We start from the raw sequence: 60,948 nt of genomic DNA on the forward strand, positions 1-60,948 counted from the left end.
GCCTAAGGGAACCATCTAAAAAAATGAAGTCTTTGGTAAACTGCCCCAGGTTAGAAAACCAGCCCCACACAGGTACAGCTGTGCACACTGCCAGCTGTAACAGTTGGGCTCCTCAGAGTGGAGTCAAAAAAAAAAAAAAAAAGGAAGCAAGCTGATGAGATGATCTCAGACAACTACCACAGCTCTGAACTGAATAGTGCTGAGCTGTGGTTATAATTTGTGACTACAAAGGCAGGCCACTTCATGTACATGTGTTTCCACCAAACACCACGGCACAGGGGCTATAGCCTTATGAAGCCCTCCCACAGATAACACCAGCACCTCAGCTTCGCCACGATGACCCGCATCACCCCTAAGCTTCATCAGGAATTGCGTGTCCCCTGTGTCAAAACATTTCACACAGCAAATGATGGAAAAACAAATCGCAACTGAATGTTATGCCACATAAACAGCGACACATCTTTTCCTGGAAGCATTCCCCACAGCCTGACATGCTCTACTCCCCACCCCGCCCCCAACTAACGAGTTGCCACCTTCCCTCCCACCTCTCAGCAGGAAAACCGGCAGCGGGACTCCCCGCACACCGGAGGCCCCGCCGAGGAGCTAACGGTAGGAACAGTGTCCAACCGGCCGGACACTGGGCCTAGTCCTCCACTGGGCGGGGGGGGGGGGGGGGGAGGGAGGGATGTCACGATATGGCATGGGCTTGGCTATAACCAGAGCGCCGCGCTGCCCCCGGGGGCCGGCTTGCGCAGAGGGTGCGTGGGCGCCGCCGCGCACCTACCGGAGTGCGGGATGCCCACGCTGACGCGGCTCTGTTGCACGGAGGCGGAGCGGTATAGGGAATCTTCGTACTCGTCCAGAATGGAGGCCATGGCCGCCAACGCTTACCCACCAACGGCCACCGACAACCCTAGCCCGCGCCGGCCGCTTCCGCCAACGCTCAGCTGACCCGCGTCACGTGGCCGCCCGGTGGCGCACTGCGCGTGCGCCTCGGCCCCGCCCCGCTCCCCAGGCGCGCGGGGCGGGAGCCTCCTTGGACCAAGGCGTTCTCCCTCCTCAAAATGGTGGTGGGAGAGCCTCTTGTCTCGGCTAGGCGGTCGTTAGTTACGCCCGTAATCGCAGCCCGGACCGTCGTGTCCCTAATAATACCCTGAAGATGGCTAGTCGGCCTGCACCCTCGCTTCCAAGTCTTGGGGTGCGTGTAGACACAGCGAGGCGTGCAGGCCCCTTGGCTTTTACTCGCTGACATGCTGTCGTGTGTAGCCGTGTGCGTGATACATCACCTCATGAGTGCATCAGCGTGCTTTGCTGGGATCACTTAGTTGCGATGGTACTGCATATATAGTGTTTTCCCTTGATTCTGCTGATGGCAACCAGGAATTGGGTGTTAAACACTCCAGCAAAAGCTCTTGTGCTGTCACTCTTCTGTAGCAGAGAGTGGTAAAATCTTGGCTTTATTGCTAAAATAATGATCGTGGCACAGCATATGGGGACCCAGCATAAAGCTGACCTTGAACTGTGGTAGGTTTGCTCTGCAAGTTTATCACAGCTTTCTAGACTAAGTGTGTTGAACCCAGCTTCTTTATCACTAAATAGTACTTAAAACCTGGGGTTTTCTTGTGTTCTGATGCCAACAATTGTTACTTACAGCTTTACCCTCTAGGTTAAACTAGCAGAATGTATAACGATGGCATTAACAAAAAGACTAATCTCTTATACAACACTTTTAGGTTTCATCATATAGAAAATGAATACAGATGTACATGTATATACTATAGGTATACTATATGGGGTACTATATGTATACTATATGCTGTATAGTATTACATAATCTTCACAGCACTTTCTGGAAGGAACCGAGAAATGTTGTCCCACAGGGTATGGGACGGTTTGCAACACAGAGGGATCTATTACAAGATAGAGGAGGTCTTCCCAAACTTAGCCTGCACTTCAGGTGGCAGTAAGGCACCACCAGTAGCAGTGGCATGTGGTTGGCTTTGCACAAAGTTACATCTCCTGTTTCTCTGCCCTTTTACCAGATGCCTCATCCCTATAAACGAGGATTCCCGGTCTGCATTGCTTAGCCTCAGGCCGTCTCCCCAGCACTGAGCCAGATAGGCAGGTCCCACCACTAGCTGGGATCCTGGAGGCTCCCATGATGTGCCTCCATGGGGTCACCTCTGCCTGCTTTGGTAAAATGGCTCTTCCTGACTCAGCCTGCCTGCAAGCACTGGCAGGAGCTGAGACCCAGCCTCAGCCTGTGCTGTTTACCCTCGTTATGTGGTAGCCCTGAGCCAAAACAACAAAACCACATTCCTTTGCTCTCCAATCATCCTGATCATCATAAACAGCAACTGTTCTCTTTCAGCTTCTCAAAAGGCACAGATAAATTACATTAGGTTTAGGATAATGAGGTAAGAAGGGACTTCTTGCACTATCAGATCCATTCTCCCACTCTTGTAGACACCACATCATATAGTCCTTTCTCTATTCCTATCAAGCTCTGTCTGAAAGTGTGGGTATTTTTTCCCCTAACTGCTCCAGCTCGTACCTGTTCCAAATGCTGATTAGTCTCATGATTTCAAGCTCTGATTTCTAGTCCAACGTAAGCTGTGGCTAGTCTGAATCCTTTTGTTCTTGTTCAAACACTGTCCTTCAGTGTACGGAACATTTTAGAACATTAATTTCCTTTGCAAAAATCATCACCAATCAAAGCTTTCATTCAGATGTACCAAATCCAGGATGTACCAAATCAAGGGTTTACCAAACCAAGAAATTCTTGCCTTTCTCCTCATAAAAAGAGGCGGCAATTAGTTTCCTGGAGCATCCGAGTAGTTCTTCTCTGCATCAGTTGTGGTTTCAGCTCATGTTTGTGAAACAGGGGTGAGCATAGTTTGACCCCTCATTTCAGATGAGGTCTTCCCCTGTTGCCTGCAACAACAGCGACTTTTTCTCTTTTTAGTCACATTTTCAACAGTAGAAAACTGAAGGGTTATTTGATAAGGGGGAAATAAACTCTCTTGAAATATATCTGGAAATTAGCCTAAATTGAAATTTGTGTACAAATTTCTCAGTGTCCAGCTCTATGGGGTGTTTCCATTCAAAGCCTAGATCAGCACATACCTTTTTTTTCCCTTGGTCAGCTCTAGAAATGGAAGAGATTTTCATTCTCATTCTGGTAGATATTATTCCCAGTTAGGGCTGATACCTCATGAGAAACCTGTGTCTGATTTTAGTGTGGTTAAATTGGAAGCCAGATTCTCACCTTATTTGGAAATGAAACATCAGCCTAAAGCTAACCCAGGCCTACAAGCCTGCCTCCATCCATCTGCACTATCATCTGCTGTGATTATTTAATTTACAAACATGTGCAATAATTATATCCCAGTGCTGCATTCACAGATTTGAATTCTGAAAAGAAGAGGAGAGCAAGGGTTGCAGGCAAAAGATTTATCAGCCCTTTGATTCACCAGGAATGCGTGGAGAATCAGATGATTACATTTTGTGTGTAGTAGTGCTGTAAGTCTGTAAGAGGGACTTGTGGGAGAGAATTGAGTGATTTCCGTGAGATGTTTGGATTGGAAACCTAAATTCTGGTCTTGTTTTTCTATGGCTGTGGTCACACTTGCAGTAATTTTGGCTTAAACAGTTAACATTTTCTCCAAGCTATGGGCACAGCTATCAACATCTAGATGCTGCATGACATGCTGATCTCTTCAGCTGCCTTGAGGAACAGCTTCTAGATAATGGCATTGACAAACATATACTGTGTCCAAGGTCCAGATTCCCAGCAGATTAAGCCTGTCTAAATCTGGGCTTCCACAACACTGTCTCTGTCATTCCTGGCTGCCCTATCCAGCCCACACTTTGTGCCAGTGTTAGTGCATGTAAGGTTGCAGAGTGAGCCAGTTCCTTGCCCCGCAGCGGATGACTGTGTGATCCATGATCTAAACATGAGTGTTAGCGCAGAAGAGAGGGCAGGAAGACATGGCTGTGGGAAGAGGTAAGGGCAGAACAAAGGCAGCTCAGATTTAAATGACTTGAACTGCCCCTGAGATAACCTAGTGACACGTTATAATTTGAATTAAACCCTGGACTTCCTCACAGATTTCCACTACAGATGTGGTACTCATCATCACCTCACTGTGTATAGAATACTCTTTCACTGTGATCAACAAAAAAAATACACTGCATCATAAAAGCCATAGGCAAATAGGTGTATTTCCCAAAATGCAACAGCCTCCGTAAGATACCAACAAAGGTGTAATATACAGCCAGGTCTCAGACACCCTTGCACCCGCTTTGAGGAGAGTGCTGCAGATACCTATGTCCCCCACCCAATCAAGGGACCTTCTCCCAAGAGTGACACTTCCCCAGTGACACAGTGTCTCTGAGTGCCACTTGAATTCTATGTACAAATTTGCCACAGTAAAAGAAAGTACCGTGGCTGTGTACCCACAGTTACCCGTGAGAACCTGAACTGGATCCTGCATGGGAAGCGATACAACAATTATAATTTACACTGGAAGAGATCAAAGCTTGAAATGATTTAGCCAGAGCCCACCTCCTAACCATTAACCAACCTTCCAAGCTCTCCAAACTCATTATCAGAAGCAGACTTCCTGCAGACCAGCAAACGCTGGGTGGAACCGTGTTATGCCAGAGCAGCAATCACAGACCTGCGTACCACAGCTCCTCTGACACCTTAAGAAGTTTTCCCACAAGTGAACTATCAAGGTCTGTTGATGCACTCCAGAGCATTCTGCCCTTCAGTAAGCAGAGCAAGTGCCCTTCTGGAAATTCTATGGGCCTAACCCATCAGTCTTAGAATGAACATACAAGCACCAGAGAGAAAGCGCAGAAACACGCTTTTACAGTGAGAAAACCTTTTTTCCCCATCACTAGCGCTCTGTGGCTAATCCCTCAGTTCTGATACTCAAGGAGGATCTATAAATTATAAGCCTGAGAACTGAAACTGGTAACTTGGTGGAGACAGTGGTCTTACAGCATTTTATGGTTTTCCTAGCGATACCTCTTCAAGCAGCCCCTCGCTTGTTCGGTGGTAACTGCCTGCCTTTCCCTGTTTCACATGGGGGATATGAACCTTATCACCTTCGTCTTGCTAATTCCCTCACCTGTTCCAGTTAAGTGTTAACTCCTCTTTTCTCGTAAAGTGTCTAATTGATTGACATAATTGAATTAAGCTCAGACTATTGTCTCCCAACCTATCCTTAGTCTGAAGTTTGCTGTTTCTGTTTCAGATTTAAAGGGCTTTGAGTGCCTCAAACTTTGTCCCCTCTTTCACATTTATCAGTTGATTTATTAAAAGATGTACTTTCTCCAGCAGATGGCAACATACTTCTAAATTATTTCTAGAACATCTGAGAAGTAAGACTCATTCCTGTGCAAATCATATATGAGATGAATTTGTCTTCGAGAAAGGGGCTGGGTACAATATAGGTGCTTATCTTTCCTTGGAAGATTTAAGGAAATATTTTTGGAGCTAGTGGCATTGTCATTTCATTTAAACTTATTATTCTGTAATCTTAAAATGTAGTATAATATTGTTGTAGCTCTTGCCTCTGCATTTAACTAGAGTGGCAGTAAACAGAAGAACCAGAACATCTCTGTGCATCCCCCATGGTATTGCTTTTATTTCCAAGGAGGAGTAAAGTAGTTCAGAGGCCAGAATAATGGAGGCTGTATTCACATTGTTTCTCTCCTTTTTTTATTTTCCTAAAAGGCATTTCAGAATCACACACTCCAGTGCACAACAGAAGTACCCATTAGCTGCTATAGAATCGTAATCTATTTTCTTGCTGTGGACTCAGAAACTACGGAACTCCTATCAACCAAGAGCTCTATATGGGAAAGCGAATACTAGGATCTTTCCTCCTTTGATTTCAGCTGTAGTAATTTTTCTCTGAATAGCCAAAGCCTGATTTTCCACTGACTTGTGTGTTGTGGCTCTTTCTGCCTCTGCAAAGTTGACATGACATGATACGAAGAAGCATTTGACATCACTTCCTGCAGGTTGCAGCGACTAGACGAGGCACACCGCAAGGGAAAACCAGACTCAGGCTCTTGTCTTCACCCTTTTGTCTGTCACTTCTTTTAAGTGGTAATTACGCTTGATTTTTTCCCAGGGAGGATGCACACTCAGGTGCATGACAAAACGCCGGGTGACTCAGCACTGGTTGTCTCATTGCTTGCGAATATGAAGGCGACCGGACGGGTAGCAGCTGTATCTCGAATTCTTCAGTGTATCTTCTTGGTGTCACAGGATCCGGTTTGCTCACGCACCTGCACTCCAGTTTAGCCCCTTTTCCAATCTAGATCCAGACCCACCTGCCCTGGTGCGTGATGGCGTTGTCGCCTGCTCTCATCATCCCCCCCCATTTCTGATTGTTTCATGTTTGCTCACACATAGCGCTGTGAAAGGATTCAGAAATGTGATCCAAGGGCATCATTTGCGAAGGGCGTGTATTGACATACGCAGCCCACTTGTACAAACATGGGTAAAGCTAAAGGCCAGGTTTGCTCACTACTGTGTTAAGAGTGGCCCATAAATTTTTCTCTCTCCCTTGGTAAGAAGGGAGCTGTGCTATTTTTAAAGCTGAGGTCTGCTAACTCCCACAACATGCAATGCTTTTTCTGAGGCAATGTGAGTACTCCGATAAGCTTTGCAGAAGACTGTGGTAGTGGCTCCCACTCTATGACTTTCAGGCAGGCTGGTCTGTGAACACACATAGTTATGAAGTTACAAATGAGATCGGCCAGGGAGGCAGAATATGATGCTGTCAGAGGTACAATGTTGCTCAGGAGCCAGCGAATGTCAGGACCACTAGCTGCAAAAAATCCCGGCGTCACAATTTCCCAATATTGTCACACTGCACTTCAGAAGGGAAATTACATGGCATAGTTTGAGCTGATCCATAGCATTGCCCCCACCACAAGGGACAAGCCCTAATTTCCTCCTCATGCAGGTTGGCTTAGTTACTGTTTTTAACTTGGTCCATAGGTGGACTTGTCTTGCCGCAGCTCTAGTGAGAAAGGTGGCTTATAATTCATAGAAACAGGCAGAAATAACTGTGCTTGTTTAATAATAGAACTTTGTACAGATCTTTAAAGTTTTTTCAGTGGTGACAATCACACACTGCCTAAATATATAAATTCATTTCCACTATAAATCACTGTGTACTCTAATGGAGCAGCTTTTCTGTTTATTTTAAGAAGCTACATATGATAGTGCAGCTCAGCTGCATAACAGCTAAACGCTAACAGTACCTGAAATCTGTAGTCAGTCTGCCTGAAAAGAGTTTGGTCTTCTGCACTTAATTCCCAGTGGATGGGAATTCACATTGTGAGGAACACCGTCATAATTGGTACTAATTATAATTCCCGGGAGAGAGGCCAAACATAGCCTTGCAGACGGCGTATTCCCCACTTGGGCAGAGAGCTGGTCTTGGCAGAGGAGCACGTCAGGGAGTGGGGCTCAGTGGGGCTCTCCTGCTCTGCCTGCTACGCGTGCACAGCCCGTCCCCGTGGCTGTCGGTTCAGCGGCTCTAGGAATGGGACAGACTTTCACTGCAAAAATACCAAACCTGTACAAAAATCTTGCAAAACCAAATTGTCTGACTCCTTGCTGCCTTGTGAAACTAAAGCTGCAACTGCTATTAGCTGTCAGGAGAGGGGCAAGACCTGAGAAACGAACCTGTGGGAGCTGCCCTGTTTGCTTAATCGCTTAGTTTAAATATAGATTAAAAATCACTTAAGCTCATCCATAAGTTAAGTGTGTGTCAACCAACGGCTGTCAGAAACTGCAAGGAAAAAAGGACACGGTCACAGAAGGAAGAGATTTTTGGAAAGGAACAAGAGAAAAAGGAATTCAATCCATGGAGGGGGACAACAGTATATCTTCCTAAGGGAACATCCATTCCTAAGTAAACAGCATATAAGAACCTTATATTGTCAAATTCTTGTCATCTCTTCCCCCTGCTACTGCTGACACTTGCTAACAGCAAATAACTTGGTAAATAATCCATCATTTACTTCCAGTTTCTTCCAATTTAACGGAAATGTCATAGTTCACAGAATGTCAGCCCATGCCTGAAATGCACCGAAAAACTTCTGCAAGACCTCCACTTGCCACGGTGCCTGCCCCGGCTGCGCTGTAGCGTGTCCGTGCCAGTCCCATCGGAGGCTCAGCCACACCTCACACATTACGGACTGTCGCCTGTCCCAGCGTTTTCTACTTCTCCTGGAGCAGTTCAGCTGTCACCTGGCTCTGAACTAGCACTCAGGAGCGTGGCACTGGAAAAAGCCTGTCTAACGCAAGCCAGTCGCTTGAGTTAGCAGCCACTCGCTGTAGCAAGACTATCATCTGGCACACGTTTGAGCAGCAGCCAGGCTTATAATACCATCTCTAGAAATTTAAGGCTGTGCTGGAGAAAATGCCAAAGAGCGAGGTTAAAGCAAAGTGCTAGAAAAAACTGCTGAGAAAAAGGCTTCTTGCCCAGTGCTGTTCTGAGGAAGCTTGTGGGCTGTCTCCAGACACTGGACACGGTTGGGAAGTGAAGTCAGCCAAGACTCTGGAACCCGAGGAGCTGCAGTGCTTGTGACCTTCTGTCAACCACGGGGAAAAGCATTTTAGACTGTGCCTGACTTCTCAATTTTGGCATTAATATAGGGGAAACACCCATGTAGCTTCTCAGTGTGGTTGCAAACAGCAGTGAGACACAAGCTCAGGAGCTGCTGATCAACGGCTCCTTGCAGCACAAACCTGCCTGCTGCAGACAGGTCTCCCTTGCTGAGGGCACGGTGAAGGACATCATATAACTATATTGGTGGCATTCATTGACAGCCTGACCTAAGCTCCTCCATCAGGAAACAGCTCCACTTTCAAAGCTGATGTTGCAATATTAGATATTGCATGCATTAATGCTTTCCCTCCAGTGTTTTCAGTCACTTGGTGGTGTTACACTGGGGTGCAATGGTTGCCGCGATAGTGTGGCCACAGCTCTCCTTTTAAGTGGTGTGCTCCCACTCTTCTGTTTGTTTAGTCGTACTTCTTCAGACAGTGAGCTCCCCAGGGCAGGGATGGAGCCATCTTCTCAGCTGCCAAGGGCACTGTGTAGTGTGTGAGCTACTAGAGGCAAACATGAAAAAAAGGCAGTAGACTGGGAACCCTTGCACACGGCCATGCAGCTGGGAAAATACACTTTTGTGGCTTTTGCTGGCATGTAGCAACCATGTAGAACCTGGCTGGGTCAGCGGAACTCCATCATGGGAATCACAGAAGTAACAGATGTGATGTACTTCTGTCATTTGTTTTCTATTGTCCCTCAAAATATAGAATCATAGAATCATTAAGGTTGGAAAACACCTTTAAGTTCATCAAGTCCAACCATGAATCCAACACCACCATGCCCACTAAACTATGTCCTGAAGTGCCATGCCTACACACTTCTTGAACACCTCCAGTGATGGTGACTCCACCACCTCCCTGGGCAGCCTGTTCCAATGTTTGACCATTCTTTCAGTAAAGAATTTTTTCCTAATATCCAGTCTAAACTTCTCCTGGTGCAACTTGAGGCCATTTCCTCTCATCCTATCGCTGGTTACTTGGGAGAAGAGACCAACACCCACCTCACTACAACCCCCTTTCAGGTAGTTGTAGAGAGCGATAAGGTCTCCCCTCAGCCTCCTCTTCTCCAGACTGAACAACCCCAGTTCCCTCAGCCGCTCCTCATAAGACTTGTGCTCCAGACCCCTCACCAGCTTCGTTGCCTTTCTCTAGACATGCTCCAATAACTCAGTGTCCTTCTTGTAGTGAGGGGCCCAGCACTGTTGATTTTATTCACGTCAGAAACGTGCCCAGGTGGGGCTGCGTGTGGCACGGCAGCTGCAGAAAGCCCGGGCAGCGGGGCCGTGGCGGCGGAGGGGGGGCGGGCGGAGGCTCTGGCCCGCGGGGCGGTGGCGGGAGGAGGCGGCCGGCCGGGGCGGGCCGGGGCGGGACTAGGGAAATGGGGCTCGGTTTTGGGCGCAGGGCGGCAGGTGTAGCCATGAGGAGCGGTGCTAGGCGGGCCGGAGAGGGTGGCCCCGCACGGCAGCGCGCAGCCCCGCCAGCAGCCCGCCCGCCCGGGCATGGCAGCCGCCCCGCCGCGCCGCTCCCCGCGCTGAGCTCCGCCGCGCCGCCGGTGCCCGTGCCGGTGCCATGCCCCCGCAGGAGCTCCTGGACTACTCGCCCGCCCTACGGAGACACAGCCCCCCCCGGGGCAGCGGCCCGGAGCTGGGCATCAAGTGCGTGCTGGTGGGCGATGGCGCCGTGGGCAAGACCAGCCTGGTCGTCAGCTACACCACCAACGGGTACCCCGACGAGTACCAGCCCACCGCCCTCGACACCTTCTCCGGTAGGTGCCCGCCCGGGTGAGGAGGCGGCGGGGGGTGCTCCCCGCCGGGCGCAGCGGGGGCGGCACGGGGGGCTTTGCGGCTGTGGGGTGAGCACAGCTGCGGGGGGACGAAACCCAGGAGCTTCTGCAGCTCGGACCGAGTCCCCTCAGGCGCTTAGCGAAGTTTAGCAGGTGGAAGTGCTGCGTTTTGCAGCTTCGGTGAAGAAGCTACAGTGTCAGCAGGGCGTGTGTCACATTGGCTTGCAAGTTGTATGAAATGGGGCACCTTACTGGTTTTGTGGTGTTATTATGGATAAATAGAAGGGGACTTAATTTTGTGGTGGTAGTGATGGTGCTTTTTAGCTTCAGAAATACCACAGTGTTGCACTGTAGGCTTCCTAGCTTCGACTGATACTCAGCAGAAACATCCTTTTACCCACAGGTCCACTGAAGTTAGCATTGAACAGAGGTTGCCAAAAAGTTGAAGACCTTCATAAGTCTGGCTAGAATTGCCTCCCCTGTCAGCTGATGAGCTCTCATCCACCTCTGTAAACGCTGTCTTCGTTCCTGTTCCCCACCCCTCATCCTTTGGGCTCCAATTTCTAATATAAACCCCAGGAAAATACAAAGCCTTTTGGAAGATTTCCGATCTTCATTTGATGTGAAGAAACACATCAGTACATGACAGTATAGATTGGTAGATTAGAGACGGGCTCAAGTCAGACCAGGAACAAGACGTTTAATGTGTCATAGTCTCGGGGGTTCTTAGATTAGAGGGAGCGTTTTGTTTGCCTGAATGTCCCCCCAGTTGCTCACTCTCACACTGGGAATTGTTGATTTGCCTTGACCCTATCCAAGCTCTTCCACAGTCACTTGATCAAAATGAGCTGGGAACATGCTGCTCTTCAGGGTCCAGCAGCCCTTTGAGAACAGATGTAAGGAGCCCTCAAGTCCTCCAAGGGACAGGTTACTGCTCTCTCTGCTCCCTTTACGTTGATATGTATGGTTTGGGCTAAGAGAGGCTTGAAATTACCATAGTTATTAGCCTCCACATTTTTTTGAAAGGGCAAATCCATAATAAAACAATCCAGAAAGGTGGAGGCAGTATGAGTTCAGAGACTCCCCGATTAGCAGCAAGTAATTGGAAGATAGCTGCATGTGGGTTTAGCCTCGCGCTGAATGTCCAAGTACCAAGCCTGACTTCCAGAGGTGCATAGGATTTGCAACTGATAGAAATCAAAACATTAAAAATGGGTCTTCTGAAGTTCACTTTCTGCTTATTAGGAGGAAACAGGAGAATAGAGAAGTGTCCCTTCCCATCCCTACTCTTAACCTGGTTAAACTTGAAGAGTCCCTCCTTAGATTCACAGATTATGGTTCAGGATGCATTTCAGAAATTTCAACCCAATTCCCTTCACTCTTGGGGAATACCTGCAAATGCCAGCAGAACGTTTGAGCAGTTTACATCCTAACTTTAATCCTGATCACGGGACTGTAATGCCGATAACAGGATAGGAGAAAGTATTGCATTATCAGGGGAACGGCTCTGGGAGTGTGACCCAGCCACATCTCTCTGCGTGCTGCCTCCTGCTGAGTGTCACTCTCGGGTAGAGCAGCCTTGAGTGAAACGTGTACCTGGTGACCTTTCTCCACCAGGCTATCCTGTTCTGCCAGCCCCTTCGCTATTGAACCGAAATCCAGCCTCATCCTGAGGGTGTGGACCTTGTGAGGGCTGTCGCAGAGTTGCTAGCATAGCTTAGACTAGCAGCAGATACGACGAAACTTCGTGCAAGCACTGGAGCAGCAGGTAATATACATGGTGCCTTTCTTCTGAAGACAGTAAAGCGTTTCAGAGATGCTAATTCTTTCTCTCAATGCACTTGTGAGACAGAAGAAACCAGATACTAGAAAGGCAAATGCCCAGTGCCTTGAAGATCAAGTTAGGATCCAGCAGGTTCTTTGATCAGGAACTGGTTTCTCTTCCTCCTCTGGGGCAAAGATATGGTAACAACCCAACCGTTTCCCAGCTGAAAGCAATGACTTTCAGCTATGCCGTGAGGAGTGGCACTGTGGTGGACGCACCCACCCCTTCATTTTTACTTCAGTCTCAGTCTCCCACCCAACTTAAGTTCATCTCTTGTCTGTGTCTCCCTCTTTCTCCCCAGACTGCTTTCAAGGAGCAGTAGTGTTCATAGAATCATAGAACAGTTCGGGTTGGAAGGGACCTTTAAAGGCCATCTAGTCCAACCCCCCTGCAATGAGCAGGGTCATCTTCAACTAGATCAGGCTATCCTCTGAGAGCTTGTGTTAAACTCTCCAAGTCAGTTGTTTCTATCACTTTTCTCACCTGGCTAATTACTTCAAGAATCAGAAAAGATTGATCCTGCTTCTGGTTTAGGGTTTGGTTGGTTGTTTGTTTTTTAACAAAAAGGACAATAAAGCCTCCACCCCAGGCACAGCAAGGGCGTTCAGCTAGCTCGTGTCAAGAGCCAGCCATTGTCACCTTAGCCAGGATGTCTGCCTCTATTCACCAGCCCACAGCCCCATCCATGTCAGGACTTTCAAGTGATTTCCAGCTCTCCCAACCCCTTTCTCCTTTTCCTCGGTTCCTAGCCAGTCTCTGTGGTGTCTGTGCGCTTAAACATCTAACAGTTTCATTCCAGATTTCCATCAGAGGTCCTGCCAGCCCTCAGTCTGAGTCAGCTGATACCACATGAAGGCTTACTGTGATTAGGGAGTGAAATGGGAGCAGACCTTACATGTGTAACTCAGCAGTTTTTCAGTGTGTGGATAGTCTCTGAAGGGGATTTCACTCATCACTGTTTCCTTAATAGCTTCATCATTTCAAAGTTGGATTTAGGCCTTTGCTTTTCCTTAGCTAGGGCACTCACAGAAACACCTTTTTTGTTTGTTTGTTTGTTTTTTCCCCAAGGCCAAATTTCTGGCCTGGGTGAGAAAAATCTCCAATAACTTGTTTAATGGAGACTGATTTGAACTTCCACCCTTGGCCAAGAAGCCAGGAGCAAGTTGCTGAAGTTCTCAGTTTGTGTTTATCCTTATCTGCTTCCTTGGGTTGTGGAAGAAGAAGAACAAGTTGTTCTCAGGCCACCGTTTGGCTAAAGGCTCTTCTTCTCTAGGGAAGCAGTTGTTCAGTAATATGGAACTATTCTTTCAAAATACTGGAGAAGAGCCCAAAACACCTGAGGGATAACCAAATCAGAAAGTCTATTGCAGGTCTCTTAATGTTCCCAGTGCAAGCTTCAGCTGTTTTAGTGAGGTTTGGGAGGATGCTCAGCAAGGAGGACAGACTTGAGTGACTTCAGTGAGTCTGTTCAGTGGGATACAAACCAGAGTGCTCTGGGGAAAAACCTGTACGAGTGTGCGTGTGTATGCTGGACGTCTCCCTTAGACTCATCCTTTTTCTCTTTTTGCTACAGTGCAGGTCCTGGTGGATGGAGCCCCGGTCCGGATCCAGCTGTGGGACACCGCTGGACAGGTAAGCTTTATCAAAGCAGCTGTCAGCTCCGATCCTGTGGGACAGGGACTGTTTGCAGGCTTTTGAGGAAGGCAGTGTTTAACTGGGAAGGAAGGAAATGCCCTAGTCCAGCATCAGCCCTTCGCTGGTATGGCAGTCACAGACAGGGTGAATGACAGACTCCCTCAGCTCTGAAATTTGTGTCCGAACTGTGGCACGGCCACAAAGTCGGCACGATGCCCTGCCTCTGAGGGTGTTGCTGTCCTAGTTAACGTGCGAAAAAGCCACTGCAGCAGCATGCTGTTAGGAGGTCAGTCCAGTGAAGAATTTTTTTTTTTCTTTTTCCCACCTCCACTTTCTACAGGAAGACTTTGACTGTTTGCGCTCGCTTTGTTACCCCGACACCGACGTCTTCCTTGTCTGCTTCAGTGTGGTAAACCCAAGCTCCTTCCAAAACATTACTGAGAAATGGATCCCTGAGATACGAACTCACAACCCCCGGGCGCCAGTGCTGCTAGTGGGGACGCAGGCAGACTTGCGGGACGATGTCAATGTCCTCATCAGCTTGGATCGCTACCACGTGAAGCCTGTGCCCCGGCCTCAGGCAGAAGGCCTAGCTGACAAAATCCGGGCTGAAGCCTACCTGGAATGCTCAGCACTGACTCAGAAGAACCTCAAAGAAGTTTTTGACATGGCCATTGTCAGCGGTGTTGAGCACAGAGCACGGCAGGAAAAGAAGATGACCGCCAAAGGCATCAAAACTCTCTCCAAGTGCCGCTGGAAGAAGTTCTTTTGTTTTGTCTGAAGCTGCTTTGGGAGGGGGGAAAAAGAAACACCCAATGCCAGTATTGGCTCTGCACCTTCTTGGAGTGACTGCTCCTATGGCCCCAGCGAGGAGGGTATGATAAGCTGCCAGGCTTGGAAACCTGGCTCTTGCTGGGTTACCGTATCAGATGCCTAGGAGACATGAACTGGATTTCCGTTGTGCCGGGATATGGAATGGTCCAGGCAGCTACAGGTACCTGCTGGACATGTCTGTAGTGTCCCAGACTAATGGGAGCCTTTGATACATCAAGACTCAGTACCCCAGAACAGGCAGGTACCTTACATTGTTCAAAATTACCAGTTTTCTGTCTGAAACTAACACACTTTCAGAGTTGTGATGCAGCAAAATAAACATGAGGGACTTTTGAAGTCTGCCTATGTTTTGGCTGATTTACAGGCTTGGCAGAGAGTAGGGCCAGGGCAGTTAGAGGCGACTGCAACGTGGTCAGACGTGGCTGCAGAGTTTGTAATGTGAGACTTGGGTTCCCCCTCTGATTCTGCTTGCCAAAATAGGTAGAAGTCACTTGGCTGTGAAAAATCTCTTTCTTAACAGCCCTGTACTGTGAGTACCCTTGAGAAGGTTTTTCCTCAGTAAAGGCCATTAGCAGGCTGAAGAGAAAATGTGCTGGGAGCTACAGTAATTCTTTAAGCAAAACATTCTCTGAGAGGACTCTAGTCCAGTGGGTGCCAGTGCTATAGTCCTATCTTAAAAGGTAGTCATGAACCTGGGGACCTATTTTGAAAGGCCTTTTGTGTGTGTGGTGTTTTGAGAGAAAGAACAGGTGAGGAACAGTGATGAGTGGCTCTGTCTGTCTAGCAGAGATGAAACAGTCAGCGAAGGGTTTATAACACTACCAAGGGGTGAACTGTAGATGGAGAGCCATGCATGTAATGAAAGAAGAGAGAAGGAAGAAAAAGGAAGGGAATAAAAAGGAAAAAGAGACGGAAGGAAGAAAGGGAGATCGAGAAGGAAAGAAGAATGAACACTGTTAAATTAAAGTTATGATTCTACTTAGTTGAGATGCTAATATTCAGGGAATCTTTTAGGGACCTAGAAAATTCACTAGTGATCTCAATTTCAAAGTAATATTGTTCATACATTAAGTTCTGAATCAAAAGGAGGGGTCATAGTGAGAGAGACGAGTTCCTCTTGGTCAGTAAAATCCTCAGTTTCAGATCTACGTAGGAGAACGGAATTTACCTTGTTCTGTTCTTCCTGAGGCTGCAGAACAGGAACGGAGGGCTCAGGGCTCCTTTCTGTTGTGCTTGCCTTTCTTAAAAGTCACTGCTGGATCTGCTGAAATCAAAAGCAAAGGAAATCCATGAAGTTCCTGCCAGAGAAAAACACTCACTATGTTTGCTCCGTTCCCCTCTCACCTGTTTCTCTGGGGATTAATTTCCCATTGAGCCTATTCACATTTTATTACAGAACTTGCATCAATTTCTGAAACTTCTTTCACAGAGACATTTCGTTCTGGTTTGTGTAGCAGAGAGTGTGACAGGTCTGTCAAGCAATGCTTTCAATATTCAGGGGGTTCTCTGCACCTGGCCATGGCCCATCACTTTGGGGACGCTCTGGAGTAATGTGACAGAAGGTGATACAGCTGTGGATTGTTTGCCCTGCACCAAAAGCGAGCATACCTGAGCTAGTGGGCCTGTAAAAAAAACATATGCAAGTAATGCAGTATGGCTCTGGGTCCAAGCAAATGCCTGCAAACATCTCTCACAACGCTCTCTTTTTGTGGCGCAGCTCATGTAGCCCCCAGGAGGTGAGACAAGCCTGCTCTCTCCCTGGGCAGCATCGCAGTATGACAGAGGTGGGCAGGTCTTCTTGCAAAGGGAAGTGTCCCGCAGCCTTGGAGCTGCCTGTAGGGTAAGGCTTAGAGACCCAAAAAGGGTGGCGTGGCAAAAGGGGCTGAACGCTGAAAGGACTCCCCCAGCTGAAATGCCATCCAGGTCCAGTGAGGAGTCCTGAGAGATGGAGAGTAGAGCGATGGTAGCTAGAAGTGACCTGTCCTACACGCCCCGGGGCAGGACGCCACTTCTTGAACAAAGCTCTCGCTCAGCAATGTATCCCTGCATGTATTTCCTACCTGCGCAGGCACCTTTGCTGTATCGCTAGTTCAGTTTTCTGTTGGGTCTTTACGCATTTCTTTAGCCTGTGAGACCGAGGGCTGTGGTGTGACCTGCCATCCTTAGCATGCCATACCCCTACGGGGCAAATCCACAGGTGGAGAGAACACCAGCGTCCCCTCCTGCTGGGGAGAGTAAGGGTTGTCCTACAGTAGCTTGTTCTAAAACAGAGATTATTTCATTCTGGAAAAGAAACTGTACTGAGAGCTGCTTTCTTCCTCTGTGATTGTCTCTAATATTTGTTCAAATAAATTTTTTTAATGTCCGCAATTTGTGTTTGTAATTTTGTCAGTGCAAAGTAAGCACTTAAAGATGGAGGAGTTATTCCATTTTACTGGAATAAAATGGAATTTTATTTAATTTATTTATAAAAAAATTAATAGCATTAAGAGGGAAATTGTCCCATTTCTCCCTCCATGTCCTAACCCCCACTAGCAATGGTAAAAATCTCCTCATAGCTGGAACCCTCCAAGATCCCTCTGTTGCCTCAGTTGATTTTCCTCTCCCTCAGCAGCTGCTGAGGGTAGAGGCTGCCAAAGGGGTTTCAGTAGCAAATATCCAAGGCTTTCAGTGCCTCTCCCCAGAAGCCACCACCCAGGGACCAGTCAGGAGGCCCTCCCAGCACTCACTGAGACAAGCCCGTGTAGGACTTTCATTTGGAACCTTAATGACAGCATGCTGCTCTGTCATTAGGCCAGTGGGCAATTTAGCCATCAGCTTTATTTAACTTACCTTGGTAGTTAAGCTCTGCTCAAGTGCTGAAAAAATTTGTCCGTGCCACATAGGACACAAAGGCTGGATATCTCACAGGACTCGTCCTTTAGCCTTATCATCAGCATCTCAGGTAGGTCAGGGCTCCTATCTGTCCACATCTGGGGCCCCATAGCTGCTGCAAAGGCAGAGGGCTGGGAAGCAAGACTGCTGGGGGAGCTCAGCGGGAAGGTGGGAAACAAAATGGACAATACCACAGTGTAGCACAGGTAATGAGTGAACGTGATTCAAAAACTAGAAGGGAATAGGAAATTCCTGCTGATAAAACATGATTTGGGAACTTTTTTTTCATTATTTGACAAAGCCTGAGACCACACCGTCCTCCAGCAGCTTGCTGTTTGCTAGATGCAAAGCGACCTGTGATTATTTGGAGCCGGCTCCCGGCTTTGCAGCTTCCCAGCATTAAAGCTTACAGAAGAACCTATGAATGGAAATAGCAGCAACGTGTGAATTAACTTTACGTGGCGTGAGTCATCCCACTGAGCCATATCCTGTCATGTGCACAATAAGTACCCTAAAACTCCCTGGAACCAGTGAACAAAGCTGAGCTCCTGGGGGTGGGGGTGATAAATGGAGTGTCCTACCAAAGCCACCGGAGGCATCTTTAAAGCCTTGCTCTAGTCCTCTCCATGGTGCAGCACTGGACCTGTGCTACTACCTGGCTCTGGTACAGTTTGGGCTTGTCTCTGCATTGCAGTGTTGCTGGACCAACCTGTATTTTCAGATGATGCTGAGAGAACAGGAGAGTTCCTTGGAGACTGTTGCTAACACAAACCACCCCACCAGGCTGGATGAAGCTAGCCAAGCCCATTACTACTAGGCCAGCACAATTCCACACAAGTGCCACTTACTTTAATGCCAGAAAGGATCCTTGTGATTAGTTGATCTGACTTGAGCGCAAAGCTCAGCATCAAATGCTAAAAAAACCCAATGTACCTATAGGGTAGAAACTCTCTGGTACCTTCCTCTTGCTCAGGTCTCTGACTTGGATCCTGGTCAGCAGACTCCTGCATCTCCAGCAGAGTAACTCATCAGGGCTTTCCCACCAGAATAAGCAACCCTGCATGTATTTCAGTACAGGTACGCACCGTGTCGTGTAATTCTGCATGAAGCTGGCGTGCTAGCTGCTGCTTTCAGCTGCCAGCTCCAAAGGAGCTGAGCTTGGGTGTCAGCAACAGTAGGAACACGGTTGTGGGAAGGACCCTTTTGTTTTCTTTCTCTGTAGGTAGCACACCCTAAATGGGTTTAGCCGTGCCAAGAAGGTTCTCAGTTGGCAACGCTTTCCCGAGCTTCCACTGAACCCTGACTGGGAATTAATCCCCAAAATAATACCAAGTTTCATCTGACTCCACGTAGCTTCCTTCCAGCACCAGGAGGACAAGTCTGAAAGGTCCCTTTCAGGAGATCTGTACGCCCCGTAGGTTACGTTCTGTTTACTTCGAAGGGACAGGCTGAATTATTACCTGGTCAGGAGCTGCCATGAGTCCAGCAGCAGGGACCCGGCTGTGTTTGAACCCTGTTGAAATGCAATTACCAGGGAATGGCATCCTCCCCCATTTCCTGAGAGGGGTATGATTGTGTTAACAACCTTATCACCTTCTTAACACCCCCAATTTAATCCTCAGGTGTTAACTGGCTTTTTTCTTAAGATTGCTCCAAGTTTAATGCAATTTATCTACTAGGCAACCATTTCCAGCTTGGAAGCAGGGTTTGGTTTGACTTTTCTCAGCTGTAGTGACAGCTAAGTAGCCTGCTTCAGCTTTGCTCCTGAAGCCTTCCTGCCTCTGGTTTGGGCTAGGTTGATCCCCTCCCGCGGTCCTCTCCGTGGCCTCCCAAAGAGCGGCGTGGGAACGCCAGAGGAGCGGGAGCGAGCAGAGGCACCGCTCCAACAGGCACTGGCACCACAAGAAGTGTTTGTCCCCTCGCAGCCTGTGCCTCAGTCGGACCGCTGCTCTTCCAAGCCTGCCGAGAGTCCTCTGTGCCCGGGAGGCTCTCCGTGGCCCGCCTGGTCTGCTTAAAGATCTTGGCTCGCCTGTACATCGTTGCCTCTCCGGGAGCCGTGCTGGATCACTCCGCAGTGGGCCCAGGAGATCAAGCATTTGTACAAAGAAACCGCTTGATTTTTACAATATGGCTCCAAGACTGTCCTCCCTGTACTGGAGGGTGCTGGTCAAGACCCAGCTCTCAGTCTGCATCTGATCCCAGAAGGGGAATCAAAGAGCTGGCCCAGCCGGCACCTGGGCCTCCTGGAAGCTGCTTACTCATGTCTCCGCGGAGTCCAGCCCTGGGCTCTCCGTTCCCACCGTATAAATGCAGCATTGTACTTGCAAAGACCTATTGCACAAGAGAGCAGGGTATGTTTCAACGTATCCCTGGGACAGGTTCCCTCTGCTGCAGCCCCACGTGATCCCCGTTCCCAGGGTGACACCATGCCCTTTCCAGCTCCCAGACGGAGCCGCTCGGCACCCAAACTTGCCGGACTTGTTCTGGAAGAGCAGGAGGAGATGTGGGTCCCATCCTCCCCCTCCATCCCCTCATCCCCAGCGCTGCCCCTGGGGCAGTGTTGTGAACTGAAATACTCTGGTTTCTGCTGCTGTGGAGGAACATCAGGTGCGGGAAATTTGGCTCGGGGACAAGTTTCACCACGAGTCACTGAGCCAGGCTTTTCTTTCCCATGAGATAATCTTGGGCGGGGCAGACAATCTCTTGAAATTAAAATACAATGAAAATACACGGGCTTCCCAGGGTTTGGGGTAAATCTCTCTTTCCTTGTTTTCTCAGAAAGCAAGCCAGGCGCTGCTGAAGCCTTCCCCAGGCTTGCGGCGCAGAGGTCAGCATGGCAGCCGCAGCGACCGCTCAGCCTCGCAGCCAGGCCTGGCTTTCTGGCCAGGGGATGGTGCCCGCTGCTCCTCCAGCCCCCAGCTGGCAGCGGGAGCCCACCTGCAAGAGCGGGCTCCGCTGGCAGCGAGGGTGGGAGAGCTCGACCTCCAGTGGAGGCACCTCCACCGTCCTGAAGAGGAGGAGGGATGGGAGAGCACGGGTTAGTGAGTCAAGCACGGATGGCAAAGCCGCCTCCTCGCAGCAGCCCGGCTTGTGCTGGTGGCACGGTGGCCCAGCGCTGGCGATTCCCCAGCGGCCACGCACACTCGCGCTGGTGGTGCCGTCACCGCTGTTAAACTCTGGGTGGGGGTTCCCAGGGCACTCGAGTCATGGGCCTCCACCACCCCTGGACGTGTCTTGCCCTGCCACCCAGCTTAACCCTCTGCTTCTCCTGGTGGACACCTGCCCGCTCGGTGGCAACAGGGACGCAGGGAGAAGCCAGGGATCTAGCTGGGATCTCGCTGGCAGCGAGCACCAACACCCCAGCCCTGCAGACTGGAGAGCTTTCTCACCCAAAGGGGAAAGTCAGCATCACGTGCTGCAGCGGGGCCCGTCGTGGGAGGATTCGGTTCTCCCGGCAGAGGCTGCATCCCTGCGGGGTAGACAGGAGGGAGGCTGGGAAAATGCTGCCCGAGCAGCGAAGGTGGGTTTTGGGCAGTACCGCAGAGCCCCAGCCGCCCTCCTGCAGTGAGCCCTGCGCCGGCGCGCCCGCCCGCCCGCCCGGGGAGCGGCGTGTGCCTGGGGACGGCTGGTGCCCGCTGCTGCCGGAACCGCGGGGACGGCCGGGGTGGCTCTCTGCGGCGCTGCGGCAGGCCGGGAGGCAGGAGGAGAACCCGTCTGCGGGCAGAGCTGCAGAAACTGCGCATTCATCTTCCCTGCCAGTAAGTCAGCGAGCGCCCGGGGCGGGCTGATGACGCACGGCACACCTGAGATCGTTTTCATGGGAATAGACCCGTGAGAGACGGCGGGAGGAAGACTCAGGGAAACTCTCCCAGCGCTTCAGTCAGTGTCAGCATTCACAGGGCAGATTTCACAAGATAAACAAAAGCCTTTAATAACCGCACTGGAGGGAGGCTTTGAAACCCTGTGAAACCTCTGCCAGCAAAGAAGAGCGGCAGCTCCTTGCGCAGCGCCGATGCCACCAGCCAGCCAGAGACTCGGCGGCCGCAGAGAAAAAAAGCTTTGCAAAAACCAAACCATGAAGCTCTGAGCGTGGGTACCCAAGCCATACTCCCAGCTGTGGATAGTAATACGCATGGTGCTATATATAGCACAGATGAATATTCATTCCTCTTGCTAAGGGGTTTTAATAACTCGGAGCAGATGAAAGATGTCAGCCACCCTGGAATATTGTCTGGGCAGCAGTGTATAATCTGAAGGGAGGGTAGGAGAGGGTATCTAATGTTGAGATATCTTCTGTAGGATGACTTGGTTTATTTCTTCTAAGCCAAATATAGATTTGTAGAATAACAAGAGTTACCAGCGTCTAACAGTATGGTCTAATATGTATGAGACTCCTGTCAAAGGATGCTAAGCTTGAAATACGGGGACTCCGTGCTAACTAATAAAATACAACCATACCTTGGGAGGAACAGGACATCCTGCAGCACCTGGCTGGCTGCCTTATGAGTACCAGTAACAGCAGCGTCCTACCCTTCCATGCAGTGCATTTATTCCCTATCTCCAAACATCTCTTTTCAGATGATAAAGACACTGCAGTCGGTGCTGGGAGAGAGGGTAAGGCTAAATATAGTTTAGGTCACCAGAAACCTGGAAGTGCTAACCCAAGCTTTGACATCATTTCCGTGTGTGGTTTTGGGTGAATGACTTTCCCTTTTCCATTTGCGAAACGGAGCTCCCTCCCCTCCATGGGGTGTGATACACATTTATTAACTGGTATTCACAGGGTGCCATAGCAAGGGAAGGGTTATTGCCAGGAATACCACAGCACTTCTCCTCATGGTGCTCAAAATGGCAAAAAAGCCCCGAGATGTGTCCATACACCAGCCTCCATTATTGTTTTCTGTGAGTTTCTAGAGAGATCTGGGGCACCAAACTGTGATTATAGGTCCAGCTCTGGGGTTCAGGCAATTAAGGGAGAAATTCATTTAGAGCAAATGCCTCCAACCTTTCAGAGCTGTTGAAGGCAAAATGAAACCTCACAGTCTGGAAAATTAGGAGATGATTAAAAGGAAGCCCTATGGTTACTTAAATGGCACATATGCTGCCTGGGTGATGTGGCAGGAGAGGAGGAAGAATGAAATGTGATTCTTCATATAGCTAGCACTATCAAGTCCCCAGAGAAAAATAGAGAGATGGACCCAAAATGCAGAGTGTAGGACATTTGTGTCTGGCTCCGCAGCTTCCACCCAGTGCTTGTAGCACAGGCAGACCTACCTGCGCACAGCCACAGCCTGGGTGGACGAGAGGCCACCACGCAGGAGGTCTGGGAGCCCAGCAGCAGCAGGAACTGTTCCCGAACAAGACTCAGTGGGTGGAGAAACAGCATCCCACCCCAAATCTGTCATGCTGCAGGATGGGGAGAGGAGGAAGAGGGGTTCTGACCATTGAGACACCTCTGCATAGTTTAGGAGAGAAGATCAGTGAGATGAGAGCAGCACACGTTTCCAAGAAGGCCAGCTGTCTGGGTAAGCAGTCAGTGGCCTGGGCAGGGCACGCCTGAGCCCATGCTGAAGTCTGTCCTGCTGGGCTGTCACAGCACCTGACATGGCTGGGTGAAGTTAGCTCACCGCCACCAAGCTCTGATCATGCTTCCTAGCTGAGGTGCAGACAGACTTTCAGGTCCAAAAAGATGCACTTGTGGGGCTTGAAGCCCTCCCACTGCCACTGGCTGTCAGGCACAGGTTGGCCCATTTCCCACTCCCTTTTCCAGAGGTGAGACCGGAGCGGGGCTGCTGAGCACCCAGGGTGTTCCCTGAGAGGGAACGGCACACACTGGAGTCCATCCTTCCTCCTGCCTCGCCCAGCTGAACAGTCAGTCAGTAGAGGGGTACTTTTGCTTCTGCTGAATATCAGTGCTGACTCGATGGATGCTGCCCTTCCGTCTTTTATTGGAACACGCTGGAAATCTCTGGCCACATCTGTGGTCTAAGTAATTACAGCCTCCCAGCAAGAAAGGATGAGGGGGCAGCACGAGCATTTAAATATTACAAATGGGACTCTACAGCAAGCACTGGTTGCTCTTCCCTAAACACTTTTCTATATGCCAAGGAGCATAAAGGAGTAGGAAGAGACCGAGTCCTGCTCTCAACCCTCCATCCTAGAGCCTGGCTTTATTGGTAATTAAAAACTACATCTCAGCTTAATTTTCTTCCCACACTTGGCTGTACTCTATCTTACCCCCATCTCAAAGAGGCATGTCAGTCCTTTCATATCCTCACTGGAGTTCACAGAGGTTTGCCAGCATTAATCAGAGGCAATTACCTCTGCCTCTTTAGGTAGGGATATCAGACCTGAGCCTAGGGTGACTCATCGCAAGATCGCTTCCCCCTGCAAGGTTCTTGCAGACATCTCCTTTGCCTGGAGACCTCAGCTGCCTTTGGTCATTCCATGCCTGGGAAACTCTTCTGGCAAGGAGCAAGCCCCAACTACTACCCAGCCCCGTGTACTCCACATCCCCGTCTTCTCACCTCACCTGGTAGAACCGATAAGAGGGTTACAGGTTGGTGCTGGCCAGGAATTATCTAACCAACGTTTTCACATTTTGATAAATTAGCTTTTTTCAGTGGATTTTTGGGTGGAACCGTCCTGTTTTGGTGACCACCCACTGCAATGCAGCCAGGGGCTGCTGGACCACAAGCCTGTTCTTGGCAGAGGGTCTGTGTGAGCCCTGGAGCAACCCAGCCACACTGACCACTCCTGCCTCGGACATCTCCAGGTTTCCCACCTTCCTGCTGAAAAGAAACAAGTCACACCTTCAGCCCTTGCAGCTCTGATGCCCTAAAAGCCCTGGCTGGAAGGAGATCGCTTTCGAGATCCCTTGGCTCTGTGGGAAGGGAGATCCCTCAGAGGTGAACAGACCATGCTGCTTCTTTCATTTAGGAGATAAAGGACTCATGGTTTCCTAGAGGAAAAGATTTCTGTCCTACAGAAATCCCAGGGTTCAGTGTCGGTCATAACAAAAATCTACTTTGGAATATTAGCTGGAAATATTCCAAAGTAGTAGAAATATATGCCCCAGAGAAGAAATGGAGTTTCAGCAAGCTGTAGCACTTGGAAAGGAAGTGAAATCTATTGATACTATGCACAATACGAAGTAGATACTTTGTTACCATTAACATTATCATTACTTACTAATAAATGCTTTTGTTATTAAGCTCAGCCTGCCAACACAGACTCTCAGTGGGTGTTGGCTGTAAGCATCCTCCCCACTGAAGCCTGTGTCAACCTCATAGAGATCCTGACCCTGCAAATAAACACTCAGGTGGTCCTGGCCCACCGACCTGCACGTACCTCCAGTGCTCCAAGCAAGCATTTGCAGGAGAGCAAAAGAAATCTGGCAGTTTAAAAACTTCCAGCACAACCTCTCCGGCTAGTCAGGGAGCAGACCAATTCACATCGCTCCTGCCATACTATGAGATGAGGTTGGAGAAGTACGAGTGATGGGGTCCTGCTGGGATAACTCCGTGAGGATCACTCCCCTTCTATTTCTCCCCTTCCCCTCCAAGCAGCCCACCAGCTAGGAGAGATTTCTGCCGTTCTGCAATAATTTGGATGCACTGTCTCTAGATCTGGCTTTGGGGTGCTGCTGTGCAAATACACTGGACTGGTGAAGGAAGAATGAGCAGGAAGGAAAGCTACTGGCTGAAAATAAACCACACCTCGGTAAACAGATGAAAGTCACTAAGGAATAATCTAATTTTATGCAGAAGGGCCGGAGCCCTCGAAAACCCAGGGAGCTGGAAAAGAGCCTGCCTCTCACAAGGGCTGGGAAGCTCCTGGGGGGACTCACCCCACACGTGGGCTGCTGTTCGCAGAGCCCTGCCTCACCAGTGCTGACTGAGCAGGGTATGATTGCTTTACGCAAAGCATCTCCCCGCGAAACAAACACCGCTCTGGCTGTAAGGAAGCTGCCCGGTCATAACGCGCATCGCTGATTGCAAAGTTGCACAAGAGAAAGCTGGTTGTGAATTCGGGGAGAGCAGCTCGGTGAGCACCCCGACGTGGCAGGGGCTGGCCGGGCAGCAGCTCACGTCCCGCAAAGTTTTCCAGATTGTGCTGAACGCAGACTTATTTTCAAAGGCCAGATCTCAACACGGTGGGCAGAGAGGGAAAACGGACACGAGGCAAGAACGCAAGGTCTTCTGCAGGCTCCTTCACGACACTGCTCAGCTGTTGGCAGCGGCGGCAAAACAAATGAACTGTCACTCCCATCCTGGGCACTGCCGGTGACAGGGAAATCTTCTGATAATAGGGACAGATTTCCAATGAGGAAAACAGCCCTTTTTTGACTGGTACTTCCCTTTTTGCTAAAACCTCTTTCCGTCTCCTTAGCCAGCGTGTACGTCCCCGGCTACTGTTTTTGAAAGGTGGGCAATAGCCTCCTCGCCGGTAGGAATTACCTCTGTGTTATGAAGAGGACAGGGACGTGAAAAGCAGGCTTATCTGACAAGGCAAGCCCTTCCATCGCAGCAAAACGCTGCGGTGCACAGCAGGCTGCAGCGCTGTTTTGGTGCCCGTTGTTCCTTTGCATAAAAGCCTTTGAACCAGAGTTAGTAATTATGGGAGCTGCACACTGCTCAGCTCCTCAGCTGCTGATGTGATTATCAGTAGAGCATCAATCTGACTTGCTTCCAGGAGGTTTAGATGGCATGGGGTCATGCTTGCATCGGCTGATAAACTCCTCAGAGCTGGGATGAGCTCTTTCTTTTGCACCTGTGAAGCAGACGGCATCAGTGGGGTCCCCATCCCTGATTTGAACAGCTGCCTCAATTCAGCAATGACAGCGTATAAGGCTTTAAAGTTTGGGGACTGGAGGGGCATTGCAAAGGTGCAGGGGTGCTTCCTGCCATTTTCAGGAGGCTGAAAAGAGAGGGGCTTTTAAACTAACAGATCTTGCTATGCTAAAATACGTTTTGTCATGAAAACGCTAAGGTTTGCTTTCCTCTCACCTGGTCTGAACTTCAGCTGAGTACTGCTGGCAAACAAGTGACTTCTTAGAAACAGTCACTGGCCACGGCAGGACCCTCTTTGATATCTACCCTTACCCGGGGGGAACAGGGATGCTTGGGCAGCAGGGCAGTCCCTCTGATTTGTCCTAGGGTGAATCAGCAAGTCTCATCCTCCTTGGACACCCTAAGGATTTCTGAAATCTCTCTTCTTTTGTGAGATTTATTGCTAATCCTATGGATCTAGAAGATCCAGTGCTCTAACCATCAGATACATGAATTATTAGAGTTTGGGATGAACTCCAAGGAGAGGTTGAGACACAGCCACTGGCTAGCCTCCTCACGAGATTCTCAGCTTGTTCATGCTAGGGGTAGAAAAGGTACTTTTTAAGCAAAAGAACAATTTTTTGACACAAATTAAATGGATGCATAGTGGACAAAATACAGGACAGGTTGCAAAGTAGAAGGTTGTTTTTTGGTCACAGAGTCCGGAGGTCCTGGAGAGGTTTTCAGCTGGAACAGTGTGAGAACAAACCCCTCCCCTTGAAGACCAAGCACGTCTTGTTTATAAAAACTACTAGATGACAAAGTTGTCTAAAATAGAATGTAAGTGGCCATGAGTCAGGAGGCCTTTTCTAGCCCTGTGTTCAAAAGCAGTTTCAAAGAACTGCCATACCTTACAATTACGATGGTGCTGGGGATGGCTCCCAAGCTTTGCCCAGCTCCAAAACACTCATCTCTATGAGAAATTTGGACCATACGATGTGCAACATGTATTACTCCACTCTAATTGCAGCACAGACAAGCATAGACTTGGTTAGGAACCGAGCACGGTTCGTCTCATTGCTTTCAGTGGCGAGTTTTAAGAAACACCCATGCATCGTCCCTTCCCTCGTAACAAGACCAAGCCTGGCCTCCCGACCACCACTTTTTTCCTGGGACAACTGGACAGAGAGCCGATTTCCTTACTGCCTGGGCAGGGACAAGGACTCTGCCCCCATCAGCCACCCACAGCTTTGGGTTCACAAAAGTCGCCCCAAGACACCGGGGATGGGCGCACAGCACCTCAGCAGACAGCCCTGAGCCCATGTCACAGAGGCGGCAGTCTGGTCATGAGGAGGTGGCTAGTCAAGCTCTGAACGTGTCAAGGAGGAGTTGTTTTGTCCTCTGCTCCAAGGAGATGAAAGGCACCCTGGAGAGGACAGTTTGGCTCAGCTTTGTTGAAAAGCACCATTAAGCTGGGTGAGAAGACAGCCAGGTCGTTTTTACCTCCACACAGTTGCCGGAGATCCCCCACAGACAGGAGCTGGAGTGTGGGTCTCATGGAGGTACACTGGGTGAACATTTCCTCATCTTGAATTTTGCTGTAGGACACTCAACTGAAGTTGGCTTTCTTGGAATCAGAGGCACTGTTTTTTACCGCCAAGGTGCATTTTCAATCATTCAGGTTCCCAAGGTGCTTTCTGCAAGGTTTGCAAGTGTCCCACCCAGACTGCTATTGGAGTGCTTTGCACAGTGCCAAAAATCTCCTCAGTGGTTCAAACTGGAAAAATTTATTACCACTTCCTTTCCTGACACCATTACGTCTGGCGCAGAAAATTTACAGGGTCCCAGGAAGATACGGTGCTTCTGTGACTGGAGAAAGATGATATCTCCTGCCTGATGCTGTGATATTTGGATTGTGCCACACAGTCTGGCAGCTCCAGACATCTTGCAATGCATATCAGAAGTCTCTGGGGGAAAAAAAAAGACAGGAAAGAAGGGAGTGCTGAGAGTCAAACAAAGGTAGAGTTTATGGGAAAGTGAAGGGGAGGGGGGCAAGCAAGAGCAATAGGAAGTCAGACTTTGAACAAGCCCGGTCATGCCTCGGGTACCGGTTCTACCTGCCCGCCGCCTGACCACAGCCCAGTCTGCCCAGTGACTGCAGTGGGAACCGGGGCGCGGAGCAGCACCGAGCAAGCGGGGTTTGTTTGCTGGTGGTGTTCCTGCGGAGGGGAGGTGGCCGAGAGACGTTGCGATGAGCGGGTCAGTCCGCCCTTGCCAAGGGCCCGTGCGCAGGCAGCAGAAGTGGCTCTGGAGAGGAAACACTTGTTCACCCGTGACCTTTCCGTTGCAGGGTTTGGGAAGCAACTAGTTGTGGGACAGTGACAGAGGAGGATTCGGTGATCTCTGCAGCTCACCTTGGGGTGCATCTGGTTGCCGAACGAGACGGCAGATGAGGCCCTGGTGACAGGACCAGGTATATTCACAAGTCATCGCAGCTTAGCATCACTTAGAGAAACACCCCTCCACCCCCATCCAGAACATCTGCCTTTCTCCTGCCCTGCAGAATATAGGGATCTGGTGAGAAGAGGCAGCACTCAACTGAAATGGCAAACACCTGGGCACACAAACCCTTCTCCATTTTGAAACAGTAGCAACATACTCCAAAGTCAATTACAAGCTGAGATTAACTGTTCTGCATTTCATTTGTTATGTATCAATTAGGCCACCCCAGGAGGAAAACTCATTAGGAGCTATGGAGTAGAAAGGGCATTAGTTGGACCGAGTCAGGTAAGATGGGTATCTCCCAGGGAAGGACGAGCATCCTGTGCTCCCCGCCATCCTCATTTCCCTGGTTACTTCTCAAGGCCTGGAGACAAGGGCTGTGCATTTCTGCTTTGTTCCTGCTGAAGAGAGGAAGCAACGGGGGGGCTCGTGTACCCGATCTGCAGGTCATCTGCGATTTGCAAGCACCCCAGCTACAAAAACCTTCGGGAGGAACTTCACTGGAGTGCAGGGAGTGGAGCAGGGACACAGGGCTTGGTTCCCTCCAGCCTAGAAACCTGCTGAGCTCTTCAGAGCTACAAAAAAAAAAAAAAAAAAAAGTGCTACCACGCTTTTTTTTCACCCAGAGGGAAATGATGACCAAGTGGCCTTTTGTACCCGCTTTACGTACGATGCAATGACTGCGTGGGTGAAACGTCGGTGTGCGTGATTCCAGGGACACAGACCCTGCGAGCCGGGGCTCAGGGCATCCCTTCCTGGCTCTGGGAGAGGCTTTTCTCCTAATGGCCACACACACACCCAGCCAGGCAGCCCTTGGCCTGCTGTCTCAGGTGACTTATGCAACATAAGTGGCCGCTTTTGCCCCAAACGCAGGTTCTGCTTGAGCCTGCGCCCAAAGCTGCCAAAACCCAGGCTCAAGGGAGAAGCTCCTGCAGTTTTACATGCGGGTTTCGCCACCGCTGTTTCCCGGCTCTTTCCTCACAGGAAAGCCTTGAAACAGGCTGTCAGAAGAGTTTCCAGCCCACAGCCGGTTAATCACTCACAATTAACATAACCCTGAGCGCAGTGGGGAATAAATGAAAGCTGGGAAAGCCCCCTTTTCTCAGCAGCTGGTCGAGGCAATTTACAGCGAGCCTGGAGGCACGGGGAAGAAGGAGCCTTTCATGTGGTTGCGGGTCCATGTGAAAGGGTGGATGAGGGCAGTTTGGGGCAGCGCTTCTGGCCCCCTCAGCCCCACTGCTGTGGGCCATGGCAGGACAGCAGGTGAGCTGCCTGCCCCAGACACCAGCCCTGCTGCAAACGGTGCAGGGGAAAGCTCTCCGAACCACAGGGAGGGCTGAGAGGCGAGATGGCAGCGTTACTCCCGATCTGCCCATGGAGAGAGACACTGAGCAGGGATGTGACTTGCAGGACAACGAGCAGAAGCTGGACACAGTTTTCCAGAGCCTCAGTCCAGTGCTGTAGAGCCGGGGCGTACGGGGCTAGGGGAGATGTCAGGGCTGATGGGTATGGTTTGAAGTTTCTGGGTTAGCTTCCCTCAGAGATGCTCTCCAAGTCATGCTCCTGTAGCTTTTTACCTGCCAGTGCTGGTGCTCAGCTGATGCCCTGGGGAGTTCAAGGAGCTGCACTAGCAGAAAACAAACCCCTGAAGAGTGAATAGCTTTTTGCCATGATGTTTCGAGGCGGCACTGCTAATGTGAAGAAAGCAGCCGGAGCCTGGGACTACCCCTTCAGCAGGGACTAGCTGTATGACAGACGGAGTTGTAATGCTGAGCTGCTCCTCTGGGCTCCATTTTCACCATCAGCTCTGCAGGCTGCTGCTCACCCAGGAGTCCTGCCTTGTCTTGCACCCTTGGCTGGAGGCTCCCACCAGCACAGAGGAACAGCCCAGCGGAATGCTCACCCAGCAGAAAAGCAAAGGCCCCTTCCAGCCTGTCCCACCAAGCAGACCTGGCGGGCACTTGGCGATTCGAGGACCGGCGCCCACACAATGGAGCCCAGCGCACCTCCAGTGCATGGAGACAAACGCGTTCGGCAGTCTGGGAGAAGCTGCAGTGGATTGTGAAACATCAGCTATGAGGTACAGCACAAGAGATCTTAGATCATTTCCTTGCATCCAGGGCCTCATGGAGAGAGATGAGCCTAGTGGTGAAAAAACACTGATGAAAACAAATAGCTATTTTCTTGGTACTTGGGCTTCCTTCTGGATCTCACCCAGTTGCCCCAGGGTTGGCCAACAGTGGAAGTTTCCCCAGTACACAATGCTTTTAGTATTCAAATGGCAGTGCATGGTTACATTGACTATTTCCAAGCAGAGTCCTTCAGATGCTTACTCATTTTCGTGATGGCCAGGTATTTGCATGGGTTTTACAGCCTTGCGTGCTTAAGACAGTAATGTGACAGGAATGCAGCAGAAAAGGAAGAAGATAAAGCCTTGCTGGCTGAGAATGTGCGTATACAAGGTGATGGGAAGAATGATATTGGGCACACACATTATGCCAGCTCTTCCCTTTATCTTCGGGGTTGTGCTCTGAGCAGATCCTGTCCCTGATGGGTCCCTTAGCAGCTGAATGGGGAGATAAGTGGAAGGAGGGTGGAAATTGCATGGCTGAGCAGCAGAGGGGTGGTGGAAGGATCAGTTAGCAGAAGACATGGCAGGCAAGAGGCAATTCCTGGGAAAATCTCTTTTCCATGTAAAACAGATTAGCGCAGGCTTTGGGTTAAAGGGGAAAACACTTCCCCCTCTCCCAAAATACTAGGATAGAGGGAAAGGAAGATTTGTTGACAGGCTGTAATTCTACAGCATAAGCAGGGATAGTTTCTAAATATGAGAGAGAACCAGTTCAAACTGGTTTAACAGAAACTTCGTGCACCAAAAACCTCTAGTGAGGACAATAGAATAAGAGCGTTGCATCCTCGGTAGCAGCTCCTGTCTGCTTGGCTGCGGAGCCACACGGTCCATGCAATGACCCCACAGCTCCCCAAAGCATCTGCCTCTGTCGTTAAGCCTCCTGGAGTGTGTCACAAATGCTCCTTCATTCTCTAATAGAGATTTGCAGCCGCCTCCAAGGCAGAGAGAAGGGTTGTGCGGCAAGGCTTCGAAGACACGGCTACCAGCTTCCAAATTTGATGACACTCTACAAAAGGGCTGTTTTGGCTTGCTTTGGTTTTAACGAACTGCCTGAAGTCCTCTGATTACAGGAAAAAATTCTCTTTATTTCTTTCAAAACACAGTATGTGTGTTGGGGGGAGGAGTAAAGTCAGCAAAAAGATCTGGGAAACTGATCCAAATAGATAAAAAACAAGAGGGAGAAGCACTCACATGCATTTTTTTTGAAGTCTCACTGGCAAGTTTTTGCTGCTGGACTGGTGACCCCAGGAGCTGGGGCTGGCTCTGTATAACCCATATAAACCCAGGGCACAGAGGACACACAAGAGGCTTGGGAGACCTGAGGTCAATTCTCTGTTCTTCTGTAGGTTGCACCAGCTCTCCTCTGCCTTGCAGGTGGCTATGAGGCTTCGAGACCGGGGGGAGTATGGTAATATGGACCGTAACGTTACCATAGATGGGGAGGAAGGGAACAGGATCGCACATCTTATGGAGCTCACAGAGGCCCAGAGCATCTCACATCTTAGCACCCAACTCCAGCAGTGCACAATGTCCCTGCTGGCTTGACAGGACAGTGTCCTAGACAATAGCGGGTGGGATATTAATATATTGCTGCCCCCTTTTGTGGACATCTCAAAGGAACTGGCAAGCCATACTGGGCAGCTGCCCTGGCTGAACAATAACCCCATAATGAATAAAACACACCGCAGCCGGCAGTGGAGGCGCAGGCAGGAGGCAGGCAGCAGAGCTTGGGTCCCCTGCGAGTGCAGCTGGGGGAGGGAAGGGCTCCCACGATGCCTACGTGAGAGGGACACGATCGTTTAATTTAAAGAAGAGTTTCTGGCTGGGGGAGTCCCAGCAGCTCAAATTCCCAGGCCAATGTTTTGCTTCAACCGGTCACAAATATTTTTCAACAATCCTGAAGCAGCCAGCATGTGGGTCAGGTGTGTCAGGGCAGAGAACAAAGACACAGACACTTTGTCTGCGCTTGAGACTTGTGGAAAATTTCCCCTCTTCTTGCCGGAGCACCGGGCTGGCTTGCTGCAGCTCCCATCAGCTGCTCGCTGTCATCTTGTATATCCTCCCATGTAGGCTGGCTCTGGGCAACTTAGCGAAGACAGTAATTAAACACTAAGTCTGGCCTCCGTGAAATCTCCTTAGAGCTGTTACAAGAACCGATGGTAAGTTGCAAAACTCCTGTCACAGCTGGAGATGAGGACATCTCGGAGAGGCAACCATTGACTAAGGGCCACAGAAACTCTATCACGCCTCAGGTGGCACCTTGCCCAGGAAACACTCATTTCCCCGTGACACTGGTCAGCCAAGCTTCCTTGCAGAAAGGTTCCTCCATGACCTTTTACATGCTGCAGAAGAGATCGGACCTGCTGTAATTTCTATAGCTGACTGGATTTCTCCATGACTATAACCTACTATAGCAACATGCAGTTCTGTGCTTGATGACCAAGGGAAGGTATTCCCAATTTCTCTCTCCATTTCTTCAAGGAGGAAAAAAAGAATGTCTGGAAAGTTTTCACAGGCTGTTTCCCACATGGGGGCTACTTTAGCGAGCAATGTTTGCTTATCACATGCTGGAACGGCCGTGGCACTTCAAATCTGCATCTGCTCTGTTTAGGAGCTCACAGCACGCTGCAGTAGGACCGAGTCTGGTCATTCCTAATGCTTGCAGTAAAGGGGGTAAAACGACACTCAAGATTTCTCTTTGCATTATGCAGAGTTTGCAGGCAACCCCATTCCTTCTTCCCCGCAGCTTTAAAGCTCTCTTTTTCACCTGAATGAACTGTTTGACCTCAAAACCAAAATAATTTCTTCCTTAAGTAATAAATTAGGCCAGAGAGATAAAGTAACTGATCAGAAAGTATCACATCTCTGTGGCTTTTCTGCAGGGGACAATATTCTGGCCTGCCACTGTGGAGCCATCCCTTGTCGTGCCGGGGTGGCTGCCATGTTTACTTGCAGAGCCGTTGTGCCACAGGGAAGCCGGAGACACCCGATATTTAGCTGTGAGCTAATGCTTCCTGCATCCAGCCCAGCGGCCACACAAAGCCTGCTCGGTCCCCTCCAGCCCGTGGGGATTCACTGGGCCAAAAGCTCAGGCAAGCCCTCCTTCCCGGCATTGGGAGCAAGGCGAGTCAAAAGCTTTGCTGGTCAGGAAGGGATGAGAGGCTCGATGGGCTTCCTTCTGCAGGGGTGGAGGCCACCACCAAGTCGGACCCGACGCTGGTGAAGGGGCCGCAGGTTTCCCCCGGTGGAGCCGCACAGCGGGCAGCAGCTCCCGGGGCTTGGCAGGAGCCTGGCGCCGCCAGCCGTGCGAACAACCCCCCGGGAAACACGGACCGCGGCGGGGGGGATTGCCTGCACGCGCTGCGGGAACAAGGGTCCAGCTGCAGACCCCCGGGAGCCTCCCACGCCACAGAGCGGCCGCGCTCGGCCGATGGGCTCGGGGGGGTGGGTGGAGGGTGGGACACACGGTGGGGAGCGCCGCGCCAGGAGGAGCGGCTCTGCCCCAAACCAACCAACAGCTTCACGTGACCGCTTGCTTCTGGCCGGGGGAACAGCAAGGATCTGCTCACCGTCAGGCACGGCCGGTGAAACAAGGCAGCTCAGTTTTCACCGAAAAATGTTTCTTAGTCAGCTGAGAGTGAGGCAGTCTTCAACTCTGGGGTTTGAGGAGGGGGATTTTAATTTTGCAGAAAGTTTCAAAATCCGGGCTCCCGTTCCCATCTGAAAAACAAACCCATTTTAAAGAGCTGGGGTTTCCCGCAGAGCAGAAACCTTTGCTCCTGGCGGGGGTGCGAAGGCTGAAGGCGGGTGGGGGGCCCGGGGGGTGCAGGCGTGCAGGGCCTTTCCCCAGCCGCCCCACGCAGGAGCTGCTGGCGCAGCCCGGGTGACCCCACACGGTAAAAGTTGGGGAATGCAGACGCCCGGCGTACGCGGTTACAGGTGTGGGTGTGCGGCGCGGCCGTGCTGCCTGCGTCTGGCCCGGGTGCCAGCTCCTCCGTGCCCGAGCTACCCCGGGTCGCGCTGTACCGAAATGGCAGCACTCCTCACCGCCGCCCGGGAGCAGCCGCAGCAGCTGCCCTTGCGGCAGCGGGTGCCCGCCGGGTGCCAAGCGGGAGGGGGTCTGGCCCTCTGGCTTTTTGGGCAGAAGGAGAAAGCGCTTTGCAAACTGCAAAAGGGAAAGCTCTGACCCGACCTGGAGACTCCACCAGGGCCATGTCTAACACCAGGAGACACAACGATGTGCTTTAAGGGAACGAGGATCTCAGACAGGTAGCCTTCCCTCTTTGAAGACTATCAAGAGAAGAAGCCTTGGTTTCAAACAGCCCTCTCAGGCCAGGGGTTACCCGCACCGTGCTGGGACTCGTGGCCCCGTCGGCCGAGCAGAGCACGGCTCGGCAGAGAGCTGGGGCAGTCCTTCAGGGGACATGGGGGAAAACAGACACATAAATAGCTGGAAACGGCAGGACGGGCAAGGTGGTGTAGAGCGAGGGAAGAGCAAGGTGGTAGTGGCAGAGCAAACCTCGCGGTCCAGAGCAGAGCGCAGGGGAGAAAGCCTTCCTGCTGCGGAGCAGCATTTGGGGGCCCAGCACTGCCCGGTCAGCGACACGGGCAGGTTCACCTGCTTCCCATAGATACCCATGGCCGATGAGCCAAACTGGCATTTAGCTAACTTTACGTTGCAGTGCCAGAGCCGTCGGCAGCCCGGAGACACAGCTAGAGCAACTCCTGCTTGAAGAATAGTGTCTGCTTTTGGTTTCAGACCCAAACCCCAAACCAGTCTGACCAGCTGGAACCCAGTTTCAGGTTACACCCTGCCTTGCTCTCTGGGTGACTTGGTGGGTAATGATCTCACTCCCAGCACACCTCACACCATAGTTGCCTCTCCAGGTATCCACACGTGTAGCATCCCCCGCTCCCGCCCTCCCCAAGCCATGGGACCACTGCTGCTGCTGCTGCTGCTGCAGCAATACCTGAGCACTCTCCCCTGAGCTGTCGCAGTCTGGGCGGATGAAAGGGTGTGAGATAGCAGGCATGGGAACCGTACCTGCCCCCTCTGCGGGTCATTACCTCTCAGACACCACTCCCACGTCAGATAAGACAAACAATTCCCTTTTATTATCAGAGTCAGCGCACAAAAAAAAAAAAAATTGTGATGTTAGGTTTATTGCATAGGCCATGATAGGCTGTGGGAAAAACAAAGAGATGAAAAAAATGATACGAGACAGATCATGAAAAGCCATGGAGGAATCTGACCAGCCCCAGGGACACCGAGGCAGATGCCCATGATGGGGAGAAACGTGCAGTCAGATTGCCAGCAGGCTGTGGTCAGCGGTTTCTTCCCTTCTAGCCCAGGCAACGGCCCAACAAGGCAGCTCTCCTGGAGCTGCCCTTGAGGGGACCTGAGCTGTGCCCTGAGCTGGGCATGGCTTCACCAGAGCCTTCCAGAGCCGCTCTGCCCTTGGCCCTGAAAGGGCCCAAGCATTTAAATGAAAGTCTATACATATATTTATACTTCTAACACACACGCACACAAGCGCGCACACACACACGCAAACACACACACACCGATTTCCTCTCCCTTCACAGCAGGAGTTTTCCAAGAGCAGCAGGCACTGGAAGTTTGGGGATTGGTGCCAACCCCACAACCAAAAAAGCATACGAGGCACTTCACAAATAGCAGCTTCTGCCCCCAGCAGAAGTCCTCAGCTCCCAGAGGTACAAGCCTGGAAAACAGAGGTGCAGCAGTACAGATCTGGGAAGCACCTCGCTGCAAACAGCCTATGGGGGAACACATGGGACCTCGCCGAAGTGGGGATGTCACACGCTGCCACGGGTCCAGGGATGAGCTCTGGACTTCCTGGGGCTGGGCTCATCTTGCACCGGGAAGGATGGGCCAGCAGGAGCGAGGAAGCCCGGGGACATTAGCTGGCAGTATCCAGCCCACTCCTGTGCTCTGGGAGATGCCAGGGACTCAGGTCAAGCTGCAGGCTCAGACGAGAGCGCAGTAAAATCAAAGCTGCAGCAAAGGTCCAGCTGCGAGGGAGCTGGGTCCTTCCACCCTCCCCTCACCACCAGCAGGAAAAGTAGGGATGTTTCCTTTCCTTTCATGTGAGAATAAATAGGTATTTTCTCAATGTGTTTGGGTTCAGGCTGAACACTGGAAAAGCAACCAGGGCAACACACAGAGAGAAAATGGTGAACAGGTATTGTATATAGGAGGCTGTAACACAGCAGCCAGGTGAAAAAAAACTAGGTGTGCTTTTCTGTTAAAAAGCAAAGCCTAGTGATTAAAGCAGGTATTTCTGTTTCCTTCCATCTTGAAAACAGGAATCACTGGAGAGTGTCACAGAGTCCCTGGAGCAGGTCTGGATGGTTACGTGAATCTTGCAGCCCTCAAGAGGCTCACCATGACCAGGAGGACTGCTGGGAGGCAGGGCCACCTTGCAGAGGACTGGGGGAAAGGGAGGAAAATAAAAAGTTGGGTGGAAGAAAGTGGCATTGCAAACAACAAATTGCTGGCTCTGATGAGCTTGTACCATTCACCAATGTGAATGCTACACAGATCCAGTTCCAGGGTCCTTCAGTAAGCTGAGCGGAGTTGTGCTCTGGGTTTGAGCATGAAGAAAGATATAACTGAGAGTTTCACTGGATTGTTTGAGGTTAGGAAGGGATAGACATCAGAGAGCATCAAAATGCTCCCAGATCCTCACTTTCCAAGGCAGCCATCTAGCCAAGGCAATCACAAACACTAGTACTGCCAAATCATGGCTAGATCTTGGCCTGACGCTACAAATGTCTTCGAAGAGGAAGAGTCCTTCAGACACAGGCCCATGTCTAAAAACAGAACTCCAGACGTTTTGGGGAGTGCCCCAGTGCTGTGCTGGAGAGAGAGAGGCTGTAGGTCAGACTGGTTTGGTGGTAGTGCTGTAAAACAGATGTTCAGTGTCCTCTGTGGTGGAGAGGGTTGAGTTGGTAGCAGTGGTCGGCTGACGGCGGCGGCTGTTCTTCTTCCTGTTCTTCAGGAAGAAGTAGCCAATGATCGCCAGGACCACCATGATGCAGATACCGAGGAGCACGGCAATCACGACCTCAAAGGCGCCTGTGGGGGATACATGAACATGTTAGAAGGACTGCTCCATGAGCTCTGATGCAGCAGGGGCAGTCAGGAAGAAGCAAGCACAAAAGCCGCTGCAGAAGCTGTGCTGGCAAAGAGGTGGGCAATAGCTGGCCTGACAGTAGGATGGTCACTGCAGAACCGGGCAAAGAAGAAAGGCAGCAACCACATGGCATAAGGGTATGGCCAGGGTATAGCCTGCCTCCCAAATTATGGTTCCCATCATTTCCCAGATGCATCACGCCCTCTAAAGGCTATTCGGTGCCTTTGGCAGGCTTGGCCGTTTGACAGCCCTATGAATATCACGCCCTTCTGCAAGGCTGGCCTTGCTTCATATGTCAACAGGGAGGCCACCAAGGGGTGGTCGCAGAAAGCACCTCCTGGTTGGGATAACACTGTTGGAGTGAGCTGTGGTGGATAGGCTGAGTTTGCAGGGAAAGAGCTCGTAGCAGTGTTGTGAGCACTTGGTCTTTTACAGCCAGCCACACTCCTGCATCGTCAGTGGAGACAGTCAAACATGATGCATTTGAGAGATGGTGTGAATTTGAAGACCAAATCAATCTATCTCCAGGGTTGAAGAACGGAAGGGTATAATTTCAGGAGTTCCCTACTGAAGAAAGAGGCCTTACAGCTCTGTGGTGAAAGGACACCAACCTTAATGTGATATTCTTTTGCGAACTTGTAATTCAATAGCTTTGATGTTCTTTACAGTTGTAGAGAGGGTGTATAGGGTCGTCAGATTTACCCATAGTGTAGCACCCAACATTCACATACCCAGAAGGAAGGAAAATCAGAAGCCTCTGATATAAGCTACTGAGTCACAAATAAAGGAGAAATTGGACCACAGATGCACATTGCACAGGAGCATCTTGCCACTGCTAGCATCCCACAAATCCCACACTGCTCCCACAGCTTCAAAAGGGGGGTGGGAGAGAAGGCTATTATTTGCAAGGAAAGACAAAATATTTTTCAGGACAGGGTAAAAGCAACAAGCAAGATCTGTAGGAAAAACTGTTACTCACTTAAGATAGCACTTTGGGACTCAAATGATTCCCATCTCCGGCCAATGGCATCTGCTTCTGAATTGGGAGCAGAGAGGGGGGGAAAAGTTTTACAAAGAAGGCTGCGAACAAGGAATAAGGCAGGTGTCTGAGGAGCGTATTTCCAGTGCTTTGAAGTGACTGAATGCATACAGCATCCCTCTTGACAGCCATGGTACTGAGCTCTCAGGACAGGCTGCGAGGCACAGTGTAGCTGAGGGTGACACTTCAGAAAAGCAGCAACAGTTTGCCTCCTGACAGATACAGTTTGGCAGAATTCCTCCTGTTTCAGCTGTGGCCTCCACAGCAACATGTACAAAGCTCTACAGTGTAAACCTTTCCCTCTTGTTTGTTTAAAACTTCTGGCTACAATGTGTCTACTAAGTTTTTCTTAATTAGAAATTCAGAAAATTTCTCCTCTCGCTTGGGGAGAACTGGAGCCAAGCCATAAAGTTAAATTCTCTTTAGAGAGGCCATACCATATCTCTGGTTAGTTTTGTCATCCTGCTCTGTCCCTTTTTCAACAACAGCACCCAAAATGTTTTCCAGCTCTGAGAAACGACAGGCTGCATTGCAGAAAGATGCTGTAGATAGACCGTTCCCTGTAAGTCATTGGTCATGTCAAAGAACACTGTGAGGCATGGCCAAGGTTTGAGAATAGAGCTGCTTTGACTGAAAGCTCCCAAGCCACTGCCTCTTTGGGAGAACAGAATTTAATCTGTAGTGATTTTCATATTTTGATCAGTAGAACTCCAGCCCGTAATTACTATGTCTGCTTACTTGTGATGCCTGAACATGATTTCATGCACTCTTCCTCTTCTTCAAAGTTGTTGTTGTTGCCACCACAGCCTCCATAGGTGAAGGGGTCACATTTCTCAGAGAATGGGTTATAGTACCAGCGGGGGATGCTCTCGCTGCACTGTCCAGTATCAGGCAAGTCCACACAGTGACCTGGCAAGGCAACGGAGAGGTGCTGTAGCCCACGCAGTGTGTTCCCAGAGCAGCAACATTTTCTGCTCACAACAGATGAGCACAAGCACCATGGCAGAGGGAATCCGTGGCCAGAGCAGTGGTTCCCAAGTCCCCACTGCCCAGTTGCCAAGTGCTCAAACTGGCATTGCCAATCGCCAAGGTGAGCTGCCACCTGCCCATAAACCCAACTATCAAGGAAGAAAAAGGAACATCAGAACATGCAGTCATGCTAGACCTTGGATTCAATCCCCTGCAGAAACGACTTGTCCTCCTCTGGAGGCAGAAGGGAACAGAACTGGACACAGAAACCACTGCTTGGCTCAGGTCTCCTCTACAAGCAAGCTGCAAATAAGCTGACTTGGGATATACTCTTTTAGCCCAGTGACGGTGCCACTGTCTACACTAGTGCAAGCAAGGCAAAGGTACGGGATCGAGCACAGGCATATGATTACTCGTATTATGCCATTGTTGTGTCCCCCACACTGCTTTGGTTTGCACTATCTCCAAAAAGGTGCTGCAGGGTTTTGTACAGGCCAGGTACTGTGCCCAACAGGCAATATGCATGAGACCTGCTTGGGTGGAAAAAGTTTAGGCAGGATAGTTGAAAGCCTGCTATAAACGGCTGTCCTCAAGGTCAGAGAAGAGGCCCTGGTTCATTTTTAGTACAGGGACTACCCCAGATGCTACACCCATTTTTGGAACTATACAGGGAAGCAGTTTTACCATGAAACAACAGACTGAATTAAAAAACAAAAGCTAGTGGATGTCAGCCTGGGTGCTCTGGACGGTACATACCTTGCTTATGTGTGACATTGATTTTCTGCAGTCTGTTGAACTCACGAGCATCTGCGAGAGAAACATTTCATGTTAAAACTTCTCTCACGAGTTGAATACAAAAGAAATGCCTCCATCCATGCAGACATGGACAGACAGAGCTTTCCTGCATATTCCTTTGCTATCACAAGCCAGGGAAAGGGAGATACAATTTGAGGTTCTTCAATATTTCAAAGCTATGAGAGGAACATGGGAAAAATAAAACATAATAACGAGAAACTATTCCCAATTTCCATTGCACAAATACAGAGACAGAACTAAGGAAAACAAAGGCTGCTTTCTTATTTTTTTTCATCAAGAAGTATGGGGAAACTGCTATCACTCCAGGTTTTAAGAAGTGTGAAAGAGCACTAGTGTAGGATATGAGAGGACAAAAGAGATTAATTGTATGCTTGCAACCTAAAAAGGCAACAAACACCCACATATAAAAAACAGATTATGGGAATTCTGTCAGAAGAGGAAGGGAGGGAGGGAGGGTTTGCAGACTTGGGCAGCTCGCCACTGTGCATTTACATTAGCACAACGTAGAGGATGTTAAGGGGACTGTGACACTGGACAGACTAGGAGAAATCATGGTTTCATTTCCCATCTCCCAACTCTGTGAGAGCAGGTAAGGTCATTCAGTAAGAACAATGTTGGAAGGGGAGGGGAGGACAGGCTCTGAAGTCTTACAGACAGGTGCAGAGAAGAGAGACGACGAGTATTTAAGAGGCAAGAAACATCCCAGAAGGAAGATCAGCTCTTGCAGTCAGCAGAGATATGGGAGATGGCAGAACCTGCAAATATAATACTGGGGGAAAAGGTAATGCAGGGTCAGGAGATAAGAACAGAAGGCACCAAAAAGCATTGAGTCAACACCTGCAATTTACATTGCACTCACCCCTGGGCAGATACTGTCATCTAAGCCAGAATTTGAAGTACTTACATTGTTCACAATACATCTCGTCGGATCCATCAGCACAGTCCAGAGTTTCATCACACTCCAGATAGGCATCAATGCAGCAGCCGTCCTTGCATCTGAAGAAGGGGGACTGACAGTTCCCATTGCACACTGCATCAGAAACAGTTCAGATACCTCATTAAAATTCATTGTGTCTCCCTGCCACATAGATGCTTTGTGAAGGACTTAAAAACTGCTGATAGAGCTGGCAAACAAGAAACAAGGCAGATGGGTTAAGGTTTCTCTTCAGTGCCACCCTGGCCTCGGAAAAAAGAAAAAAATAATAATTTATTGTTTATAAATGAAACGTTGCTCTGGGACCAGCCATGCTTCCTCTCAAAAAAAGAAGTACACAGGAGGTGGAAGCAAGAAAGAGCTACTCAAGAAGAATATGGAGATATTGCCCAAGCATGGGGTATTAAATTAGGAAAAGTAAACTGAAACCTGCACACCGGGCTGCGAGAGCTGATGGAGGAGAGCAGTTATTCCCCTCTGCTCCACAGTTAGTCCCAAGTGCTGAGAACTGTGCCCACTTCTGAGCTCCCCAGTGCACAAAAGACATTGGCATACTGGAGTGAATCCAGTAGAGACTCAGCAAGAGGCTGGAGCACAAGGCCTAGCATAAGGTTATGGAAAAAGACAGAGACAGACTCATTTTGGAGGTGCAGAGCAGTAGGGTGAGCAGCAACAGACATGGGCTGCAACAAGGGAAAGTGAGTTGGTATAAGGGGAAAAAAGTTGTAAGTGTCACCAAACACTGTCACAGTTTGACCAGAGACAGTGTAAAATCTCATCAGAGATATCCAAAACTGGACAGGATGCAGTCCTGAGCAACCCAGTGTGACTCAAAGCTGGCCCTGCTTTGAGTAGTGGGTTGGACCAGATGACCTCCAGAGGTAATCCCCAACCTGAATTATCCTATGATGTGAAAGTGAAAGGCTTGGGAAAGAAATTAGTCTCCAGTGCCTCACTTTCTACACTGACTGAGTGCTAATCAAAAGCCACAGGAGTGGACGTGAGACATTGAGCCTGAGCTCACAGCAGGATTACGTTGTGGTACAGGAGGCTCACCTGGCTGTTGTCTCCCACCAACAGAACCTGAAGAGACAAGGGAAAAAATAAAATACATTTACCACCACATCATTTTGTCAGATCAAAATCAGCTTTATATTGCCTTCATATCTCACATATCTCAGCTTTATATTGCCTTCATATCTCTCATGCATATTTTCTGGAAGTAAGCTCCGTAAGGTTTAGGGAGGGGAAATAGGGATGCCCACCACCCAGAGACCACAGACGAGTAGTACCCACATGAGGCAGGCCTGGAGGGGCACAGTGGAACTTCCCACCACCAGCTAGACCATTCTCAAACAGTCTTTCTTTTCCAAGGCTTTTGCCTCCTCCTTAAGCTGTGCACTGCAAAGGGCCTGGCAGAGGCTCAGCCCATTTGTCTGAGGCAGCACTAAGTCATTCTCACACTTGGCTAAGAGGGTGCCAAGGAGGAAGATTAATTTCATTTTGGGGGTGAAGCACTTCTGGCTCCCACATAGCACAATGCTACCCTCTGAATTTAGGTTTCAGATGCGACACGAAGATTTGGTGAGGGTTTCTGCAGCCAGAGACACACCAGGGACACTGACCAGGGAAACAGTGCTCCAGGTGCTGGGTCAGATATGTTGGCAGTGTAGGACTAGGACTCCCTATCCATAATGAACCTGGTCTCCTCAGCTCTCTGGGCTCTAACTAGCTGTGAGCCAAGAAGCTGCAGTACCTGCCCACAGCGTCATCCCAATCCTATGAGAAAGAGAGGGCTGATTTTTGAAGAAGACTCACCTCTAACGTTCTTGCAGGCGAGTTGACACTCCTCTTCCCGTAAGTAGTTATTCTTGTTCGGCTTGCAGCCGCCAAAAATGAACTCCTCACACTGCTGAAGACTTGGGTTGTAAAACCAACGTGGAAAAGATCCCCGACACCAACCCACCTTCTTAGGAGTCAAACAATGTTCTGTCAAGAAAGTTAACATAAAAGGCTCTGGTTAGGTTGCTTTGCCTGCACATACACAAAGGAGAAAATCTTCCAAAGGAAAGTTCGTCAACAGTGTGGACACTTGTCTGAAAGACTTATAAAATCTTGAGTGGCATGGAGAAGGTGAGTAGGGAATCATGTTATATATTTTCTTATATGAAGGACAGGGTCACAAAATCAAATTAGAAGGTGCCATGTCCATAAAACAAAAGGAGCTTCTTCTCCACACAGCACATAGTTAAGCTGTGAAACTCCTTGCTTCAGGATGTTGCTGCTGTGCAAAGATTGCATGAGGTCAAAAAGGGATTCACCTATGGCTATTAAACACAAAGACACCATCTTCTGCTTAAAAAAATCTCCCAGCTGCAAATTCCCTGGGGACTAGACTAGCCAAGCACAGTAGGGATTTACTATGTCATTTTCTTGTACTCTTTTCAAAGTATCAACCTCTGGACACTGTTGGATGCAGTGTATTGGATTTTGGACAGACCATTAGTGTCACTTGACATGGCTGTTCTTATATTTTTATGGTGCCTGTGGTAGAAGGAGAAATTCACTGCTTAGCTACTAGTCAACCCTTTGTCCAAGAACTCCTTTCTCCTAATGCACTTGTAATGCTGAACATTTTGATCATTAAACAAGGCAATTAAAGTAAAACATATAAATAAAGCTAGGCACACTCTGAATGTCATGCAGACGGCTCCACCTATCCTGCGACTTAAGGGAATTAGGGTCTTCACAGCAAAACCATGGAGTCAACAAGACTTTTCAGGTTCTCCTGTCTTACACTCTCAGTTGCACCCCAGGCTTCAGCCACTCTGGTGTCACCCAGAAGAAGGCAATGACATGCAGAGAGGATGGGGTTATTGCAGGCCACCTCTCTGCAAGAGGATGGAAAAATCCTAAAATGGACCACTGTGAATGCGGAGACCTTCCACTACTGGCCAGGTGCAGGCTTTCACTGGGAAAAGCTGACACGTAAGTCTGGACTCTTGGTTGTGCTCTTTTCCCATCTACCCCTCTGAGAAGACCACTAGTAATGCCAGAGCAGCACCCAGGCTTGGGGACTCCAGCTAGACATCTGTGGGCTCAGGCTCACCTTCAGTCTGCTCAGAATTCAGCACCATAATGGTGATGTTGGTGAAGTCTTGCTGTTGTGCAGTGTCCATGACAGTAAGCTGGAAGACGTAAGTTCCCGCCTGTAGGTTGGAGATTTCTACCTGATCTTCTCCGTGCTTCTGAGAATGCAAAAGAAAGGCTTATGCAGAAGAAGTTACCTCTAATGAAGGAGTGAAGCCATGCAAGGCCCATGTTCCTGCATTAGAAAGAAAGGAGCTTGGCTGGAAACCCCCAAGCAGATGTCTGGCATGAAAAATGTCTCAGTGCTATGCAATGCGCCCGAAATCCATGGGCTGGTGTCCAGCTGGAATAGCAGAGAGAAAGAGTACCACAAGTGTAATTAGATATTTCATATTTTGGGGCATTGTGAAGGCACGAGGGGAAAAAAAAAATCTTTGGAGAGGACTGAAATACCTGTAGTTTTTATTTTACTTAGTACATAGGGAATAAGCTAGGTGTATTCAAGAACTATTTAAGTATTTATACTCTTTTATTTTGAATATGACAAGTATATTTAGTTTTAGACATGGAAACGAGTGCCTATTTATTTGCCTGCTGAGAGGTTTCTAAAAGAGAGTGAATTATTTTGGCAGAATAGAAAGCTGTGATATTATTGACACAAACTTTTTCCCTATATTTGCTAACAATATTGGCCCTCCATTTCCATGCTATCTGCCTTTTTGGTTAGGTTTCAAGAGAACACAGCATTGCCATATATCATCTTAATGTAGTTAACACAGCATCATACTTGAGGATTATTTTTCCCCTGAAAGTTGCTTTGGTTGGGCGATGGGGAAGGAAGAGGAAAGGAGCACTTCCAGACTTCCACATCCCACTCAGCACCCTAGACATTGGTCTTCAAAATTAGCTGTGGGCCAGATGCACTTATTTGCCAATTCTTCCAAAAGGTGCCACAAGAGCTCCATATGAGCTCCAAAGCTTTCCAGAGCATTTTGCAGAAGCTTAACAGTAATCATTTACTCTTCTAAAGCCACAATTCACATTTAAATTCTATCAGATAGGCAGTGTTCACACCCCAGAGATCTCGGAGCCAGTCAGGAATCATGACTTGAGCTCCGGCTCAGATAAAATAGGAGGAGGAACCTACGCTCTGAAGACAGGCAAGGTCCAGGAAAAGCCCCAGGGGAACAGAAGCAGAGCCAGAAACTGGATTATTCAGAGTCAGAGGAGGGGAAGCACCAAAGTGGAGCAGAGCAAAAATAAGGGCAGGCCCCTCACTGAACTACAGAAGCTTGGGAACAGAGGCAGCTCTTGCATCGAAGCTGCTGCCCTCTCGGGTGCTCCCACCCAGGCAGACCAGGTGCTGCTCAGGAAGGTTTGAGATGGCGTCCTGCTGCAGGGAGCCTGAGATGCGGTAAGACCAAGAAGTGCCACATCCCAGTAGTGTGCGAGAGGGTGAGGGCAACCACAAGGAGTGCTCCAAAGCTCCTGGGAACAGGCTCATGGGTGGACTGGCTTGAGGAGAGAAGGACAAGGTGACTTCTAAGTCAGTGGCTGTGAGAGCCCAACCTAGTGCAGACCACAGGTGACACTGAGCAAGCTGCATCCTTCCTGCAGCTCCCTACCTTCATCTCCACGGAGGGGTCACCGAGGACCTGTTTCCATTGATAGCTGACTATCCCTCGGTCATCCGTGCTCTCTGTGCCTCTCAGCATCACTGGCTCCCCGGGCTGTACCTTCATGTCCATGCCAGTGCGGGCTATGGGAGGATTGTCAGCTGCAGAAGAAATGCAGAACAAGGCTCGGCTAAGAGGCTGAAGGGTCCAGTCCTTGTTTCCATTACAGGAAGACAAGGGAGGGGGATTCTTCCATGCTAAATCAATACAGACTTCAACCACTGAAATGAAAACACTTTTATACGGCTGTGCTTCTTGCAGCCTGGGCAAGGAACAGGCAATCCACACCGTTATTACTGCCCTCACTAATTTAGTAACTCCGCAACCCACTCTGGCAGTGCCTTTGAGCCAGTTGGCTCCCTGGCCACTTCTTCCCACAGGAACCGCCATAAGAGGGTGTCCCAGTGGCTACAGCCATTGTGCTTCTGACCGTCAGACCACGTCCTCATGAAACAGCAGAGAGCAATCTCCACCCTTCACTTAGGGAGATGACCTGATGTGGGTGTTGAAGAATGTGGAACTGACTCTCATCATTCCTACCACCATCTCTAAGCACTATGTTAGCGTACTTAACCAGAGCTATCCAATGTGGGATTTGGATGGGAAATATCCCTCCTCCACCCCACTCTCTGACACACATACCTTAAAAAAACCCACACAAATGTCACTCATGAGATCATTATTTTTCTGCCATTCCATGGATTAGCTTACCAGCAGCCTCCACAATCCATTAAACACTTTTCCAGCCTGTAAGTGTGAGAGATGAAAACTGATCTCTGCCTGTGCCAGCAAGAACAGCCTATACAATGACACCATTGAGCCTGACTCGTAACTCCTTTCGGCCCAAACATCTCTGATCGCAGGCTTCCTGCATAACTCAGCCCATAAAACTCTACCTGGTAGTGCTCACACCAAGTCCAGGACATAGTGTTCAAGTTCAACCTGAGTCTTTTGTAAAGGCATCGATCGTCTTTATAAGCTAGATATAAATCACTCTACCATTACAGTGTTATATCGACTGTGACTGAAGAAGAGGATTAGTGCCCAAACACCTTAGAAAACTACTCCATCAGCTCATTATTTTCACTGTTGTAGACTTGCTCCTAATTTCCTGTTTGAGTGTTTCTGGATTCAGGTTCCAGATGCTGACTCTTGCTAGAGCCTACTGAAGGGACCTTTAATATGAGGCATATGTACAAAACTGACATTCAAACCAAACTACTTTTTAGTTCTTTCATGACTAAATTCAGTAGGATAGAGAGCTTTGCAACACGTGTTCCAGATCAGTTACCCCAAATCCACCCAGAATCTTCTATTTTCTAGTATCTTTTACCAAATGAAGACATATGCATTCTATCCTGGTCTTACAAATGCTGCTGCCACCAGAAAGTCACAGGGGAAACAAACTTTCCCATGTTTACGGGTTCGAGCATTGCGCTCAGCCTGTTTGGCTGCAGAATTGGGGAGGGTTATGAGCATAACCAGCCCTCTGAGGTTCCCCCTGCAGCTTACCTCCCTCCTCACCGGGCTGACGGGGCTGCGGCTTTACTGTGCGAGAAGAGGTCAGCCACTTCTAGCTTGTGCAGCTCCAGGGCTTCTGGTTACGTTTATCGCACCGGTCTGTGTACTCTCTGTAGTCTGTCACTGGTTTTGTCTTTTACTCCATCTTTTCATGTAAGTATTGGGTGGGAACAATACGGGATCAAGCTCGTATTGTTGAGCTTGATCCAACCTGTTGGGAAAGCTTCTGGGGGACTGACGGTGATGCTAAATATTGGATATTAAGAAAAATTTCTTTCCTGAAAGAGTGGTCAGGCATTGGAACAGGCTGCCCAGGGATGTGGTGGAGTCACCATTACTGGAGGTGTTCAAAAAACGTGTAGACGTGGCACTTCTGGACATGGTTTAGTGGGCACGGTGGTGTTGGGTTGATGGTTGGACTTGATGATCTCAAAGGTCTTTTCCAGCCTTAATGATTCTATGATTCTATAATTCTATAACCACCAAAACAGGCAGAGGAGACCCAGCTGGACTGAAAGAGGCCAGGAAGACAACACAAGCAGAGATGCTCACGCTGGTGTCCTCTCATCTTTGGGTGAGGCACACCTCCCTGCCACTCCTTCCTCAGGGCTGCATGCCAGAGTGATGGGTCCTGTCTCAGTCAGGCACAGAGACTGCTGAAAGACACCAGCAGGGCCAAGAGAGCCTGGCACCTCTTGGTTGGAACAAATAAATGGAGTTTTGCTTTATTTTCAAGTGGTCTTGCCATGAGAACATTCACAAGCGAAAGACATGACTGGAGCTGGCAACACTTTCCAAACCAAACAGAGAAAAACAGCCCCACAAGCAACTTGTACACAGCACTACGAGCTCTGGAAGGAGGGAACGTTCCTGCCATTCTTGCCAGGCAAATGCCATGAGCCTGCCAGGGAGAAATGCAGCCTGCTGCCCACCACCCTCCTGCCAGGGTGAGCCCAGGAGATGGGCGCAGTTGCACAAGGGAAGACCAGTTCTTCAGCAACACAGAGGCCGATCATTAACTCACAACTCCAAATCATGTTTTTCCTTGACATTTTTAAGCATGTCAAGCACTTTAAAAAAAAATTTTTGCAGGCCAAATGTTTCTCCACAGGTCAATTTAGCTACTTTGGGTTGTGGACTGCACAGTGAAGTAAAAGCTCAGTTCTGATCAATGGGTGAGCAACTTCTCCAGATCCCATCTCTAATTAGCCAAATTCCCCGACCCTCCTCACTTCCAGAAAAATAGTCAGAGTATTTGCTTATCTGCAGTGACTGCCAAAGAGGAACTCCCACTAGAAATTAAAGATTTCATTTTCAAGTCTTTCCCTTTTCTCCTTAGGATGTCTGAAAGCTCAGTGGCTTTGGAGGATTGCTGCCACACTGACTGTATGAAGCCTTCAGTGGCAACGTGGCTGTTCTCCACCTGAGCTTCATAACCTTCTGACTGAGCCAGAGTGAGTATCAACAAACTGCTCGTAGAAGGGAGATTCTCCATTCAGTTTGTTTTGCCTTGAGAGTCTGGTTGAAAAATGAAAGTTACCTTTGCTATAATGCTCTTTTGACTATGGAAAGTTTCTGCTGTAAAACTGTAATTAACAGGGAGATTAAAGCTTTATGATGCTCTTCTGTGTTGTGCTCTTTGCTGTGGAACACATACTCCTGGAGTCACATCATTAAGTGACACATTCAGCATTCAGTTTCCATTTATAAAATACATCAGAAGGGGAAATATCTTTTCTTTATGATCCCGGAGAAAAGCTTGATAGAGTAAATCCAAAATGCTTAAAACCAAATTTTTATGGCTCACAGCGTATTCATGCCTTCGTCCCTGTTTTTTGCTTTTTAAAAATTTCAACTAGTTTTAAGGCTTACGCAGTCAGTCGTTTGTCTGGCTTCACCTCTAAAAATGAGTAAACTTGAACCAAAGCTGATGGCGGAACAAGAATCTAAAAGATATTAAATTCCTACAAGGGCTGCAAAAGTATGCACCTAGGTGGAGGGAGAGACCGCACTAGGGTTTTGCTACCCGGACATGCAGGCACCAGTGAAACCCCACAGCAGAAAGCACTTGCAAAGCTCCCAGTTTCGGGATTTCTCATTTGGAGCTCAAATATCAGCTCTCGCCCTCGAGACACGAATTCACAGAAAACCAGATTTCCTCCATTCCAGCGCTCGTGCAGATACACCCTGCGTACGTGCGACCGTAAAGCCATGTTTGAAAATACCTCAGAACGATTTGGGTTGCCACTATAAAGAGCTGGAAAGCGCTCTCGTAGTCACCGAGGGGCTCTCACAGCCCGCTGCTGTCTGCAGCGGCGGGAGCGACGAGTGCCGCTTGCGCTGGGGACACTGAGGCACTGCGAAGGGAAGGACCTCGCTGGGGACGAAAGCCACTGCTCAAAGCCATTGGGCAGGCCAGTAGCAGAGACCGGAGCAGAAATGAGGCCACCCAAATTCCAGCGTCCGTGAGACACGCAACCTCAGAGATTTCAAGCGTCGGAAGCCAGCTGAGCCTGCCCGCTGCTAAAGCCGGTGGGCAGGGGCAGGCAGCAGCGTGGCTCCCCCCACAGACGCTAAAGCTTTGCTCTAACCTTGCTTCCAGGGAAGTCATTCAGAAGCGAACAGCTTTCAGGGGAGGGTTCAATCAAATCTTGCCCATCGACACTAGAAAACTCCATAGTAACAAGGGTAAGGAAGGAAGATGCTGCTGCCACAGTGTTAATTTGCCCGAGGAGGGGGAGAGGGAGAAGGGAACAAGGCAATGCAACACATTGCCTGGAGAAAGAGAAATACAGCCTCTTTCTGTAGGGATTCATCCTGGCTAGGCAGCAAATGCAGTCATGATAAAGCCATACAGTTTTTGGAAAACTCATGCAGAGCCAAGCAGCTCTCAGCATTAATTTCTAGAGGTTTCTATGGCGGTTTGTAAGAGGTGCACACAGCAGGTCGACTTAACCTCTCTAAAACAATACAGCACGACTGAAAGGGTTATATTTTCAGATTAATGCAATCTGCTGCTGCCCCAGGCTCCTTCCATCCTTCCCCAGGGTGTGGAAAACCAGTTCGATTTGCTTTAGCAGGCAAAGAGTCTCCTGTGGGACTTTGCGCCATTTTAGTAAAGAGAGCTTTGTTACTCCAGTCTCCTTAGATAGCTCCAGAGCCACGACACGGGGCAGCCACAACGCGCGGCACTTCAGTAAATTCGGCGTGACAAACAGTAGTTTCACAGTGAGCGGAACCTGCTCGTCGCCTGCTCTGAGCAGGGAGCTGGACCGGCTGGTCTCCGAGGGCCCTTCCAGTATACACGAGTCTCTGAACATGCGGGGTGGGAACTGAACATGCAGTTCCCCCTCTCCCGGCCTGAGCTGGGCGCTGGAGGATGAGCAGCCGGCTCAGGGCTGAGCAGCATCACGCCAAGGGGACACCAGTGACCGGACCCATCTCAGCCCCAGACGGCATCACAGCACCGCTCGTTTCAGTCGCAGAGTGCCCACAGAACAGAAACCAGTGTGGGACCGAACGTTTGAAAATGGATGAGCTTCAAACTTGGGGAGCTCTCCTTTGTGAACGCATTACTGAAGTTTTATCCAGCAAATCCCTCTCCGTGGCGAGGCAGGCGCCGACACATCCTGAGCGCTGCGGGTTCCCCAGCACTTCCCGTCTCCCACTCACAAGCCCTGAATTCACCAGGAGGAGGAGAGTGTCACCGAGCGTTTCACAACCACCACAAAACGCTCAGTTCAAGAAACGGACAAAGGTTCAGGGAGGTTATTTTCCAGTTTCACACCCAGAACTGGTTTGCCTAGACCAGAATAAGCTCGAGGTAGTTACTTAAACACTGGGCTCCATTATTACCAATAAAGTGCACGGTGAGCCTGCCCCTCCCGCATGAGCCAGGCAGAAAACTCGCACCAAAGTTCAGGCTGGGGAATCATTTAAGAGGATGGTGCCTTTTAACAAAAACATCAGAGACTTCAGGCTCTACGTTAGCTGGGACAGGTGAGCGCCAAGCCATCGTCACCAGTTTATACAGGACTCAGAAACGCTTGTTCTCCAAAATACTGAAAATATACTCGGACGATCTGCAGCAGCTAGATTTCAGCTGTATTCATTGTTGCCGGTACCCACAGGTTTTTCTGAAGTCGTGACGCTGTAAGAGTGGCTGCAGTGCGTTATATCAAGGGTGCCTCCATCTCTGTGTTCAGTTCCCAAATCTCATTGTGGATGCTCGAGCAAGAGCAAGAACATGCAAGCGTACGCAGTGCTTCCCCCTGTAATATTCTCCCAGCTTTCAGCTACCACCATCAGGCTCAGGAAGCACTCCAAGATTAAATTTGTCTGTTCAGCAGCCCCCAGCTGTGCTCTCTCTCTCAAGTGTTATCTAGACTCCTCCTGAAGAGATATAAACCTCTTAATTCAACAAGTCTGCTCCCTGTAATAGAACTGTGGGTCTTGCAATATGTGGCTTTTTTGTTTAATGTCACCCACTGGGATGGATAAATATGAATTTCACTACTCACTAAGGAAAAAAAAAAATCATCATTATTGAAGAGGACATCTGGGGACTGCCACATAGGCATAGGCTCCTAGGACATCTGACAGCAGCACATAAAGGGATGGATGATAAAGCAGCATATAAGCTTCTTGAAGAACCTACAGAGCCCAGTCTCAGGGGGTTGACAATAACCCAGGCTTCAGAGCAGCCACAGAGCTTCACATTTTAACAGCACAACAGTGGGAAGACTAAACAGTCTTGCCTTGAATGCAAAACCTGGGCCAAGACTTTTTGCCTACAAACATTTGGAAGGAAACCTGACATGCTGAAAACAGCTTCCTTAACGCTTGGTTCACCTGGCCTCTTCAGCCATCCTCCAAAGGTCTGGAAAGGCTGTCAAGCTCCCTCATGCTGCCAGGCGGACATGCTCAGTGCCCAGAGGCTCCTTAATTTGGCCTCCTGAACCTGCACCTTCGCACCCTTCCTCTCTCCCCCTCGGTGGCAGCCAGGCACCCACCTTGCTGCCCAGACAGGCTCATTCCTCCCAAGTGGACCCGCTTCCAGCATCCCAGCTGCAGGGGCTTGGGGTTTTGGTTTGGATTTTTTGTTTGGATCTGAACCACAATCAATATCTGCATTCTTAAGGGCCTCCTCAACTGCTATGGGGAAGAGGGCTCAGCTCGTATGGTCGGATTTAGCCCTTGTTATTATTTGCTCTTTCTCCAGTAAAATAACTCCTTTTCAGCTCTGGATTAATAAACAGCAATAGCCCTTCGTCCCTCTCCCTGCCAGCCTTCCAATGTCATTCAAGGTGATTCAGAAAGCTTTTGGTATCGAAGACAATATCTAAAAATTTCAGGAGAGGAGGGAAACACATTTCCCACCAAAGCACGGCATGAAGGTTGCAGCCCGATCCGAACATGAAGCAGCGAGCTTCCCAGCGTCTTGTCGCTAAAGCTGGAGACCTGCCTGGCACCTTGCACCCTCCCAGCATGCAAACACGGGGTGTAGAAGGGACCAAGCCCTTCCTACACCCGCAGCAGTATCGTGGCGCAAGCCCCACGTGAGCGAGGAGGGGCCTGCCCGCCTCGGCAGGCTCTCGGCAGAGTATCCCCAGTGGCATTTCTGGCATGTTTTTCACTTCTCACTGATAAACCCCCCTGGGTCTTCCTCCTCCACTGCAGCCATGGCCGGTGTCGGTGAAAGCGGCGTTAGGGACGGCCTGCAAGGCAGCACCCGCGTGTTGGTGGCTGGAGTGCTCCGGGTAGGTGCCATGGAGTGGCAAACACAGCACTGCTGGTGGCACGGAGCGCTCAGTGGCCCAGGGACCCTTCCTAGAGACCTGCGCGCCTGTGATGCCAGGCCCTGCGAGCAGCCCAGGGAGGAGGGGGGTTGCGGTCTCCTTGTACGAGGTGCTGGTCCGCAGAGGTGAAGAGGCTGAATTGCTCAACAGCGCATTGTATTTTAATCTAATCTTGTGAAATCAGGATGTACTGGAGATGATGCATTCCCTTTTCCTCCTACAACAAAGCATGTAGGAGTTCAGACAGCTGCCAGCATGTCACCCCCAGTCCTGGAGATGCGGGCAGCTTCAGCTCCTGCAGCTCCCTCGGAAAGGATTTTCAGCCTGGAATGGAGACGCAGGATGACGACTGCAACCGTGAGATAGAGATTCACAAGAAGGCCCTAAAATGGGGTGGGAAGCGACTAGCAGGGACAGAGGACAGGAGAACCACTTCTGCTGCATCGCTGCTCAAACCAGCGACACCCAAGGGGTGCTCCAGAGGAGCCGTTCCCTCCTCCGAAACCCCTATGCTGCTACTGAGGGCAGACAAAAGCGGTCAGTGTGGGGTTTGGTGCCACTTCGCACCGCCAGCACCTACAAGCCTTGCAGGCTGGCACATCCCAGCAGAAGATCAAAGACCTATTCAGCTCACACGGTCCAGCCCAAGCCCAAGCGCCCACCTGGCTGCTCCCCTTGTCATCTTCACAGATCCCCTCCATCCCCACCGTGGGTGGGCTGAGAGGGGCCGTGAGGAGGATTCCCCGTGCAGATATCCCCATGCATCAAGATAGAATAAACTGATTACGGTTGCCAAAGACCCAGCCAGGCTAGAGACATTCAGGCCTCATTAGGCTTCCTCCAAAACATGTAAGGAGGAGGCAAAAGGAGGAATTGCCATGTTTTCATCGTTTCTGAACACGCCGCATTTCTTTGCAGACAGCAGAGCACATGGCAATCAGCCAGCTCCAGATTAGTTTGTTTTCTGGGTCGAGGTGCAACCTTTCAGAGCAAGGAACCAGGGATTGGGGAAGAGAAACCCACCTCCAAAGGGGGAGTTTTCCAGTCAGCCCCCTCCGCCCCCCCCCAAGCTGCTCCCTCTCCCCCCACCCCGCAGCAGCAAGGACCTGCCCCAACAAGCAGAGCAATACCAAAACACCTCACCGTCCAGGCTGGTGCTCAGAAGATTCAGGCTGTAGCAAAATGAAAGGTAAGTGGATTGCGTCCTGCCTCCAGCCCCTGAGCAATTAAGAGATTAATGCAGCCCTTTAAAACGCGGTGATGTATAGATTTTTAGAGGATTTCACTTTCCAACCTCAAAGGCCTGGGGGGAGGGAGAAGAAAACCAATACCTTTTGCTCTACATTGTCAAGTATCAGAAACTCAGCCTGCATTTGGTAAACACTTGCTCCACCTGCTTCAAATAGGCTAAAGAATGATACCCTCTTCATTTACTAATAGGGTAAACTGAGGCACAGATCTTAAGTGAGCTTATCAAAGTTAGGGAAAACCTCTGCGGCAGAGGTGCATATAGAAACCCCACCTTTAACACCACTTTATCCTGACCATTTGGCAGCACAGCTGCACAAATGAGGGCTGGAGGAGCTGGCACCAGTGGCCATTAGTGCTCTTCCAGCCCCGGTTTGCACAGATCCATTATGGGCACCTTACCACTAGATCCGTGATCCTGCATTGCCAGGTAGGAATCGTACACGTCCTTCCTCAAGAAGTTGAGAAAGCCGATCTTCCTGGCAAACCTGCAGACGAAAGCCTGCTCGTAGAGGCAGTTGAGGAGAAAGCAGCCCTGAATGTGATCTTCCTCCGTGCCCGGGACCTGCTCCACAAGAGCCAGGTTACAAGCAGGGTCCTTACAGCAGGCTCTCATGCAGTCCCTGCTCCGATGGACAATGGGGGATGACAAGAAGGTGGCTCCATTCTGGACGGAGGCGTCTGTATCCAGCACCAAATCCGGCATGCCTGCTGTAAAGTCATCCAGGCACGTTTCACCAAAGGGTTTTTCCTCCTGCCCATCGCCGAAGTCCAGTGCCAGCACCAAGCAGACCCAGAGCACAAGCCATGGACCCGGACTCCCTCTGGCCATCCCGGCAGCCCGATCCTCACCGCCTCGAGAGGTTAATCCTTTCCTAAAGCAAGGGAGAAGACAGATGAAGCTAAGGGGGACGGTGGCCAGGGGCATGCCACCCCGGGGTGAGCAAGGACCTCCCAGAGCGCAGCCTCTGTCCTCGGTCCCTGCTCACGCCGGGGTGGCCAGCGTACCCCCCCACCCTGCAACTCATCCCCTGGCATGCGCTCTCAGCCCCCCACCTGGGCGGTCTCAGGTGAAACTGATGCCGGGAGCGGGGTGTCCCCCTCGTCCCCCCCGCTCCTTCACTCCTCAGGTGTGCCTTCAGCTGCGTCCAGCGGAGACAAAGGCACGGAGAGTGCAGGAAGTGAAAACCAACTCCCTGAGAGGGAGGGAAAAAAAAAAAATCCAGTCACTCCCTGCATGCTGAATTGCGTAAGAGGAAGGGGAGGAGAGCCAGCCCGATACCATCTTCCACTCCTCTGGCGCAGGGAGCGAAGGCGCTCCCCCCGTGGGAGCCCAGAGCGGTACTCCCGCTCGCATCGGTGCAAGGGCACCCACTCCGAATGAGCATCCCACCAGCCGGGCGCTTGTTGCATCCCTGTGCTTAGGATGCTTCGAAGGAACTGAAAATCAGGGAGCACACGGTACGTGCCCTCCTGCGGTAGCCCTCATGCTCCAGTGTGGCCAGCTGCGCGGTGCTGAGCACCACTAGCCCAGGTTTTGCTAGCCCGCATGTGTCAACCTTCCAGCCGCATCTACAGTGCCCGCTGCCATTGCTGCGGCGAGGGGTTTCGTGCTCAGTTGCAGGCATCTGCAGTCATGAATCCCCTGCTGTGAGGACACAATATTCCTCTTGAGTGAAAGCCCTCGGTAGCGTGCCTGGAGGCTGCCTGCGTGGCAGGGCCCTTGGCACAAGCAGCAGTGAAAACTTTTGGTAATCACCCCCCATTGATGAGCAACATTTCACTATCCTCCTGAATCTCAGATAGATCAGTCACGGCCTGTTTACAGTGCCCTTGCCTTGCAGGACAGTGCTGTCTCCAGGGGAGACGGGAGCAGAAAACCTGCCTGCTATAACCATGTATTTTCTCCCTTCCTGCTTCTACTTGCAGATCCATGATCAAATTCCTCTGTTCAACAGATACACCGGTGTCATCCACCCACTCTGCCTGTAAACAGTCCTAAAGCCCGGGGTAAACTGTTCTTATCCCTCTGTTGTAGCTGTAGTCTGTAGACTGTTGTAGTCCTTAGGAGAGCAGGGAGTGCTTGTAATTTGCTTGGACATTATTTGTAATGAAATATTGCATCACTTAAAGCAACAGCAGCAAATGTGAGATGGTGTTGAGTGGCATATCATCAAAAAGAGATGGTGAGCAGCAGCTATGCATCGAAGATGGCTTTACAGTTTTGGGGGCCATTTCTGGTGTCCAGCATTTCAGTTCTTGCTGCTTCTTTCGGTACCTCTGATCCACCCTTGTGTAACCTCCTGGGATTTATTGAGAGTTCTTAGACACGTTTCCCTCTCCTGGCTGTCACAGGCAAACACTACAGGAACATAATATTGTGGGAATATTATTTTTCAGTACCTCTCATGACTTTCTACGGCCTGATGCTGACATTTGTGTATAGTACTGACTTCTGTTTGAAAAAGGGAACTGCTTTGATCTGGCTATGGTAGGCTATAAAAAAAAGTATAGGCAAAGCCTAAACCATGAAAATAGATGGTAGGGCAATAGGAAACATGCATGTCTACAGAGCAGACAGATGCTTGTTTTCCCTGTTGGCTACACGGATCTTTGTCAGAAGAAGCATGGGTGTCTGCCACTCCACAGTCAGACCCCATCTCTATACCAGGTCTTTAGGACCTGCCTGCAGACCGTGCAGGTGGTAAAGGGAGAGGTGGCCTTGCTGTCCTGCACAGCTCCTAAATACATGCAGGACAAGTAAAAACAAGGTTGTCTCCTTCTTTTATTCTGCACTGCCTGAGGCACTCTGCTGAGGGCTCTCTCTTGTATTTAACCTGGAGGAGATATTTTTCCTGGATAAATATTTAAAGCCTTGTGTCTGGACCCGGATGAGATTCAGTGCGGTTCCCTGACGCAGGAGCAGGCTGCTCAGGGAGCAGTTGGCCCCGTCCCCTTCACAAACTAGCGACCGTGCTTGGACCTCCACACTGGCAGAACTGCCCCTAAACGGTGTGATTTGGTATTTTTGTCTAACTGGCAGTAATCCAATCTACCTCAGCAGTAGTGTTGTGTTACAAAATCTCTGTCAAGGGTTTCCTGCAAACCTGAAGGACATGGTGTCTCTTCTGCTTGTGCCAGGTAACAGAACTCCTACAAATGTAGAGCTGGGAGGACTCCTGGAATGGCATCTCTAGCCTTTTTCTATTTTTCAGATGTTTATGAAGGGGTGAGCCTCTTCATAAGCTGATCAATCCTAGCCTTAAGAGTAGAGGATTTTAACAGCAGGAGGCTGTGCTAAAAACTGCAAGGTTTTCTGCTGCTCACCCTAAATGGATTTATAGTTACTTTATATTCAGTTTTCTTGTGCAGTACTGTCCTTTCATTTCAAAAGTTTCTCTCCTTTTTTCTTCTTCGGCTGTATTTATTTTAGTGAAATCATATCCTAACTTAGTCTTCAGTTTGCTAGTGCAAGCAAGCCGTGATCATTCAATCCCTTCTTTTGTGGTAGAGTCTCCACTTCCCCTTTGTTATCCTAATGGCCTTTTTTTCTGCACGTTTTCCAGTTCCAGGGTTTTTATTATTAAATATGTTACAGAATTCTATGCCACAGTCTAAAGAATGGATGACCATTATCAAGTATTTAATCTTCTCTGTCTGTGCTTGAAATATCTTGCTGAATAAATCTTGGGATCGTGTTAGTACGTTCATAGGCTCACTGCAGAGCCATCTTATGAATGGTATGTGTTTCATGGATCTTGGTCTTGTTCTTTCTGCCCTTTTCAGCTGATCATCCCCCAGCTAAGATTTATTATGACAATCTCCTAAGTATGTGATCTTACTTTTTATATTTTCTATATTCTTAAATTTGACCCGTTTTTTTTCTGTTTGGCAGATGGGTCTGGCTTGTCAGTTTGGCTTATCACATTATTGGCCCTTCACCATGGGAGCAATGCATCCCACCTCTGTGCCAGTAGCACAGTTTCTAAATATGCCCAGTTTCTTCTGGAGAGATTCAGTAATTTAAATTTTAATTGAGATTAGTCCCAAAATGAAGGACTTCTACTAGGAACCTCTCACTGTTGCAGCAGCTTTCGTTCCAGCTCGGTAACCCGCTCCTTGCCCTCCTAACCTAGAAATCCACTGCAGCCCTCTGCGGTGCCCCTTCTGCCAAACGAATAATTTCCCACGGCTTCAGCTGAGCTGTGTGTTATTCATATTCGTGTGAAGGGAAAGTAGGGTGTGTGATTTTATGACTTGGGAGTGTTTTTTAAGGGGTCCTGAAGCCGTGAGTCATCATTAACTTTTGTCTGTCTTTGAGAAGTGTCTGCTCTCAGTCCTGCAGTAACTATTCAGGAGGTGACTCAGGGGGGTAAACTGCACTGTAGTTTAATATTTGACTAAGATTATAAGAGCTCTTAGACACGCATGGCTTGTAACACGCTCGGGGCAGGAGCCTGCATCACCTGCCTTCTTGTGATTGCTACGGAGACCCCAGCACCCGCTGGCAGGTGGATGCCCACCTACCAGAAGGAAGTGACCCCAACAGGCAGAAAAACAAGGAAGACTTGGTCCGGGTCCCCTTTGCCCCGCTGTGCAGCCCAGCTCCATGGCATCACCGCTTGCAACAACTTCTTGACAGCACCTTGTCCCACCGGCTGCTGCAGATGAATCCATTCTGCTGCGCGTTACCTAGGAACCGCTCTGTGTGTAATTAACGCTTGGCAGACAGGTTTGCTTGCTTGTTTTGTTGTATTTGCCTCCGGTTAAACCTCCTGGTGTGGTTTAGGGGCGAGACCCGGATGCAAGTGACGGCACAAAGATGTGGCAAAGGAAGGAGACAGGGAGGGACCTCATCGGGCTGTGACTAACCACCGGTCCTGTGGAACAAAGCAAGGGAAAGGATGACAGGCTGCTGAGTCCTCCTGAGAGCCTTTCCCATTGCATCGGGAGCAGCTTTGGGGAAGGGAGTTACAATGAGGGTATATGTTTCTTTGAGGAAGTTCTTGTCTGCGTGGCACCGGCTTTTATTTTAATGTTGCTGGCCAAGGTAAACCTTTAAGGGCAGGAGCACTGGGAAAGGAAGAAGGGAAAATAATGTCGAGACTAGTTACAGAGAAAGTACCTGCATTTTTGTCTTCTCTACACTAGGCTTTTGCAGAGAGATAGATCCTCTTGTGAAGCAAAGAACCTTCAATTCACAGAGTGAATTAATTTAACGTTTCCCACTGAAGTCCCCATAGGCAACCTGAGCTGTTCTTTATAACGCCTGTGAGCGGAACAGGATCGGCCATGGGGTTCCCCACAGCCCCTTCTCTTCCATCACTTCCTACAGTGACTGCATCCCCAAGAACCTTCTGACTTTCAACACCTTCAGGCCAGCTACCAGTGCCTCCCGTGGAAGGCTGCTCTCCCCTGTGTTTGTAGATGGCCATTTCCCTGCAGGTGTGAGCAGCACAGTCCCTGCAAACGCGATTGCACCCTTTCAAGGGGATTGTCGTCACAACAAACTTCTTGGTGCAAGAACTATAAGGACGGCCTCTGCAAGCCTGAAATGTTGAAAGCAGGCTGGAAAACAAGGAAGATCCCCTTCATCTGTTTAGACAATGCTTCCCTTGTCTCCAACTCTACCATTCAAGGACTTGCTGAAACCTCTCTACCACATGAAAACACCAATAATTCTTTCAGTGCTGCA

At 49.8% G+C, this 60,948-nt stretch overlaps 3 protein-coding genes across 3 annotated transcripts in view; 1 reads left to right on the forward strand and 2 right to left on the reverse strand.

The window, feature by feature from the left end:
* The window catches only part of VPS18 (VPS18 core subunit of CORVET and HOPS complexes), a gene marked incomplete at both ends in the record, with an annotated part of 9,763 nt that extends 8,888 nt beyond the window's left edge, over positions 1 to 875 (reverse strand). Inside the window, one exon of the mRNA XM_082000045.1 lies at positions 785 to 875. Within this exon, the coding sequence (XP_081856171.1) occupies positions 785 to 875 (91 nt within the window). The remainder of the gene's footprint in view (positions 1 to 784) is intronic.
* Positions 876 to 10,219: 9,344 nt separating this feature from the next.
* RHOV (ras homolog family member V) lies at positions 10,220 to 14,674 on the forward strand (the record flags this gene model as incomplete). The annotated part of the gene is made up of 3 exons (XM_082000391.1): positions 10,220 to 10,415; positions 13,832 to 13,890; positions 14,234 to 14,674. 3 exons carry the CDS (start codon positions 10,220 to 10,222, stop codon positions 14,672 to 14,674), a joined length of 696 nt encoding a protein of 231 aa, XP_081856517.1.
* A 22,931-nt stretch (positions 14,675 to 37,605) lies between these two features.
* SPINT1 (serine peptidase inhibitor, Kunitz type 1) lies at positions 37,606 to 56,085 on the reverse strand (the record flags this gene model as incomplete). The annotated part of the gene is made up of 10 exons (XM_081999859.1): positions 37,606 to 38,104; positions 39,142 to 39,198; positions 39,940 to 40,110; positions 40,927 to 40,977; positions 41,891 to 42,016; positions 42,977 to 43,003; positions 43,739 to 43,909; positions 45,030 to 45,168; positions 46,636 to 46,787; positions 55,656 to 56,085. The coding sequence occupies 10 exons, from the start codon at positions 56,083 to 56,085 to the stop codon at positions 37,908 to 37,910; spliced, it is 1,521 nt and encodes a 506-aa protein (XP_081855985.1). The 3' UTR covers positions 37,606 to 37,907.
* Positions 56,086 to 60,948: the final 4,863 nt, after the last annotated feature.

The sequence above is a fragment of the Phaethon aethereus genome (genome assembly GCF_964289735.1).
Source record: "Phaethon aethereus genome assembly, chromosome: 5".
Taxonomy (NCBI): domain Eukaryota; kingdom Metazoa; phylum Chordata; class Aves; order Phaethontiformes; family Phaethontidae; genus Phaethon; species Phaethon aethereus.